At 48.4% G+C, this 66,000-nt stretch overlaps 1 protein-coding gene and 1 long non-coding RNA gene across 8 annotated transcripts; one reads left to right on the top strand and one right to left on the bottom strand.

Moving 5' to 3' along the window:
* Positions 1-45,604: 45,604 nt before the first annotated feature.
* Positions 45,605-60,110, bottom strand: LOC105481279 (solute carrier family 4 member 3). 5 transcript variants are annotated; one of them, XM_011740789.3, is made up of 23 exons: positions 59,957-60,110; positions 59,659-59,802; positions 59,124-59,289; positions 58,273-58,550; positions 58,011-58,126; positions 57,361-57,641; positions 55,590-55,738; positions 55,264-55,444; positions 54,710-54,845; positions 54,261-54,444; positions 53,739-53,838; positions 53,118-53,302; positions 52,224-52,449; positions 51,826-52,044; positions 51,266-51,414; positions 50,870-51,064; positions 49,479-49,709; positions 49,028-49,117; positions 48,403-48,569; positions 47,540-47,793; positions 46,989-47,158; positions 46,630-46,803; positions 45,605-45,934 (listed from the first exon to the last, which is right to left on the bottom strand). In XM_011740789.3, exons 2-23 carry the CDS (start codon positions 59,707-59,709, stop codon positions 45,857-45,859), a joined length of 3,780 nt encoding a protein of 1,259 aa, XP_011739091.2. In that variant the 5' UTR covers positions 59,710-59,802; positions 59,957-60,110; the 3' UTR covers positions 45,605-45,856. The 5 variants fall into 5 exon arrangements, with proteins under 5 accessions (XP_011739091.2, XP_011739093.2, XP_011739092.2 ...); XM_011740791.2 differs by having other exon boundaries at positions 57,361-57,560; positions 59,957-60,109; XM_011740790.2 differs by having other exon boundaries at positions 59,659-59,742; positions 59,957-60,089.
* On the top strand, positions 59,689-64,075 carry LOC105481280 (uncharacterized). Of its 3 annotated transcripts, XR_011610073.1 has the most exons (5): positions 59,697-59,762; positions 61,038-61,202; positions 61,827-62,001; positions 62,602-62,819; positions 63,276-64,075. It is a non-coding gene; the product is annotated as an uncharacterized lncRNA (long non-coding RNA). The 3 variants fall into 3 exon arrangements; XR_011610074.1 differs by lacking the exon at positions 63,276-64,075 and having other exon boundaries at positions 59,689-59,762; positions 61,035-61,202; positions 62,602-63,129; XR_011610072.1 differs by lacking the exon at positions 63,276-64,075 and having other exon boundaries at positions 62,602-63,129.
* The last annotated feature ends 1,925 nt before the right edge of the window (positions 64,076-66,000 follow it).

Here is a 66,000-nt window from a genome sequence, read left to right as displayed (position 1 = left end):
TAGCCAGGATGGTCTCGAACTCCTGACCTCGTGATCCCCCCGTCTCGGCCTCCCAAAGTGCTGGGATTACAGGCTTGAGCCACCGCGCCCGGCCAGGTTAGGTATTCTTAGTCACAGGACGAGATAGGAGGTTGGGCCGGGCGCGGTGGCTCACGCCTGTAATCCCAGCACTTGAGGAGGCCAAGGTGGGCGGATCACGAGGTCAGGTGATCAAGACCATTCTGGCTAACACTGTGAAACCCCGTCTCTACTAAAAATACCAAAAAGTAGCCAGGCATGGTGGCGGGTGCCTGTAGTCCCAGCTACTAGGGAGGCTGAAGCAGGAGAATGGCGTGAACCCAGGAGACAGAGCTTGCAGTGAGCCAAGATCGCACCACTACACTCCAGTCTGGACAACAGTGCAAGACTCCGTCTCAAAAAAAAAAAAAAAAAGGAGGTTGGCAGGACCATTATCACAAGATACAGGTCACAAAAACCCTACTGATAAAACAGGATGCAGTAAAGAAGCCAGACAAAACTTGCCAAAATCAAGATGGTGACAAAAGTGGCCTCTGGTCATCATCACTGCTCATTGTACACTAATTATAATGCATTAGCATGCTAAAAGACACTCCCACAAGCAGCATGACAGTTTATAAATGCCATGGCAAACTCTGGAAGTTACCCTATATGATCTAAAAGGAAAGGAATCCTTAGTGCTAGGAAATCCCTCCCCCACCCACCAACCCCCTGCCTTTCCCAGAAAATTCAGGAATAATCAACCCCTTGTTTAGCATATGATCAAGAAGTAACCATAAAAATAGCCAGCCAGCAGCCCTCAGGTCTGCTTTGTCTATGGAGTAGCCATTCTTTTATTCTTTTACTTTCTTGTAAACTTGCTTTCACTTTACTCTGTGGATTCGCCTCAAATTCTTTCTTGTGTGAGATCCAAGATCCTTCTCTTGGGGTCTGGATTGGGACCCCTTTCTGGTAACATATACATTAAAAAGAAAAAAAACAAACAGGCAAACATAATAGAATTTTTCCAAAGGCTAATGGGTAGCCAGAGGCCATGAGAGAAAAAGAACAGGAATTAGGGAAGAAAGAAGGAAAGGATTCGAATCACAAGACAGGAAGATGGGGACTAACCTCAGAAGTATATTTTCAAAGCAAGCGTAAGAGGTGCCAGCTGGCCAGCGCAGTGGCTCTCGCCTGTAATCCCAGCACTTTGGGAGGCCAAGGCAGGTGGATCACAAGGTCAGGACTTCGAGACCAGCTTGGCCAATATGGTGAAACCCCATCTCTGCTAAAAATACAAAAATTAGCCGGGCGTGGTGGTGCTCGCCTATAGCCCCAGCTACTCAGGAGGCTGAGGCAGAAGAATCACTTGAACCCAGGAGGCAGAGGTTGCAGTGAGCCCGGACGACAGAGTGAGACTCCATCTCAAAAAAAAAAAAACAAAAAAAAACAAAAAAAACAAAAAAAAAAAAGTGCCTGCTGCATTTGGTGGCTTAAAGTTCTTAAAGTTCTGAGGGAGTCTTTGGCGGAATAGTGGAATCAGGAAAGGTGCCTGGTATGTAAAAGGAGCTGAATCAACAGCAGTAGAAGGAATGCATGAAAGAGGCAGATTTCTGCCCGGTCTAATGGCAAAGGACAGCAGTGGAAGCAGGGGCACTCCAGGGACTGAGCAGAAACAAAGCCTCTAACAGCAACTGCACAAAGCCGCATTCTTTGCCTAATTACTTAAGCCTGAGTGTGTTCACCTGCAAGTTTCCTGCTGGTCAGAGGAAGCAGTTTTGTTTCTGTTGTTGATGTCTTGGTTGAGGGAGGGGCTCCGGGTGATTCTAAAAGATAGACAGGGCAGGACAACAGGGAGCAGGGAATGTGGCACACCGGATGCCACGATTCCACACACCACAAGTGGTTCTATTTCAGCCCAGAAATGATGAGACCAGCCTGGGATTTGCTACTTTTCCCATTCCTCCTGCTATGTTCTTTGCTTTAATGAGAGAGAAAAAGGGAGAGAAGGAGAGAGAGATATAAAGGAGAGAGAGAGTGAATATATATCTCTAACAGTAAGAAAATAGCCATGTATCCATGCAACAGGAAGGCAGGTAAAGAAAGGGGGAAGGCCAGGCATGGTGGCTCACACTTGTAATGCCACCACTTTGGGAGACTGAGGCAGGCAGATTGCCTGAGGTCAGGAGTTCGAGACCAGTCAGGCCAACGTGGCGAAAGTCTGCCTCTACTAAAAATACAAAAAAAAAAAAAAAAAATCAGCTGTGCATGGTGGCGCGCGCCTGTAATCCCAGCTACTCCGGAGGCTGAGGCAGGAGAATTGCTTGAACCAGGAAGGTAGAGGTTGCAGTGAGCCGAGATCACGCCACTGCACTCCAGCCTGGGCAATAGAGTGAGACTCTGCCTCGAAAGAAAGAAAGAAAGAGAGAGAGAGGAAGGAAGGAAGGAAGGAAGGAAGGAAGGAAGGGAGGGAGGGAGGGAGGGAGGGAGGGAGGGAAGGAAGAGAAAGAAAGGAAAAGAAAGAAAGGGGGGAAAATGGTCATTGAGAAATTTCCAGCAAAGACTGGCCTCATGGAAACCCTGGCATGTCCCTGGAGGGGCTGCAGATCAGGTGAGGCTGAGTCAAGCACTCAGGGGCAGATCTAGTGTCTGCCATAACCTCTTCTAGTTGTGTTGTAGGACTTTCTCCTTAGTTCAGCTAAAAACGGAGTCCTTTTCACATAGCCAGGAGAGATTAGGCTCACAGCCACTTTGAAGGGTGAGAAAAATTGAATTTATTGGGCAAAAAGGAAATAAGAACTCTCAGTGAAAGTCTGGGAATTGGAGGGATCCCCAAGGAAGCAGAGGCCAAGGGATATGGTCATTTTTCTCTGCCTTCACTGGATTTCCATCTTTTGGAAGTGGATTTTCTTCTTTTGATACAGGATTTATTTCAATCAAGTCACTAGGTCACAGGGGGCCTTACTTCATTCTCTTCCATGTCCTTTGGGGGTAGTGGGATGGAAACTTCAAATTGATATCAACTTCTACTAAAATGGTTAACAGCAGAAAAACCACAATGAAGAGAATTGTCAAGAAAGAGTAGAAGTTGAAGATGACAGCCAGTTAAATGATGGCCAGTTAAATAAAGTCCTTAACAATACATGGTGAGGAGCAGGCAGCAGCTGTGCTTGGATAACAAGAAATTCAATGCACGCATTTAACAGAAATGTTCAACTACAACAAGCACTATTTGAAGACTAACAGGAACAATTTTTTGACGATTTCAAACAAACTTGCTTTTCAGCATAGTTGCACCTAATTTAAAGTATTTAAAAACAGCTCATCAGAGCCCCTATTTGTCATAGACTTTTGAGTTTATTTGGGACTGTATTAGTCCATTTTCATGCTGCTGATAAAGACATACCTGAGACCGGGCAATTTACAAAAGAAGGAAAAGAAAGAGGTTTAATTGGACTTACAGTTCCACATGGCCGGGGAAGCCTCACAATCATGGCAGAAGGCAAGGAAGAGCAAGTCACATCTTACATGGATGGCAACAGGCAAAGAGAGAGCTTGTGCAGCGAGACTCCAATTTTTAAAACCATCAGATCTCATGAGATCCATTCACTATCATGAGAATGGCATGGGAAAGACCCACCCCCATGATTCAATCATCTCCCACCAGGTCCCTCCCACAACATGTGGGAATTATGGGAGCTACAAGATGAGACTTGCGTGGGGACACAGAGTCAAAACAAAACAGGGACCATTTTTTTTATCTTTAAAATTGTTGTAAATTTCTGTATGCACTTTGCTCTTTTATTAAACTTACTCCAAGGTGAGCCTTGACTCTTTGGTGGTAGGACAAGATCATACACTAATACCAGCATGGACCTGCTTTCCCATTGTGTCTGAAATGTGAGTCAAGTAGTATCAGCCTGCTATGACATTAACATTGCCAGGATAAATCTTTTACAGAAATCATTTCGATTTTATTCAGTATTTAGTAGTGAAAGATATTCATGCTTTAATGGTAATACATTTCTGGTTTAATATAAATTAAGGATGTTTTTCAGTTGTGCACAAATGCTGGTGGCTTAGTTTTGACAATTGTTTATGTATGTCATGTTAAGCTTAGGTTTAAAAAAGTAAAGCCAGTAAACTAGGTCTTTGTTATTTGCTTTAAAAAAAAAAAAAAGAAAATAAATGTGAATGTGTTTGGTGCATTAAAAACAAACAAACAAAAAAAAACAGTCCAGACTTCTCGTTCCACACACGTTTCTAAGCTGGAAGGATGTGGGTCTGACACCACTACTGGTCATCTTATCTGCCGCTCAAAGGCAGCTCTTCAAGGACAAAGGCAGAAAGAAGAGCTGGAAAGGCAACAAACTCCCAACAATAAAATGTATGTTCTTGGATACAAACATGTCTGAAGTGAGTCCATTCTTGGGCTTCCCAATCACGCGAGTATTTGTTGTTCTTTCAGGCTTGGGTTTCGTTTCTACAACATGCTCACCTCTTTTCCCCAGTGGTTCTTGCTTCCCACATCAGCCTCTGCCCACGCCATGGCTTACTCTCCTCCCATCTCTACATATTTAACCCTGAAGTCTTTAAAGTCTCCACTCAAATGCCACGACCTCCCACATGAAGTCGTTCCTTACCTCTCCTGTGCCAACTCACCTGTCCCACCTGGACAGCCCCCTGACACTTTATCTGTACTTTTCTCTGTCTGTATCAGGATGACATTAAGCCTCAGGGCACAGAAAACTACAGCAGCTTAGATAAATAGGGATTTGTTTTTCTCACATAAGAGGTCGTCTCATGGAAGGCAGCTGCCAGCTTTGCTTTGGGGGTCTGACAATGTCAGGGACAGCATCTCCACAGTGGCCTTTATCTGGTACAGTCCCCAGATGGACTTGGAAGACCCAGTTCCTATCCCCTTCCTTCCTGCATGTAGTTCTCAGAATGACTTTAGAATGTGCTGGAATGCAACATCCTGAGATAGGACTGCCTGAAAGAGCTTGGTTCTTTTCCTGTTCCTCCTTGGGTATGTAAGATCTTGAGTTAGAGGGAACTGTTCAGGACAGCCCACACTTTGTTCCTCTCTTCCCTGGAAGCAGGATGTCCTTCCAAGCTTGGCTCAGTGAGTCATGGAACCCCTGAGGCTTTTAACTGGAAATGGGCTATCTTTTAGGGGCCCTCAGCTGCCATGAAAGTGGGGCACAAGCAGTGGAAACTCCATCCACACTGGGCAGCTGTCTTGAACACATTCACATTCCTTAGGGGACTGACTCACAATGGATCCCAGTCTCCTTTGTCCCTTGCTGACTGTCAGCGAGTAATAAATCCATTTCCTGTAACTAGCTGTATGTGAATATGTTCTGTCTCACAGGACTCAGGCAATTGGTAAAACTACAGCCTGCAATGCAATGGGCAGAAGTGTTCAGACTTCTAGTCATGGTGGTTGGCATATGTGATGGTCTTTGCTGTCCTCCAAGCACTGGGGGTCCTCTCTTGTGATTGGTTATTGGTGAACCCGTTTCTCAGCCTCATGGCTGCAAGACAGCTGCCACATATCCAGGCATCATATTTGCTTTCCAGGTAAGAATAAAGGAGAAGTAGGAGGACCAGTTGCTTACTCCTCTTTTATCCGGAGAACAAAGGTTTTCCTGGAACCCACTAGCAGACTTCCACTTAGAATTCATGACCCCAAACCACATCATCACTGACTAGTTACAACGGAGGGCAGGAAATGAGGATTTAAGTCCCCTAGAGTAGACAAAGAAAACAAGAAGGAGATTGGGAATTAAGTCAACCTAAGAATAGTCACTGCCCTGCTTGATCAAGGCCCTGGTCACAGTTGTATCTTTTATTACAGTTTTTTGCATGCTAAAATCTAAGCCCCCTCTGGTAAGGGGCTGAGTTCTCAATCACTACACCCTTCAAAGAGCCTAGCACATGAGACTTTGATGAATCTATGCCTGGTGACTGTGGCACTGCTACTTGCTCAGGTTCGTGGGGCCTCCTGGCAGGCTGAGCAGATTGTGGCTGCAGTGGGGTAATTAAATGTGCATCCTTCTTTGATCTCTAAGCTCTCCTGTTTGAAATTCATCTGAATGGAGTGGAAAGATACTGGGGACGTGGACTCCCCTGCCTTGTCTAATCATCCAGAAAGGGTTAAACCATTTCTATTTCGGGTCTCTTGTGATCAAGAAAGCTCTGCTGGCAGGAGTGCCTATTTGGTGCCTTAAAGGCAAGCAATTGTGGGAATTAAGAATTAGCTCTCACCCTGACTATTCTCTAGACATAGTTAGAATAAAAGCAGCAGTGACATTGCCAATGACCCAGATGTTGGAGAACCTTGTATTAAGCCACAGAGGCCCTTGCCTCCAAATCCTATAATATTGCATTAACACAGGCTCAACCTGTAGAATTGGATTTAAATCCAGCCCTCGAATGCTCACCCTACTCCAGCCCCTTCCCCACACCTAATCTCATTTTGTCCTCAGAGTGCTGAAAATAATGGTAATGTAGTTGCCGTGGAAAGTGACTGTGTGAGCATATTTTACATTAGAAAGGCTCTTAATAAAGTAAAAGTGCTTTAAATGCAGGAGTATCTCCCTTTACATCGCTTCTGCCTGGATAATAAATGATTTGTTACAGTTTCAAACTTCCGTGGCCTGCTGGGTCCAGGGGCTGGAGACAACCAAGCAGCCCTGTCCTGGGCACAAGCTACTCATGTGTGCTGGGATGTTGGGTCCAGACCTACATGAAACACAGGACAGGGAACGAGTCAAGACAGAGACTGCTTTATGGCCAGAGGCTCTCCTCCACTTTTACTCATACATGTCAACAAAGTAATAATAATAATAATAGCAGTTACCATTTGTTGAGTACTTAGGTGAAGAGCATTGCACACATTGTCTCATTCAATTTCTCCAACCTACCTAGAGGCTGGGCGCTATCATTGTCCCCATTTTACAGATGAGGAAATTGAGGCCTGAAGAGGTCAAGTCACTTCCAGGATCACACAGATAGTGGGTGGGAGAGCTGGGACTCATGCCCATGAAAAGCCCCATGCTGCCTACTCTACCTCCATGTTGGAGTAGGGCAGTGGTTCTCAGTCAGGGGTGGTGGGATACAACCACCTGGCAAGTTTTAGGGGCCCCACTCAGACCAATTAAATCTTAACCTCTGGATACGGGGCCAGGGCATGCCGAGGCTTTAAGCTCTCGGCTGCATGCTGCTGCTGTGGTCTGAATCCTTGTGTCCCTCAAAATTCCTATGTTGAAACCTAATCCCCAGTGTGATGGTTTTACAAGGTGGGACCTTTGGAAGGTGATTAGGTCATGAGGGCAGAGCCTTCCTGAATGGAATTAGTACCCTCATGAAAGAGGTTCCAGAGAACTCCTCCACCCCTTGTACCACGTGAGGACACCGCGAGAAGGCACCACCTATGATCCAGAAGCTGAGTCCTCACCAGATACAAATCTGCCTTGATCTTGACTTCCCAGGCTTCAGAACCGTGAGAAATCAATTCCTGCGGTTTATAAGCTACCAAGTCCACGGTATTTTGTTATAGCAGCCCTAAGGGACAAAGGCATCCAGGTACAGTGGAAAAGGCACCTTCCCTGGAGTCAGGCCTCTGGAGTGGCGTGCTGGCTCTGAGCCTCACTAGCTGCCCTGCCCACTTCCCAAGGTGTTTGCAAACACCCTGTGTGAACGCTGAAGGGTTCAGTGATATATGACAACACAGACAGGCCAGGGTCCCGGGCAACAAGGTCCAAAACCAGCTCTGAGAAGTACACCCAGAAGCCATGATTCTGTGATTCATCCCTTCACCATTGATTTTCTCTATTCATTCAATAAGCATTCACTAAGCTTTTTTTTGGGGGAGGGGGGTGGAGTTTTGCTCTTGTTGCCCAGGCTGGAGTGCAATGGCACGATCTTGGCTCACAGCAACCTCCGCTTCCCAGGTTCAAGCGATTCTCCTGCCTCAGCCTCCCTAGTACCTGGGATTACAGGCATGTGCCACCACACCTGGCTAATTTTGTATTTTTAGTAGAGACGGGGTTTCTCCATGTTGGTCAGGCTGGTCTTGAACTCCTAACCTCAGGTAATCTGCCCGCCTCGGCCTCCCAAAGGGCTGGGATTACAGGCGTGAGCCACCGCACCCAGCCACACTAAGCACTTATTCTGTCCAAGGCTTTCAGCTGCAAAGGGAGGAAGACAGAATTCCTTCCATCCACAGGAATCATCTTGCCATTCCCTGCCCTCAATCTATTTATGATCTAACTGAGGAGAGCAGCTGGCATAAGATAAAGCACAACATCCACATGTACATCAAGTGCCAGATGAGTGGCACAGCGAGGAGGGCTTTAAGGGTTCTCACAGGGAGTGATCTCCAAAGTCAAGGAGCTTCATAGGAGGGGAGGGTTAGGGCAGGGCTTTGGAATGCCAGCATAGCCTTCCTGCTGGGCAGTAGAGCCTACATGTTCCCGCTGGTCCAGGGAAACCCTTCCCATCCTAGGTCAGTTCTGGCCCGAGCAGGACTTCTGGTAGCCGGTTCTGGAGTCTGCAACTCGTTGCCCACCATGGCAGGAGGGCAGGATGGCGGAGAGAAAGAGCAAATCATGTTCTCTTTGGCAGTGGGGTGACAGCAGGACAGCAGGCATCTCCTGCCCCATTAGAATACCTCAGCAGACTTGAAGATGGGTTTTCTCAGCTGATAAATCAAGGCAACAGTACCTTCGCACAGCGCCAATGGGAAGATCAACCATTACAATGACCATCAGCTCCACCACCATTGATGGAGCCCTCTCCAAGGGCCAAACACAGTGCTCACCACGTCATTCACTTTAGGATCTCAGGGAATCCTCCCAACAATCATGGAAAGGGCACCGTTATTATATCCTGTTATCCAGAGAAGGAAACCTATTCTCAGAGAGGTTAAGCAATTTTCTCAAGGTCACATAACAAATCAATAACACAGCTGACTCAAACTCAGACCTGTCTGATTCTAAAGCCCACCCCCATACCATGACACACTATACAACAGGAGTTTGTAACTTGGAGTCCATGGATAGGATTTAGGTATCTTTGATCTTAGATGGGGAAACAATAGTACCAGAATTACATCTCTGTTCAGGGGCATACGGGGGTGAGGGAGGGAAGCAATGGGAACCTTTGGCCCCTGAAGGGATGTATTTTATCACTGACAATCTTTTTTTTTTTTTTTCTTTGGCAGAGTTTTGCTCTTGTTGCCCAGGCTGGAGTGCAATGGCGTGATTTCGGCTCACCACAAGCTCCGCCTCCTGGGTTCAAGTGATTCTCCTGTCTCAGCCTCCCAAGTAGCTGGGATTACAGGCATGTACCACCGCACCCAGCTAATTTTGTATTTTTAGTGCAGATGGGGTTTCTCCATGATGGTCAGGCTGGTCTCCAACTCCGAACCTCAGGTGATCTTCCAGCCTCTGTCTCCCAAAGTGCTGGAATTACAGGCATGAGCCACCGCGCCTGGCCACTGACAATATTTAAAGCCCATGGTACATACCAATAATAAAATAAAGACTGGCCAGACGCGGTGGCTCACACTTGTAATCCCAGCACTTTCGGAGACGAGCAGGAGGACCACTTGAGCCCAGGAGTTCAAAACCAGCCTGGGCAACATGGTGAAACCCTGTCTCTACAAAAAATACAAAAATTAGCTAGGCATGGTCGCATGTGCCTGTAGTTCCAGCTACTCGGGAGGCTGAGGTGGGAGGGTCGCTTGAGCCTCAGAGTCTGAGGTTGCAGTGAGCCAAGATTGCACCATTGCACTCCAGCCTAGGTGACAAAGTGAGACTCTGTCTCAAAAAAATAAAAAAAAAAAAACGGCAAGATCAACTTCAATTTTTTCATTGTTTTTAAATTTATTACAAACCATGTACTCCTTTCTGCCTGCATTAACCTCTAATTAAAATTTAACATTTCTCTCAATTATGAATGTAGGCACTCACATGGAGGTATTAACATACCTGTGACTTTGTCACCAACAGAACCACAGATATTTCATATCACACTACAGTTGTTACAGTGTCTAAAATAAACAGTTTATACTCATAACTACTTCAGGAGTTATGTACTGAAGTTATGTACTTCAGTAGTACTGAAGTAGTTATGAGTAACATTAGGGTGATTATAAAACTATTGCTAGGTTTTATTATTTAATGGGCTAATACAAAAGATAAACTGTTACTACATTCACAAATTTGATTTTGTTTTGTTTTTTAGTGCTTGGATAGCCATATTACAATATGATCCACTTCCTTTATAATCTTATGTATTATAAAAGAGGTCCCTGGCCGGGCACGGTGGCTCATGCCTGTAATCCCAGCACTTTGGGAGGCTGAGGCAGGTGGATCACAAGGTCAGGAGTTCAAGACCAGCCTGGCCAAGATGGTGAAACCCTGTCTCTACTAAAAATACAAAAAAAAAAAATTAGCCGGGCGTGGGGGCAAGCACCTGTAATCCCAGCTACTCAGGAAGTTCAGGCAGAGAATTGCTTGAACCCAGGAGGCAGAGGTCACAGTGAGCCGAGATCACGCCACTGCACTCCAACCTGGGCAACACAGCCAGACTCCATCTCAAAAAAAAAAAAGAGGTCCCTAACCTCCAACAGACAGTCACACACAGAAAATGAACAGTACTCGCTACCCACTCTCTTAGGTGAAAGTGCTATATAAATGCTGGAAATATTACAATCTTTGTATTATTTTACTTTACATGTTTGTGTCTTATTTCCCCCAAATAAATTGCCAGCTCTTGAGAGAGTGGACTGAGTCATATAGTTCTTCCTTTCCTCCACAGGCCTTTAAAAAGCATAACTCACCACTGCTTATTGATTCCCTGGCTGGTAGAAATCCCTCAAGCTTCCGTAAACTCAGTATCACACGACCAGGAGATAAACAGTATGGCAGGAGGAAGAAAGGTATTGAGATCAAACCTTCCGGATGGTTGGCAAACCCTGTGGATGGGGTGCTGGAACTTGCTCCTTAGAGACTAAATACATCTGTAGAGAAAAAGGTCCATTGGAATTTTCCATCAAGGCTGATAGGGTGGGGCAGAGTGCCCAAATGTCATGGGAAGTGAAGTGGACTCCAAGCTGGGAAAACACTCCTGGACAAGATGGCATCATTTTTATATGCATTGGAAGCCCTTATGAAATAACATCAGCTGTCCCAGGATCCCACGTTCCTACAAAGAACCCCACTCTACTCAGAATATCACACAACTCCTGACTCCCTGGCCCTAGAAAACTGAAGGGGGTTCTGGGACCCTCGGTTGTAGCTGACGTCAAGAGACTCTGACTGTTTCCATCATCTTTGTTGTATCCCCAAGACTTTGCTACAGAAAACCACCACCATTTTATTTTGCTCCGAATTCTTGTGGGGATTCAGGTACAGTGGTGACAGCTCTTCTCTTCTCCACGATGTCTGGGGCTTCCAAGGTGGCTTCTGCACTCACAGGTCTGGTGCCTGGGCTGTGATGGCCAAAGGACTGGCCAGAACACCTATACATGGCCTCTCCATGTGGGTTGGGCTTTTCACAACGTGGCAGTTGAGTTAGAGAGAAGCCTTTCTAAGAAGGGGTTTCTAGAAAGCAAACACTTTCAGAGCACCAAGTGGAAGCCATGTGGCCTTTTCAGTCTTAGCCCTTCCACCACACTCTATTGGCCAAAGTGGAATCAAGAGGAAAGGTCATAGACTCCATCCCAGATAGGAAAAGTGCCAAAGAATCTAGGAGTTATGTTTTACAACCACAGTACTGGCCAAGCGAATTCCTTGCTTCCAAGCTTAGAGATAATATCTAGACTCCCCAAGGGGCTACACATGGACTGGTCTCGAACTTGGGTGGGAGAAGAGTGGGTGCTGAGGGCCCCAGCAAACTCCTCAAAGTTGATTCTCAAGAGTGTGTTCGCCCTGCCCCAAGAGAGATGCCCAGAGGAGGCTCAGTCCACAGGCAGCCCTTCACAAATGAAAAGAACCCTCGTGTCGCTATTACCCACAACCCCACCTTAATTGTTATTCCTCCTGAACATCTTTTCACCTCCAAATTACCCTCCAGCAAAAAACCTGCTCCCACAAAGCACGCTGTGCATGCCAGTGTGTCTCATTGTTCCTTTATTAAGACACATCATTCACAAACACTATGCTTCTTAAAAGATACCCTCAGCTGTCACTTACATAACAGAACTTGGCAAAAACAGATGGAGCACGCCAGCGGTGTCTTTGCCTGGGGCAGTATATGCTAATATCTTGGCACAGGCACCTTGAGCTGCTTTTTTTTCCCAGCAAAGTTCCATCAGCTGGAAAGTTCGAAGGGGCGAGCAAGATCATGGAAAAGTCAGTAGAGGAAGCTGTTCCTTTTTTTCCTCTGGAAAATGAAACCACCTTTTCATCAATCAAATAGTGGGAAAAATCTGTAGAGCTACTCCTGAAAACTCAGCAGAAAGGAGGAAGCTTGATGCGATCTAAAGAAAGATACGACACACAATAAGAAGGGACACGCGACCCAGGATGTAGGAGAAAAGAGCATTTCGGAGAGAAGGAATGACAGGCACAAAGATGGGGAGGCAGGAATGTGCCTGACTTGTTCCCAGAGCATTGAAATAGCTGGTCTACCTGGAGTGGAGGGTTTGGGCTTGGGAGTTGTAGGGGACATTTATTATTTCGCCTTCCTAGAACAACACCCCCGCTTCTTTTGGGAAACAGCTCTACTTCCATTTGGTTCTCTATAGCCCTGGCTGGGCTAATCCTAGAGACTGGTCCGTTTGACATCAGTAATTGACCCAGGGATAGGCAAACGACCGGGCCAATTAGAGCCCGTTCCAGCCCAACTGGAGTGAGTGGGAAGAGCTCTTTTCTCTCTGCTCTCAAGAGGAGAGGCAGGAGAATGCACAGGGCTAAGAGCCCAAGCTCTTCAATCAGAGTTGACTCCAGATCCCAAAACTCTTTACCAGCTTTGTAAACTTTGGAAGGTTCCTCACTGAGGCTCCATTTCTTCATCTGTAAAATGGGGATAACAGGACCCACCTCATAGGTTCATGCCATGGATTAAATGAGATAAGCAATCCAGGTGCTTAGAATTAAGATGCAGCCCCAGAGCTGCCCGCACCATGGTTCCAACTTTAGGGTACTGGCCAGCCTGTGAGTTAAGTCAGTCCTCAAAGGAAGCAGGGATGAGAGGAAGTTAAGCAACAACCTGGCCTTCCTGCAGCTTGGTGATAGGAGTCAATGAATTTGCCATTTCCAAATGTAAGCTGACTTCAGTTTGATTTCTGTTCATGGCACCTAAAAGTGCTTGAGTTGTATTTTTTAATGCAAAAATATACTTAGAAATACATCCACAATGTATTTCTCTAATTATAAAATCCATGCATTGAAATAATCCTAGAGTTTTGTAACCATTCCTTTCTTCTTTTTCCTTTCCCTAAAATCAACTTTGCTAAGCTCTCAAGACTACAAGTCAAGCTGGAGGAAGCACCAGGAAGGAACAGGGACAATGGGACAGGGATTTCAGTTGTGGACATGGAGGAGAGGATTAAATAGTCCACCAGCCTTGTGGGCCCCCAATTCTAAGGATCCCCTGAGCCCCTGACCTTCACTCCCCAGAACCAATGAGAGCCCAGGTCAGAACTCAGGTTCAATATCCCAAATCATAACAAAATCAGAGAAGCAGAATCCTCAGAAGAAACCAAATGGAAAACCCAAGAGGACAGGAGAAGATGTCCATGCTCAGCACTGAAACTCACCATTGCTGTGGGAGAATAAAAGTATAAACATAACAGAGAAGATAATATTATAATTATTTGCAACTAGTTTTGACTCTACACCTGGAAAACCAATGAGAATAGAGTTAAAACAAAAACAAAACTGTTAAAATCAATAGGATAATTCAATAAGATGGCTAGCTATAAAAATGTATATATAAAAGTCAATAGCTTGCTACATACACACAACTGATTGGAAAATATAATGAAAAAAAAATCCCATTAAAAAGCAGCAATCAGCTGGGCGCTGTGGCTCACACCTGTAATCCCAGCACTTTGGGAGGCTGAGGTGGGCGGATCACCTGAGGTCAGGAGTTTAAGACCAGCGTGGCCAACATGGCAAAACCCCGTCTCTATTAAAAATACAAAAATTAGCTAGGCATGGTGGCAGATACCGGTAATCCCAGCTACTCGAAAGCCTGAGGGACGAGAATCGCTTGAACACAGAAGGTGGAGGATGCAGTGAGCCAAGATCGTACCACTGCACTCCAGCCTGGGCAACGAAGCAAGACTGTCTCAAAAAAAAAAAAAAAAAAAAAAAAAAGGTAGCAATTCAAAAAGTAAAAACAAACCAAAAGGCTACATACAGATACACCTAATAAGAAATTTACAGAATCTACATGAAGAAAAAATGTTTAATTTTTTTTTTTTCTCCGAGACAGGGTCTTACTTTGTCACCCAGGCTGGAATGCAGAGGCGTGATCTCAGCTCACTGCAGCCTTTACTTCCCAGGTTCAAGTGATCCTCCCACCTCAGCCTCCTGCATAACTGGGACTATACTATATGTGCATGCCACCATGCCCAGGTAATTTTTGTATTTTTTGTAGAGACAAGGTTTTGCCATGTTGCCCAGACTGGTCTCAAACTCCTGGGCTCAAGCAATTCGCTCACCTCTGCCTCCCAAAGTGCTGGGATTACAGGAGTGCACCACCGCACCCAGCAGAAAAAATTTTAAATTCTAATGAGGGCCTTATATAAATTTTTAAAGGCCAGCAGATGATAAGACAGAGTGAGAGAATAGACATATGGACTGGAGAATAGAGATCAGAGGAACCAGATAAAATAGAAGCGTGGAAGAGAGGAAGAAAGACAAAATCTGTCATTTTTCTTGGGCCAGCAAGAGGGGGGCTGCAGGTGCTTTCCCAGAGGACCCATGTTCTGTGCACTAGTGGGGAGGAACTGACCTGCATGGCCACCATGAATCCCTGAGGCACCCCTCCTCCCCTGGGGTCATGTTGCACTCCAGGCCACCAAAATTTAAGGGCAGACTGGAGACTAAGTAAGTCAGCCAAGGTGGCCACTGGGCAGCAGAGGCATTGTTGTTGGCGAAAGCAGCATCCCATCCCAGCTGATGAAAATCAGAACCCCTATCTCAGATCCCAATTTACAGAGCATTTGCACTTTCATGAGCCTATATCTTGCTCCCAACTTCTGTGAGAGAGGAGAAACCCGGGGCAAATGTCCCTGTGCCTAGCTTCCTGAAGATCAACTTGGATTTTTTATTAGTCCATTCCCACACTGCTATAAAAAACTACCTGAAACTGGGTAATTTATAAAGAAAAGAGGTTTGACTCACAGTTCCGCATGGCTAGGGAGGCCTCAGAAAACTTACAATCATGGAGGAAGGCGAAGAGGAAGCAGGCACCTTTTTCACAAGCCGGCAGGAGAGAGAGACTGAAGGGGGAAGTGCCACACTTTTAAACCATCAGATCTCATGAGAACTTACTCACTATCACCAGAACAGCATGGGGGAAATCTGCCCCCATGATCCAATCACCTCCCTGATCAAGTCCCTCCCCTGACAAGTGGGGCTTACAATTCGATGAGATTTGGGTGGGGACACAGCAAAACCACATCAGATACCCAAGTCTCATGTGGTTCATCGGGTGGCAGACCCTTTCAAATGAATAATTGTATGACTTTCAACTATATTCACACCGCTTGAATATCACATTTAAAAAAAAAATTGTACTTCAGTAGTGTTAGGGGTACAAGTGGTTTTGGATTACATGGATGAATCGTATTCAAGCTGTTTTAAATGAGAGCAGGACAAGAATTAGAATCTTACAATCCATGGCAGTCCTTTCTCCACAACACTCAGTAGATACCTTGATATATACATACCTACTTGTTTGATATGAAACACGTAAGGGGAAGATAGGAGAGGAATCTCTCATTCTGATTCAGTTGTCTGAAAATCCTTGCCTTAGCTCATTCCTTTGAGCCGAAGGTATTGAAGCCCTCCTTTAAAACGCAAATATCATCTAGGAAGAGTGACACATAAATCATTGTCTTTCATTAGTCCCACAGACCAGAGCAGTTTATCAATCACTAATTTTTCTCTGTGCTACTCAGAGAACGCCAATGTGGAACGTGTCTAGACTCACTGAGTGGGGTGGGGTTGCAGCTGGCAGGACACCTGTGTTCTGGCCTCTGTGTTTTCACTTGCGAAACAAGTGGGGATGGATTTGATGATCTTTGAAATCCTGAGGCTCAATGCCCCCCGCTATAGCTTGAATGTGTCCTTGCAAAATTCATAGGTTGAAAGTTAATCAACAATGTGAAGTGTTAAGAGATGGGGCCTGTTTAGGGGGAGATTAAGCTCTCATGGGTGGGATTAGTGGCCTTATAAAAGAGGTATGAGGAAGCAGTTCACCCTTCCATTGATCTCAGATTTCTCAACCTCCAGAACTGTGAAAAATAAATATCTGTTGTTTATAGATTACGCATCCCAAGGAATCTTGTCATAGCAACCCAAGTGAACTGAGAGACCCCCACATCCATCAGAGGGTAAACTCTACTTCGTACATGTGTCTTGGGGATGCTGGCACAATAGAGTCTCGCCTCGTCCCATCTCTGTTTGGCATCTGAATCCAAATCTCTTTGTTCTGTTAGGCAACTGTTTGGGGCTTTTTATTCATTTGACAGGTGGATCTTTTTGAAGTTCTCATTTAAAACAATTTGATATTCAAGCTGTATGTGTGTGGTTGAAAGTCATAAAATTATTCATCTGAAAGACCTTTCCTTTTCTCTCAGATACCAATTGAAGTGTGCAGCAGTTCCCCCGAGCAAAGCTCACTGCCTAGAAAGATCTTTTTCAGCAGCGCTCTGCCATCATCACTAAATTGAGTTATTCCAACAGCCTTTGATGCTCTGGTTTTTTTTTCCTAAGTGTGCGTATGAAAGCTGAACAGCAACATAATTTAATTCTTCAAGATTTACTTTTTAATCACCAGGGTGGTTCTTGTGGGGTACAGAGAGTTGACCCCATTTTCTCAAGTTGAAATCGATTTAGGTCAAATAATTCTTGGAATTTGAATTAGATATTTTTCTGCTTATCAGCAAGCACTTCAAGTTTCATTTTCCAGCAGCTGGGAACATCTGTGCTACCTATGAATTACAGATGATTTGAGAAAACTAAATGTGGGCAAAGAAGATATTCACAACTCACTGAATTCTATCGGCAGAATTCTTCATAATGAGCTGAATTGGTGTCGAGGTACAATTGTGTTAGGTGTCTGAGTTCCTTTTATGCAAGAAAAATGAGACAATTACCAAGGACTAAGAATGTAATCAAAATAATACAACCACTTTACTGTCGAATAAGAAATCTTTCTATAAACAATATGGCATATTATTCCAGAATAAAAATATTTACCATGAGGGGATTCTATTGAAAACTGTACCATGGAAAGTTAAGAGGCTTCTTCCCCTTAACTCAAATGTGCACCCACAGCATTATTATCTGATTATGTAGTCAATGAACAAGGAACAAATATATGTATCTAGAATAAAGCACCCTGTTTACATCAAGGTATTTCTTCATACAGGGATTGAATTTGAATACATAAATATGTCCATATGATTTGTTAATTACCTTTAGTAATAAACGTATGCAAAAAGAGTCTCTGAAAAGTCAACTGATTAAAGAAAAAAAGCACGGGATAGATTAACTTGAAAATCAAAGAAGTAAGACAAAGCATCTTGGGTGAGCAACCAATAACTCCACTCCTCAGCTGCTTGCAGACTCATACTTTCATTTATTTGACCATCTAGGAATTCAATGAATTAAAGTCCACAGCTGTCCAGCCCTCCTCTCATACTCCCAGTTTAGGAGTTTTTAGGAAGACAGGGCAGGGTGATGGATCCCCAGGCCTGAGGCCCATAAGGATGTCAATTTCAGGGAAGTTCTAGGGACTCCCGCTAGACCAGGGTTTTGTGAGAGCTTTGATCTCCCCACTAAGCCAACAAAAACATCTGCAGCAGGACAGAGAAGACTGAGACACCCTTATATCAATTCAGTAAATACTTCCTGAGCACTGATTACGCTTAACCTCATGGGGGCTCCAGATCAAGGATTCGGGCATAACGTGACACAAGTCGAGTTCCAACACACATCGGGCACCCAATATTTACTGAATGAAGGGTGGGCTGAAGAAGAGGGCGGTGTGAATGGAGAACAAGACAATGGACTCATAGTAATTGCACAGAAAACATTTGAGGACTTAATAACTGTCTGGGTGGAGAAATGAAAGAGAAGGGAAATTGAACTGTGGCCCCAAAGGTTTCTCACCCAGGGACCAATGTAACAGGAATACCAAAGGTGCAAATAGGGACATTGGAGGAAAGAAGGATATTCTGATAGAGACTGCAGCCTACCTGTCCTCAGAGAGGACTTGTTCAGAGCTAGCACAAACCCCTCCAGGATGGCTTCCCTTGGAGAGCTGAAATTGGAGGTCCAAGACACAGAATTGTAGAAACAGATTCTCCAGTTGGGGGTCTCATTAAAGGCCTATATTTCAACCACCCATATGATCCATTAATTTCTGGTTTATGCTACCCAGATCTTCCTTACATGGGCCCCAGAGCTGTTTCTCTTTGTTACTCAGATTAAAATTTTCAGAATTTAACATTTCCATCTTTTTCAATTTATTTGCCCATGGTGCTTAAAAACACGTTCTCCAGGTCTTTATGATCTCATCTAATTTCGCCCAGTCTCCTCCCTCCATAGAAATAGTTACTGACTTCGCTTTGCCTTCCTGAGACTTGGCAGACCTGCTTTCTTTCTCATTCAGGAGGCATGAAGGTATCTGATGCCAGGAAAGGGAAGCCAGTCATGGGTTCAGGCTTAACCAAACTGCATCCATTGTGTACAACTGGTCTAAATGATCTAAATTGCTCTGATGTTGTGTGACTCCCCAGATGTCATGCACTGATTAAGAGTCTGCCTGTTTCTTCTGGGAACCCCCATCCCAGAGTCAGAGGTTTGCAGTATCATCGGGCAGGGAGCATGTGGCCATGGGATGGGACAGTCACTCAGCTGGCTCAGAGACTCATCTCTGTGGCCATGCACAGATGGAAAAGCAAAAGGAAGCTGGGCGGAAGCCAGAGGACGCTTCCTGCTGAAGCTTCTTTCTGAATATAAAAATGCCCAGGGGTATCCTCATTCGAAAGATGCTTGGCCGGGCACGGTGGCTCACACCTGTAATCCCAGTACTTTGGGAGGACGAGGCAGGCGGATCACGAGGTCAGGAGATTGAGACCATCCTGGCTAACATGGTGAAACCTCATCTCATCTCTACTAAATAAAATACAAAAAATTAGCTGGGTGTGGTGATGGGCGCCTGTAATCCCAGCTACGCGGGAGGCTGAGGCAGGAGAATGGCGTGAACCCGGGAGGTGGAACTTGCAGTGAGCAGAGATCACACCACTGTACTCCAGCCTGGGTGACAGAGCAAGACTCCATCTGAAAAAAAAAAAAAAAAAAAAAAAAAAAACCAGAAAGATGCTTGCGCTAGAAGTTCCTTCAGGTGAGATTGGAGTCTACTGCTTCCCAAACTTCTGTCACCTGGATCCCACCTTCAGAATTTTTGCCTTCGTTTTATCACACTTATATTTATAATTTTCTTAATACTTTTTGCTGAAGTCAACTCACACTGTATTTAAATAAAGTTACTTTCTAAAAAAAAAAAACTTTATGTCACTGTTATAAAAGGGAAAACCAATTTCACTTGCCGTATAAGGGCAAAATGTGAGATAACCATAAAAATAAATGTAATGAAAAACTCTCACAAATTAATCCCTGCTCTCTGTTAGAAGGAGATTAGCAACTGCTAAGAGAAATTGTTGAAAACATATTAGCACCAAACTGAGACCTTCTCTTTATTAAATCAGAATTAAAAGTAAATTAATCATTATAACAAGAAACACTTACACAGAACTCTCTGCCAGGCACAACTCTCGTGACAACCCCAAAAGGCAGGTATCAATCTTATTACTTTGAGAAATGTGGAAACTGAGGCATGGAGAGATTAAGTAACTTGCCCATAGTCACTTACATACTAAATGGTAAGGCCAAGATTCACACCCAGCCAGTTTGGCACCAAACAGAATCCTTTGGCCAGGCGTGGTGGCTCATTCCTGTAATACCAGCTACTTGGGAGGCTGAGGCTGAGGTGGGCGGATCACTTGAGCCCGGGAGTTCGAGACCAGCCTGGCCAACATGGTCAAACCCGTCTCTACTAAAAATACAAACATTAGCCGGGCTTGGTGGCAGGTGCCTAGAATCCCAGCTACTGGGGAGGCTAAGGCAGGAGAATTACTTGAATCCAGGAGGCGGAGGTTGCAGTGAGCTGAAATCGAGCCACTGCACTCCAGCCTGGGAGACAGAGCAAGATCCTGCATAAAAAATAAAAATAAATAAATAAATAAATAAATAAATAAATAAAGGAATCCCTTTCTCATGATGTTGCTTAACGTTGTGCATCCATCACCTACAATCCCCACCCCCCACCCCAACTCTTCAGCCACCACTGATCGTGAGCAGCCTGAATCAGAAGGGAGGTGTGTCAGGCCAAGCTCACGTATCCTAGTATTCACTGCACCGTGACCTGGATCAGAACAAATCCTGCTCTCAAGGCCTATCTGCCTTATTAACTTATTACCTTCAACAAGTATTTCCTTTACAACTCACTTATCATCTCTGTTTCTAGGTGAACTCTGCCTGTTGCTCTGCTTCCTGTTGTTCAAATAATATGGTCCTTTTTTTTTTTTTTTTTTTTTTTTAGACAAGGTCTCACTCTGTCATCCAGGCTGGAGTGCAGTGGCGTGATCACAGCTCAGTGCAGCCTCAGCCTCCTGGGCTCAAGCCATCCTCTCACCTCAGCCTCAGCCTCCCAACTAGCTGGGACTATAGACACACACCACATGCCCGGCTAATTTAAAAAAAAATTGTGGAGATAAAGTCTTACTCTATTGTCCAAGCTGGTCTTGAACTCCTGGGTTCAAGCAATCCTCCTGCCTCAGACTCCTCAAGTACTGGGATTACAGGTGTGTGACACCACACCCAGCCAACATGGTACTTCTTAAAAGAACTGGACACACTTCAAGAAACTTGAACATTTAACACTTAATTTTCAGCCTCACCATCTTCAGGCTTCAAACTAATCACATTGTTCCTGGGGCGGGAGGAGCGAGGGAGACATCTCACCCAGGCCGCTGCAATTCCTTCAGGAAAAAGCGAGACGCAGCATCTCCACGCTTGAGAGCTTATTAAAGAGGCAGCAGTTCCAACCATTTTAGAATTATTGACTGAAGAGAAGACTTTGGTAATTGCTCAAGCCCGGGTTGGTGACTTAATATACTCGTGTTTGGATTAGTTAATAGTTCAGTTTCAAGAGGTTATGATTGTAAATCCCAGGACTGCTGGCTTAGCTTCAGCGTGCAGCTCAGGACAGTCTGTGAAGTTGCCATTTACCGTCAATTTCCTCTGAGGCAGAGGTAAAAGAAAATGGAAAGAGGGAATATTTGAATATCAAGTGAGTGCTTTTAATGCCATGCCAATGTTAGCCCCTGGAGAATCCTGGTGAAGTTGACAGTAAAAGTTGACGACACACAGTGAAGCTGACAGTAGACAGGCTGGGACCATACTTCATCCCCTTTCGAGTGGCACATTCATTCCTCAAAACCTAGGGGGTCAGCCAGGCGCAGTGACTCATGCCTGTAATCCCAGCACTTTGGGAGGCCAAGGCAGGCTGATCACAAGCTCAGGAGTTCAAGACCAGCCTGGCCAATATGGTAAAACCCCGTCTCTACTAAAAATACAAAAACTAGCTAGGCGTGGTGGCACACACCTGTAGTCCCAGCTACTTGGGAGGCTGAGGCAGTGAATCACTTGAACCTGAAAAGCGGAGGTTGCAGTGAGCCGAGATCACACCACTGCACTCCAGCCTGGGTGACAGAGCGAGACTCCATCTCAAACAAACAAAAAAAAAACACCTACGGGGTCATGGTGGTAGAAAATACATGGACTTGAGTTCCCTCTCCTCACCCATGACTCCCCCACTTCAGTGTCATCCCCTCACCCTCAGGTCTCTCCTCCACCACCTGGTTTGTTTCTCTGCCCCTCCTGGCTGAAGCCATCCTATCGAAACCTCTCAATTAATGTTTCTAAAGCCACCCTGATTGTGCCCGCTCTTAAGGACAGGCCAGAACCCATTGCTGGCAGGTTGGCCCTGCCAGCCCAAATGGTGATCTAGGAAAAGACCTGTTTATAGAAGCTCATATTTAGCTTTGAACCTGATAAATTACTTACATTTAAAAAAAAAAAAAAAATCCAGGGCTTTCCTGAGGCAGAAGCCAGGTCACTCCCTGATTGGACCTTATTTACAAAATGTGTGCAGAACAGGCTAAAATAAGTACAAAGCCAGCAAAGCAAAAGGAGCTGGGAGCACTCACCACAGCCGATGACAGCCTGTCCCCTGGAGCCCAGCCAGGAAAACACCAGCTCCTCCTTCGGCAGACAGTTCACACGTCTCAGTTTACAGCAGTGGGGTCCTAACTGGACTCAAACACTGCAGAGACCTCTACCCACCACCTTGCCCTTTAATAAACCACTACTTTCCTAAATGAGGCAGATGGAGTTTTCTTGCCCCTTCCGAGCTACAGTGATAGAAAAGCCACCCCCAGGCTTTGGTGGAGTGGCAAAAAGAAATTTCAGGAGCATATTAACACGTTAGGCTTTTTTTTGACATGGAGTCTTGCTCTGTCACCCAGGCTGGTGTGATCTTGGCTCACTGCAACCTCCGCCCCCCCATGTTCAAGCGATTCTCGTGCCTCAGCCTCCCAAGTAACTGGGATTACAGACATGCACCACCGCACCCAGCTAACTTTTTTATTTTTAGTAGAGGCAGGGTTTCACCATGTTGGCCAGGGTGGTCTCGAACTCCTGACCTCAAGTGATCCTCCCACCTTGGCCTCCCAAAGTGCTGGGATTACAGGTATGAGCCACTGCATCCTGTCTAATGCACTTGACTTTTGCTCTGAGGGGGGCTCAGGGTTAGCAAGAGAAAGATGGTTATCTTATAGACTTTCCCCCTTGGGTGGCTAGAAAAGCCAGTCCCAGGCCCAGAAGAAGGTTAAGTTTTCTGAGAAGCTAATGAGGGCCCCTCCTGAGTTCTGGGTAGGGTGAGGCATGACTCACCTGGTCAATGGTTTTGTAAAATTTGCAGAAGTAAGACATTTTTGTATGCTTTTTCTCGAAGAAGACCTCTAAGTATAAACTTCAGGCTCCACAAAATTCAAATCTACCCCTGCCAGACCTGCGACTGTGCCCATACCTCCCTCCTCCTTTTGCACAACGTGAAATTTCCCTGCTGATATGGTTAGCCTGTGTCCCCACCAAAATCTCAACTTGAATTGTATCTCCCATAATTCCCATTTGTTGTGGGAGGGACCCAAGGGGAGGTAATTGAATCATGGGGGCCAGTCTTTCCCATGCTATTCTCATGATAGTGGATAAGTCTCATGAGATCTGATGGGTTTATCAGTGTTTTCCGCTTTTGCTTCCTCCTCATTCTCTCTTGCCACCACCATATAAGAAGTGTCTTTCACCTCCTGCCATGATTCTGAGGCCACCCCAGCCATGTGGAACTGTGAGTTCAATTAAACCTCTTTTTTTTCCCACTCTCAGATATGTCTTTGTCAGCAGCATGAAAACAGGCTAATACACCTGCCGACACTAACTGGTTGACACACTAACCACAGAAACCATAAGGTAAAGGAAGCAGTGATGGGACCCACAAAGGGGACAGAGTCAGAGAGGAGAAAGAAAGTGCCAGGAAGGAAGAGCCACGAAGGCCTCCAAGGGGACTGGTGAGGAGCAAGGTGGAGAACTGCTTTCCAAGGTCTTTTAGACTCAGGATAGTCAAGGCAGCCTTGTGTAGGGCAACCAGACTGGCGGGGTTCAATATGGACTCTACCACTTATTGGCTGGGTGTTCTTAGGCAAGTTACTTGACCTCTCTGTGCCACGGTCCCCTCCTTGGCCAAGTAATAAAGAGTAGGTGTCTCATTGGATTGTGAGGATCAAATGAGCATTGCATATAAAATGCTTAGACCAGTGTGTGACACATAGAAAGCACGAGCGGGTGACAGTACCTTCCGGCTTTATCAAACATGAAATGCACAGCTAAGGTATTCTTTACAACAGGGATCCCCAACCCCCAGGCCAAGGACTAGTACTGGTCCGTGGCCTGTTAGGAACCCGGCTGCACAGCAGGAGGTGAGCAGCTGGTCCAGCGAGCATTACCGCCTGAGCTCCACCTCCTGTCGGATCAGTAGTGACATTAGATTCTCCTAGGAGAGTAAACCCTATTGTGAACTGTACATGCGAGGGATCTAGGTTGCATGCTCCTTATGAGAATCTAACTAATGCCTGATGATCTGAGGTGGGACAGTTTCATCCAGAAACTATTCCCCCATCCATGGAAAAATTGTCTTCCACGAAACTGGTCGCTGGTGCCAAAAAGGTTGGGGACTGCTGCTTTACACAATGCCAAGCCCACTGTATATTTTGTCACTCCAATAGCTTGCAAGTGGTAACACTATCTTCCTTAAAAGCACTCAGAGACCAGTTCCCCTTGCCTACTGTATATTTCCTACACCAGCAGTAGGGACCTGTCCCAGGCAAGACCTACTCCACTTTCCAGTATACTCCCCACTTCCTTTCACACAAACTGCCCATTCTGGCTGGGCACCTCTTTCTCTCCCCAGGTCAAGCCATGCTCCTCCCAGCCTCAAGTCTTTGCTTTAGCCCATCAGGAATGCCTTTCATCCTCCTTTCTAAATCTAGATATCTGAATTCCTGTGACATTCAGGTATTTCCTTCTTCATTCTTGCACTTAATCATTGCCCTCTGACTCAACAAAGAAAGCATGGCTTTGTGTTCATGCTAATGATCATCTGAGCTTCCGCCAAAGAATGAGAACATGAAGGAGAACAGGCATGGGGGAGAGTGGCAGGGAGGAGGTTTATACTTGTCCCTTCATCTATTCATTCATTCAAGCGATGGTTGTGGAGTGCTCACCAGTGCTTATATCCTATAGAGGGATACAGCACACATCAGAATTACCTGGAGGGCTTGGGAAAACATAGATTCTCAGGGCTAGAATTGGCTTATGAATTTGCATTTCTAACAAGATCCCAGATGATGCAATGCTGCTGGTTCAAGACTACAGTTCAGGTAGCACTGCCACAGAAGGCAGCCCCCACTTGGCGACTGATCTGTGATGATTCTGATTCACCAGTCATCTCTGAGCAGCATTCCCTCACCCATGCATGCGTTCCTGCCTGCATCAGGGTCTCCACATACAGAGTATTTCCTCTGGGATACTCTTCAATACTTGTACTTTCCTTACAAAGCTTGCCTGACTTCATCAGAGCCTCCCTACGCAGCCCCCACCCCGCCACATGAACACACACACACTTCCCTACTTCTGCTCCTTGTTTCTTTCATAGGACTTTCCAGAAACAAGTATTTGTTTGCTTGTTTCTCCCACTAGAATAGAAACTCCACAAAGGTGGGAACAATTTCTCTTTAATTTTTCTGTGAATCCCCATGAGGTGGGAAAAATTAAAGAAAGAAAGAAAAATAGAAATTTAAAAGGAGAAAAAACAAGCTGCCTGTGTTAGGCTGACTCATTTCAAAGACAGTAACAGGCAACGTTTTGATAATGTTATCTAAGGGCCAGAGCTCAAAGGAATGTGCTCTGAAGACTCTCCTAGTACTCCTCAACATAAGGATGTGAAGAGGTAAGTTTTCCTATCTCCCCTTTAGTGTAAGTAAACTCCCTCCTCGAATCCCATCCCCTGTGCTATGTAACGATACCTTGCTCCTTGCTCTGTAAATTTTATGAGTTCCTGTTTTTCCTATAGTTAATGATTGTAGGTTCCTGCTTTTTCATCTAAGCAGTATAGCAAAGGTTACCAGGCATGCCTGAACAGGTCTAGCTTGCAGCCAGCTAGACGCCACGGTGGGAGTCGCAAGATGAGTCTTTGTGAAACTCCTTTGAACTAACGAGATGACCATCTGGGCTTCATAGTGAGGAGTATACTAAACCTGAGTTATGAGCCTGCCTTAGTTTGATTAACGGCCTTTATCTTGCCTCTGTACATTCGTGTTCACGCCACCTACAAGTAGGTATGTAAGCAAAATCTTGTCTTTGTTTGGGGCCCAGTCTTTGGACGTTGGGTCTGCTGGGTCTGAGTGCACTCAATAAAAGATCCTCCTGTGTACCCTGAGGTCTCTCTTGCCCTCCTGATTTTCTGCAATACCCGGTGTCTAGCAAAGCGCTTGGAAGATAGCAGGTGCCCAATAAATGTGTTGATCCATTAACTAACTCTTCTGACATTATTTGGTGAGTGCCCACTCTGTGCCAGGAACTGTTCTAGGTGTTGGGGATACAACAGTGGACAAAATTGACCCAAAATACCCTCAGTTAGTGGAGAATACATTTTCATGGGGGGAGCCTGATAGTAAACAGGGAGTGTGATAAATGATTATATTTTATAAGACACTATAAGGTGTTAAGTGCTGTAGAAAAAAGTGAGCAGAGCAAGGGAGCAGGAATGCTTGCAATGGGGAGCTGGGCTGTGGGTTGAGATTTTAAATTGAGTGGTCAGTGTGGCCTCATGGAAACGGTGACATTTGAGCCAAGATTCAGGAGCTGAGGGAGTTTGCCAAGAGGATATCTTTGGAAAGAGCTCTCCAGACAGTTTAAAGTCCTTAAGGCAGCACTGCGCAATGGAGCTTTCCGAAATGATGTTGTCTACCTGTGCTGTGCAATACAATAGCTACAGGCCACCTATGGCAACTGAGCACTTGAAACATGACTAGTGCAACTGAGGGACTCAACTTTCTTTCTTTCTTTCTTTCTTTCTTTCTTTCTTTCTTTCTTTCTTTCTTTCTTTCTTTCTTTCCTTCCTTCCTTCCTTCCTTCTTTTTTTTGAGAAAGGCTAGAATGCAGTGGCATGATCATGGCTCACTGCAACCTCGAATTACTGGGCTCAAGCAATCCTCTCACCTCAGCCTGCCCTCCTATCTTTTTGAGGGAAAGAGGTTTAATTGACTCACAGTAGCTAGGACCACAGGCACACACCACCACATATCAGCAAGACCCTGTCTCTTAAATTTTTTGTAGAGACAGGGTCTTGCTGATATGATTTGGCTCTGTGTCCCCACCCAAATCTCATCTCGAATTGTAATCCCCATGTGTCAAGAGAGGGACCTGGTGGGAGGTGATCGGATCATGGGGGCCGTTTCCCCCATGCTGTTCTCATGATAGTGAGTGAGTTCTCACAAGATCTGATGGTTTAAAGTGTTTGGCAGATCCCCCCCACTCTCTTTTTCCTGCCACCTTGTAAAGAAGGTGCTTGCTTCTCCTTTGCCTTCCACTGTGATTGTAAATTTCCTGAGGCCTCCCCAGCCATGCAGAACTGTGAGTCAATTAAATCTCTTTCCTTCATAAATTAACCAGCCTCAGGTAGTTCTCTATAGTAGTGTGAAAATTGACTAATACAGTTGCCCAGGTTGGTCTCAAACTCCTGGGCTCAACCAATCCTCTCACCTTGGCCTCCCAAAATGCTGGGATTACAGGCGTGAGCTACCACACCCAGCCTTCAACTTTTTCTTTTTCTTTTTCTTTTTTTTTTTTTTCAGATGGAGTTTTGCTCTGTTGCCCAGGCTGGAGTGCAATGGCATGATTTCAGCTCACTGCAACCTCTGCCTCCTGGGTTCAAGCAATTCTCCTGCCTCAACCTCCTGAGTAGCTGGGATTACAGGCATGCGCCATCACGCCTGGCTAATTTTTGTATTTTTAGTACAAAATACAAAAGACAGGGTTTCACCATGTTGGCCAGGATGGTCTCGATCTCTTGACCTCGTGATCCACCTGCCTTGGCCTCCCAAAGTGCTGGAATTACAGAGGTGAGCCACCACGCCCAGCCTCAACTTTTATTTTAGTTGAATATAAGTAGCTGCACTTGGCTAGTGGAAATGAATCAAGCAGTGCAGCCCTAAAGCATGAACAGGTGAAGTGTGGCACAATGGAGGGGGCTGAGGGTTAGTGGGAGATGAACTCAGATAGGCACAACAGGATGGAGAAGGACTTTGTTGGTCATTGCAAGGACTCTGGCTTTTATCCCAAGTGAGATGGGAGCCATTGGAAGGTTCTGAGAAGAGCAGGGATATGATATGATTTCTGCTTTTAAAGGATTCCTTTAGCTATGGTTTGAAAGTAAACACAGAGGGGCTGAGGGGAGATGGAAAGAGACCAGTTGGGAGGCTGGGAGAGGCAGCTAGGTGAAAGACAGCGGTGGATCAGACCAGGATGCAGCAGTAAAGGCAATGCTAAGTGTCTGGTTAGAGATAGATTTTGAAGGTTGAGCCCATAGGATTTCCTGACAGATGCTGATTAAAGCATATATTAAGCTCCCAATACATGCCAGGCACTAGCTATGAACTACTTCTGATCCAGATTTGCCAGAGAAATGTCACCCAGACTTTGACTGGTACCAGCTCTTCCTAAGACTGATTGCACCACAGGGCATTTCTCACTCTCAGTGTCCCACAATTTGGTCTTCAAACATTGCCTCTTCAGATCAGAGCCAATATAGCCTGCTGGCACTGTGAAATGTGTTGTTATTCTTATTATTATTCACCCAGCATCACTGCATGGTATCTACATTAAGAAAATAGATGACTTGACTCCTCCATAAATCCTTCATTCTCCTGCTTTATTTCCCTGTCCATCACCTCCTCATTTATTCTTAATATTCAGGTTTTTGCATTCAAGGCCAGGCCAGCTCTCTCGAGGACTTCCATCTTCTTCCCTGCACATCTGCCCCGTCCTCCTGGGACTCACACAGCCTGAGGATGGGAAATTGAGTCATCTGTCTTCTGTAACCATATGGATAAGATGTAGTCATTACCGTTCTCAGCATTGTTGTGCTTTGGAAGCTAATTAAGACAATTAGCTATTAAATACCAAAAACAATTAAGCTAATTGAAATAAACCATATGCAGTTTACACCCTTGCATAGACAAAAAAATTAACATGTGGCTGAATGGTAGCGCTACAGACACTCCAATGCCAAAATAAATCAGGAACTATGGGAACCAAAGATGGAGATGTCTTAGCACCCAATCCGTTTACCGCCACTAAATGTTTCTCAAAACCATTCGGCTTGATTTTTGGAGATTTCTTGTATTCTGAAAAAGAAAAAAGTGCATTCCTGTCCAAATGTTTCTTTCAGGCTGTAAAACAGCAGAATCATGCTGTTTCCCTGCCTCTGACTCAACTCTGTGGCTGGATGCAGCACAGAGGAGAAAGGCCGCCTTCTCAGGGGACCTCGAAGCCTGTCTTTCAAAGTTAACCAAATCTCTAGGTGGAAAGGCGGTGTCCCATGGTTTTAGGTTGAGACTGGAAGTTTTAGATCACATTTCTAGTTTCCAGAGCGGAGCCAGAGGAGAAAAGAGAGACTCTACAGATGAGGGGTGCTCTGTAAGGAGTGTGTTTATCTGGAATTTTTTCAGCTGCAAGCGCCAAAGAACTCAACTAGAATTTGCCTAAACCGAAAATGGAATTTAGCTAAGGAGGACAACCTGCAGGGACCAGGAACTCAAAGGCTCCCAGGGACTCAGCCCAAAAAAGACTCTGTCTGTCTGTCTGTCTGTCTGTCTGTCTCTTATCTCTGCCCAGTTCTGTGTTGGCCACACTCTGGCTATAGAGAGGTCCTCCCTCTCTGTGAGGCAAGGACCACGGATGCTGCCAGTGCCAGTTTCGCAACTCTACTGGGTGAAGAGAACTCCTTATAACCAATGACCATGTATCCCCTTGTCTATACAGACCTGACCTTTGGACCTTTCACCATAGCTGTAATATAGGATAGGATGATTCATCAGATCCACAGGCCCATCTCTTCCTGCTTCCATCTCATTTATGGCCAATTAGACACACAAGGGATAGAAAAGCTTGCAGAAGAGCAAAGCTAATAACTAGCTACATGGTCCCTAGATCGAGAAGCTAACAAAAGGATCTGACTTTGATGGAGAGAGATTAGAAATGGCAGTGCCTAGGGAAAAGTGTAAAAGGGATCTGAGCATTCATAAAACTGCATTTTTGTAGTTTTACCATCCTGCCATTTCTATGCTGGATATTAAAGAAATGAGATTAAAGAAATGAGATTTAAAAAATGAGGATTCCATTCCTCCAGCATCTACTTCAATCACAGTCCACAACAACCTTCTGTAAAATGAGGGAAGCAATGAGGTAGAGAGGAAATCCCCCTAGGAAGAACTAGCTTTTTCCTCCTCTATAACTGATCTGAGACATTATCCATTTTTTTATTGACATTTGCTATTTGGGAGGTGGAGTCATCTAGTATCTAAACCCACTTCCTATGTATGAGAAATTCCCTACCTTAAAAGCAGTCCTGGTAAAAGTTTAACAACCATCTATGAAAAAAAGGAGGGGAGGACCTAATTTATAGTGTCTGCTGATTTTTCTGGTGTAAATATTCCCACAATGGCCAATTGCAAGCTATTAGTGTGATGTCACTGAATTGGGAAGAAATGTGCCATAGCACATCACTATAGAATATTTCCACCATATACAGATATAACAGACATAAATAACTTCCAGAATATAGGCAATAGTAAAAGTAACAAAATAATTGGGAAGTCACGAATTTTGAGTATTTAGTACCTTTATTTTTAATATAATGTATTTGCCTGTGTTTTAATATAATGTATTTTTTAATTATACATTTTATTGAATTAGTGTCACAACCAGAATATTGACATGGACAGGGCAAAATTAAAGAACATTTCAATCACAATAATGATCCCCCAAGTTGCCTTTTTATAGCTGTCCCCTCCCTAACCTCTGGAAACCACTAACCTGTTCTCTATTTCTACAACGTTGTCACTATAAGAATATTGTATAAATGGAATCATACAGTGTGTAACCTTTTGAGATTGGCTTTTTCAACTCAATGTTATTCTCTGGAGATACACAGTTTACTGTGTTGTGTGTGTCAAAAGTTTATTCTGTATCACTGCACCATTAACCATTCACCCATTAAAGGACATCTGCATTGTCTCAGTTTTTGGCTATTGCAAATAAAACTGCTATAAAATTTGTTTAGTTTATTGTGTGAATATAAGTCTTCATTTCTTTGTGATAAATGCCCAAGAGAGCAATTGCTGAGTCATATGGTAGTTGTATGTTTAGGTTTTTAAGAAACTGCCAAACTGTTTTCCAGAGTGGTTGTCCCATTTTACCTTTCCACCAGTAATGTATGAGTAATCCAGTTTCTCCACATCCTGGCCAGCATTTGATGATATCACTATTTTTCATGTTTCTCTGTCTCTCTTTCTCTCTCTCTGTCTCTCTCTCTCTCTGACATCCTGATAGGTGTACGGTGACACCTTATTATGGTTTTAATTTGCATTTCCCTAATAGCTAATAAGGTTGAACACCTTCTCATGTGCTTATTTGCTATTGCATATTCTCTTTAGTAAAATTTCTCTTCGTGTCTTTTGCCCATTTTTTAAGTGGATTATTTGGTTTTTTGATGTTGAGTTTGAGAAGTTTTTTTTTTTTTTGAGACAGACTCTCACTCTGTTACCCAGGCTGGAGTGTAGTCGCATGATCTTAGCTGACTGCAACATCTGCCTACCGGATTCAAGCGATTCTCCTGCCTCAGCCTCTCAAGGAGGAGAGAGGCAGGAGGCATGTGCCTGTAATCCTAGCTAGGATTACAGGCACATGCCACCACACCGGGCTAATTTTTTGAATTTTAGGTAAAGATGGGGTTTCACTGTGTTAGTCAGGATGGTCTCAATCTCCTGACCATGTAATCCGCCTGCCTCAGCCTCTCAAAATGCTAGGATTACAGGAGTGAGCCACCATGCCTGGCCCTGAGGAATTCTTTATATAGTCAAGACACTAGTCCTTTATTAGATATGTGGTTTGCAAATATTTTCTCCCACTCTGTACTTTGTTTTTTCATCCTCTTAACAAGGTCTTTTGCGGCACAAAATTTTAAAATTTTAGTAAAGTCTATTTAATCAATTTTTTTTTCCTTTTATGCTTTTGTTGTCAAGTCAAAGAACTCTTTGCCTAACCCTAATCCCAAACATGTTATCCTATTTTCTTCTAAAAATGTTTATAGTTTCAAGTTTTACATTTAATTCTATGATGTATTTTGAGTTAATTATTGTATAAGGTATGAGACTTGCATCAGAGTTTTGTTTGTGTTTACCAATGGATGTTCTTCTGGTACATTATCATTTGTTGAAAAGGATATTTTTTCTCCAATGAATTACTTTTGCACCTTTTGTCAAAAATTGGTTGAGTATATTTATGTTGGTCTATTTCTAGGTTTTCAAATTCTGTTCTATCAGTCTTCGCATTATCCCTCCACCAATACCACACAGTCTTGATTATTGTAGCTATACAATAAGTCTTAAAATCAGGTAGACTGATTCATCCCACTTTATTCTCCTTTTACAAAATTATTTTAGCTATTCTGGTTTCTATGCCTTTCCATATAAATTCTAAAATAATTTTGTCTATATCTACAAAAAAGCTTTGCTTAGATTTCAATAAAAATTGCATTAAACCTATATATCAGTTTAGGACAAATTGACAACTTTACAATGCTGAATCTTCCAATCCATGAACATAGTATACCTCTCCATTTATTTAGATCTTCATTGATTTCTTTCATCAACCTTGAGTAGTTGATATAGTTTGGATATTTGTCCTCTTCAAATCTCATGTCACCTCAATGTTAGAGGTGGGGCTTAGTGGGAGGTGTTTGGGTCCTGGGGGTGGATACCTCAAGAATGGGTTGGTGCCATCCTCATGGTAATGAGTGAGTTCTCACTTTGTTACCACAAGATCTGGTTTTTAAACAGTGTGGCACTTCCCCACCCCCTTGCTTTCTCTCTCACCATATGACACACCTGCTCCTCCCTCACCTTCCACTATGATTGTGAGGTACCTGAGGGCTTCACCAGAAGCAGATGCTGGCACCATGCTTCTTGCACAGCCTGCAGCATCATGAGCCAAACAAATCTCTTTTCTTTATAAATTATCCAGTTTCAGGTATTTCTTCATAGCAACACAAAATAGAGTAATGCAGAAGTTTTCAGCATATAGATTCTGTAAATTTTTATTAGATTTATAAAAAAGTATTTCATTTCTTGAGTGGGCTGCATATGGTATTGTACTATTAATTTTGGTATACATGTGTTTACTGCTAATATATAGAAATGCAATTGATTTCTGTATATTTATCTTGTATCCTATGATTCATCTTGAACTAAATCACTTGTTCCAAAAGTTTTTTTGTTTTGTTTTCATTTTTATAGATTTCTTAGGATTTTCTATGTAGATAGTTATGTTATCTGCAAACAGGGACAATTTTTTTTCTGATCTGTATATCTTTTGTTTCTTTTTCTTGCCTGTTGCACTAGCTAAAACTTCCAGCACTGAATTGAATAAGAGTGGTAAGAGAGGATATCCTTACCTTGTTCCCAACCTTAGGGGAAGTGCAATCAATCTCTCACCATTAAGTACAATATTAGCTGTAGATTTTGTGTAGACACCCCTTATCAAGTTGAGGAAACCCCCCTACACTTCTATTTTCCTAAGAGTTATTAACATAAAAGGGTGTTGAATTTTGTCAGATGCATTTTCTGCGTCAATTGATAGGATGATGTGATTTTTTTTAACTTGTTAACATGGTGGATTACAGTAATTGATTTTTAAATACTGAAACAGCTTTTCATGGCTAATAAATTCCACAAGATCATGATATATAATTTTTCTATATTGATGAATTATACTTGCTAATATTTTGTTAAAGATTTCTTGCATCTGTATTCAGGAGAGATGCTAGTCTTTAGATTTCTTTTTGAGGGATTATTTTTGTCTGGTCTTGATATCAGAGGAATACTAGCTTCATAAATTTCATTAGGAAGTAATCCCTCCTCTTCTATTTCTGGAAGAGGTTGTATAAAATTGGTAGCAATTCTTATTTAAATATTTAGTAAAATTCTTTAGTCAAACCATCTTGGCCTGGAAATTTGGGGGCAGGGGTGGTAAGGAGGAGTTTTAAAGTAAGAAATCAGCTTTCTTAATCTTTACAGGGCTATTCAAATTGTCTCTTTTTTTTAAGAGATGGGGTCTCACTCTGTCACCCAGACTAGAGTGCAGTGGCTTGATCACAGCTCACTGCAGCCTAAACTCCTAGACTGCAGTGATCCTCCCACCTCAGCCTCCTGAGCAGCAGGGATTACAGGCACAAGCCATGGTGCCCAGCTTCAAATTAACTCTTTCATAGAGTGAGTTGTGGTCATTTGTGTTTTTTTAAGAAATGGTCTATTTCATCTGGGTTGCCAAATTTATGTGTGCAAACTTGTTCATAGTATTCACTATTAGTCTTTTGATGTATGCAAGGTCTTCAGTGATATCTCACTCATTTCTTTTTTTTTTTTTTTTTTTTTTTTTTTTGAGACGGAGTCTCGCTCTGTCACTGAAACCTCTGTGTCCCGGATTCAAGCAATTCTCGTGCCTCAGCCTCCCCAGTAGCTGAGATTACAGGCATGCACTACCACACCCAGCTAATTTTTGTATTTTTAGTAGAGATGGGATTTCACCACTTGGCCAGGCTGGTCTCGAACTCCTGACCTCACGTGATCCACCTGCCTCGGCCTCCCAAAGTGCTGGGATTACAGGCATGAGCCACCACACCCAGCCTGTTTCATTCTTGATATTGGCAATGTGTGTCTGCCTTTTCGTCAGTCTTGCTAGAGATTTGTCAATTTTATTGACTTTTTCAAAGAACATATTCTTGGTTTCATTGATTTTCTCTATTGTTTTTCTGTTTTCAATTTTGCTCGTATCTACTCTTATCTTTATTATTTCCTTCCTTCCATTCACTTTGGGTTTAGTTTGCTTATCTTTTCTAGGTTCTTGAGGTAGGAGCTTAGATTATTAGTTTGAAACTTCTCCTCTTTTCTAATGTACACATTTAATGCATATATTATTTCCCTCTCAGCATTGCTTTGGCTGTGTCCCACAAATTTTGATGTGTTATATTTTAGTTTTCGTTTAGTTCAATAATTTTTTAAATTTTCCTTGAGTCTTCCTTTTTGACTCATTAATTACTTAAAATACGTTGTTTAGTTTCCAAGTGTTTAGAGATTTTCCTATTATTTTTCTGTTATTCTAGCTTAATTCCATTGTGGTCAGAAAACTCTATATTATTTTAATTCTCTTAAGTTTGTTGCAATTTGTTTTATAGCCCAAAATAGGGTTTATCTTGGAATATGTTCCATGACCACGCAAAAAGAATGTGTATTCTGATGGTTTAGCCTTAGTATTCTATAAATGTCAGTTAAATCTTTCTCTCAGTTGATGTTGAGTTCTTCCATATCCTTGCTGACTTTAGCTATCGATTGTTCTAGAAATTGTTGAGAGAGGGGTGTTGAAGTCTCCAGTTACAATTGGGATTTGTCTGTTTCTCCTTTCAGTTCAATTGGTTCTTGCTTCTCCTATTTTGCAGCTCTGTTGTTTGGTGCATGTACATTTAGGATTGATATGTCTTCTTGGTGAATTGACTATTTTACCATTATAAGTGTCCCTCTCTGTCTCTTACTGCTGAGTGATTACAAAGGTTCTGACTCCCCACTAAGCATCCTCTGGCACCATCCAGTGGGAAGGAGGAAGGGTGCCTTATTACTGCAAGGTGGGGCTGAAAGTCCAGGTTCTACTTCTCCTATGACATCAGTCCATCATGAGTATTGAGCTGCCTTGACAGTTTCTTAAGGTTGGAAGTATAAGCCGCCAATTTAGCCTTTGTTGGCCTGAGTTGGGATGGGGCGAACACAGATTTTTCTGCTGCGTTTGGCCGTTAGTGTCTGAAAGTTTTCTATCTTGCTCTGTTTCTTCTTTCCTACTCCTTTGACTAAAGAGAGCAGACTTTGGTTGGGGCTTTTTTGCCTACACCTATTGACATTTCTGCATTGCCAGTTTCTTCAGCTCCAAGTCTGGGATATATGACACAAAAAGAAAATACAAGGAACTCAGTAATGTATTATTCTTTGGGTCCCAACGTCCCTAGCTGGGCTGCCTTCTTCTTGCCTCCATTCAGAGTCTTATATTTCTTTTATACTTTGCAAGAGGAATAGAGACAGTATATCTACTATAATTTACTTTTTAATAATGACTATGTTTAACCACCAGTTCACAAGTCCCTGAAATTTTTACAAACAGCTCTTGTAAACTAGCTCCAACACATCGCTACTGAGTGTCAGAGCCAGAGCTGCCTCCCACCACAGAAGCTGAAATGCCACAAACCTCTTTCCCAGCCTTCTACAACTTGGACACAGACACATGATATAAGTCAGTCAGGCACATTCGTCTGAAACCTTGTGATGGATGCAGGTAGGAGTGATGGATGCAGAGAAGATGGACAGTGCAGAATCCTCCTGGTGGCCATTCCAGGGGTGATATCCCCCACCAGGGGCTCAACTGTGGCATCTCATGTTCCACAGCAACAGCCACATTGCCACCGGCTGTTTTCTGTGGCATGTCTGTGACCATGGTTCTGACCAACACTGCTTTTCAGTTGGAGTCTCCTACCTTCCCAGTGATTCTGTGAATGGCTTTTCAACAGCTCTGTTTCTGCCTAAATCAGCTGGAGCTGGCTTTGTTTGGTGCAAATAAGAATTTTAACTGATACACATTCCCACTGGCTCTCAGCAGCAAACCCCCTGGGAAACAAAAAACCTCAGCCTCTACCACAGAATGTCCTTATTCTTGCTCAGGGGAAATTATCTGAGGAATAATTAACAGCAAACGGAACAGCAGAATGTAACTTAGAAGGGCTTACTGAGAGGGACTGCTAAGACCCCAAAGCCATCACGACTTAACCTGCTTCCTCAGTTGCCAAATACCCTCCTCAGCAATTCTGATCCCCCACACAGTGAACATGTGTTTAATTATAGTCTCCTGTGAGATGAGCAATTTGGCATGGTGCAGAATATACCATCTAGCCTGACCTTGGGAACAAGACAATCCAATGACACTAAAATCTTACTTTCCTTTCTCCCTTTCCCACTTCCGCTCTCTCCCCCTGCACTGCTGGAGACTCACTGGTTAGGAAAGTCTTTTATGTCCTTGAGGGTGGATTTTGTGCACTGAAAAGACCACTCTGAGATTTACTTAGGTTTTGAAAATTAGTATTCAATTTATTAAATTTATAGATTTAGAAATTTATAGCTCTTCCTTACGCTTTTAAAATCACCTTAGGAATCTTATTATCCTATTTATAAGTCTAGCAAATATTAACCATCACTTTGAGAGGGTCTTGATTAATGCTTAGCCCCATTTACACACTTAGTTAATTAAACATCTTTAACATTTTAAATGGCATTTAATAAATTTAATAAATTCAATTCCTTTTTAAGTACTTCATCTGACTGACAAACCTTCCCAAGTACAAAAGTAATTCTTACAGACTTAATAAATTCAGCATACAAGACAGAGTGAATCTTAAATTCTCTTACATGTCCAAACTATATGTAAACTTGGAAATGTTTCAACTTATCACAAATTTCAATCAATTATTCAAGTACATACATTAAAATGAAATATTGAAGGTGGTCTAATATTCCAATAGGCCAAATTCTCCAAAATTATGCCTACACAAATATTATATGTGTACAAATTCTTTAACTTGAAAATATGAAAACTATAGTTTTGATTCCCTTAAACATTTGTGTGCTTAATTTTAAATTTTCCCAGGGCTAAAAAAATTAAATGAAATGAAAATAAATTTTCCCAGGGCTACTAAAATGTCTACCCACAAGAGAGGTATTCCCTTCTCAGCCACCTGAGGTTGCTAATCAACCAGAGATTCTGGGTAGGATGCTAACTGCATCCTAGCTGCTGACTCTATGGACCTATCAAGCCCTATTTCCAGTTTCTAACTTGCTTTTTTTTTTTTTTTTTTTTTTTTTTTTTTGAGACGGAGTCTCGCTCTGTCGCCCAGCCCAGGCTGGAGTGCAGTGGCGCGATCTCGGCTCACTGCAAGCTCCGCCTCCCGGGTTCACGCCATTCTCCTGCCTCAGCCTCCCGAGTAGCTGGGACTACAGGCGCCCACAACCGCGCCCGGCTAATTTTTTTTTGTATTTTTAGTAGAGACGGGGTTTCACCATGGTCTCGATCTCCTGACCTTGTGATCCGCCCGCCTCAGCCTCCCAAAGTGCTGGGATTACAGGCGTGAGCCACCGCGCCCGGCCTCCAGTTTCTAACTTTCTAACTTAAAGATGGAGGTGGCTGAGTAGACTAGTTCCTTGATTACAAGTGATCAGTTACTAACGGTCAAGGCAGAGTAGAGTCCATAACTCCCTATCCAGGTTCTATACCTGACTGTGTATTTATGTGACCCTTAAGGCTTATAACTATATATTTGTCCATCTATCTCTACAGAATCCTGCATCGTTTTCACGTGCTTCTTATCTCATAGGACCACACACCTCTTACAGATGTTTAAACGTCACCTAATTGAATTCTGGTGATCTCTCACAGCTTTGTCCAACATCCCGAGATCATTCTCCAAGTCACTGCTCACCCCTACCCTTCACCCTACCCATCCTACCCTCTGTGGTCTCTGAGTTCCTGATTCCCCTAGGAATGCAAAAATGGACTCCCCCAGGATCTATGTACCTTTTGACCTGGCGAAACTAAAGGAGAAAGTTCCTAAGCCTAGTAATTCTGCTGAGAGATTATTTGGGGGTTCCTATAGCACTACAGCCACTGCTTCCCCCCTCCTGAACCCCCTGCTTCCTGAGCAAGCACTGCAGTGATCAGGGTCTGTTGAAAGAACAAAGTCTATGAAGGAGGTGCTGGAGCCAAATTCCTAATCTCTCAGAAAGATGAGGCAACTTAGCCAAAGTCCAGTTAGTGACTGAGTGAGGCCAGAACCAAGGATTCCCAACTGCCAGTCCCCATGTTCTGGCCACCCAACTGCAATGCCATCAACAGCAGCAAAGCCAGCAAAGCAAGAGAGGTGCTCACAGATCACAGCCCCAACCAAGCAGCCTAAACATTAGAATGTGCTATGTGCGGCCCTTTCTTTTTTTTTTTTAACTTTAAGTTTCAGAATACATGTGCAGAACGTGCAGGTCTGTTACATAGGTATACGTGTGTCATGGTGGTTTGCTGCACCTATCAACCCGTCACCTAACGCATTAGCTATTTGTCCTGATGCTCTTCCTCCCCTCACCCACCACCAACCTGACAGGCCCCGGTGTGTGTTGTTCCCCTCCCTAAATCCATGCATTTATGTGCAGCCCTTTCTGTTGGTTGATAAACAGAATAGAAATAGGCATGGGTCCTGCCCTCAAGCTTACTTTCTAAAATAAATATGCATACTGTGTATTTGCATTTCCATATCAAGGAGAAGCAATAATAAGAAATAACTTTCAACCACAGTGGAAATCGTGGTGAAAATCAACCATAGGAAAGAATATATTGGTTTAGGACAATGGTTCTCAAACCCTGACTCCATATTAGAATCTCTGGGGTTTTGAGGGAAAGGCAGGGGGAGGGGAATGTTAAATAAAATACCAGTGTGAGCCTGACACGGTGGCTCACACCTGTAATCCCTGTACTTTGGGGGGCCAAGGCTGGAGAATCAGTTGAGCTCAGTTCAAGACCAGCCTGGAAAACATAGTGAGACCCTATTTCTACAAAAAATAAAAATTAATTAATTTAATTTAATACCAGTGTGAACCTGTAGAGATGAGGTTCAGACACTGATATGTTTTGAAACACTCCAGGTGATTCCAGTGCTTAGCCAAAGTTAAGATCCTCTGGCTTGAAGCAATGATTTCTGATATTTTAGTCCTTTCCCTGGCATTGTCACAATTTCTTGCTGTGTATGCTCCATTAGTCCATTCTTGCACTGCTATAAAGAAATACCTGAAACTGGGGCCAGGTGCAGTGGCTCATGCCTATAATCCTAGCACTTTGGGAGGCCAAGGTGGATGGATCACCTGAGGTCAGGAGTTCAAAACCAGCCTGGCCATCACAGCAAAACCCCATCTTTACTAAAAATACAAAAATTAGCCAGGCATGGTGGCACGTACCTGTAATCCCAGCTACTCGGGAGGCTGAGACACGAGAATTGCTTGAACCCAGGAGGCAGAGGTTGCAGTGAGCTGAGATCACACCACTGCACTCCAGCCTGGGTGACAAAGTAAGACTCCGTCTCAAAAAAAAAAAAAAAAAAAAAAAGAAATACCTGGAACTGGGTAATCTCTAAAGAAAAGAGGTTTAATTGGCTCACGATTCTGCAGGTTGTTACAGGAAACACAGAGGCTCTGCTTCCGGGGAGGCCTCAGGAAACTTACAGCCATAGTAGAAGGTGAAGGAGAAGCAGACATGTCTTACATGGCCAGAGCAGGGGCAAGAGAGAGAAGGGAGGTACAACAAACTTTTAAATGACCAGATCTCATGAAACCTCACTCACTATCGCAAGAGCACCAAGGGGCAATCCGCTGCCATCATCCAATAACCTCTCACCAGGCCCCACCTCCAACACTGGGGATTGCAATTCAACATGAGATTTGGGCAGGAACACAGATCCAAACCATATCATATGCCTACTAACTGTGCAGTTATAAACTTAGTACTTTTCCTTTAAATCAATTCACTATTTTTAACATATGTATTTAGACTTATCCTACACAATACTGTCTGCAAAATTATGGGGCTCAAGTACTCATTATGTTTTTTTCTAAAACACATGAAAATATATAACTGTGACAGCTAAACTATCAAAACTCCATCTACAATCGTCTCACGCACCACTACTGGTATTCTTCCCCACTTGGGGAAACACTGCCTGGGGACTCCTTTGATCTCAGAGAAACGTTCCCCAGTTCTGGGCTCTTTTCAGTAGTTTTGAGGACTTGCTGCTTTGTATTTGTTGACACAACTTGGTTATTTTAAAACGTTGTTTGCTGATTGGGTACAGTGTATATTGCTCGGGTGACAGGTGTACCAAAAGCTCAGGAATCACCACTCAAGAAGTTATCCATGTAACCAAACACCATCTGTTCCCCAAAACCTACTGAAATAAAAATAATTTTAAAAATTAAGTTTAAAATGTTGTTTGCTGTGTAGGCCACATTCGTGGGAAAATTCCACCTATCTCAAGAGCTTGATATCCTGACCAGCTGCTCTAGGCCTTACAGTCTAGGCAGGATGTCCCTGGAAGAGACACCACTTCCTGAGAATGTCTCCTTCCTAAGCTCCCCCGACCCACCTGCTCTCTCCCAAGCCTGGAAAAGCTGCATGAGCTCCCTGGTGGCCCTAGAGCGCAAGGACCGCTATGGTCTCTCTTCCGATAACCAGTTATCACAGACGAGCACGCACTGCTCACTGGATCTAAATGTGGTGGAGTCTGCGACCTCTTGGTCCTTCTTTCTCTGCCACCAGCTCACCCCCTTGCCCTCCATGCACCCCTGTGACCAGGCACTGTAGGAGGCATTAGGAGTACAAAGGAGACTCAGGCCAGGTCTCTGCCCATCTCACAGCCTAGAAGGAGACAGACAAGAACACGCAATGGGCATGCAGTGAGAGAGGCGGCGTGGCAGGGGATGCTTAGGGACTCGCAAATGAAAGTCTGGTTTTGCACCCTCCTCCATGCTCCCCTCACCCCCACCTTCCTACCAGCTCTGAGCCCTTGCTCCCAGCCCCTTCCTCATCACCAGCTGTGCCCCACCTCCTCTTTGTCCCTCCTCTCCCATGGTACTGAGCCCTGTCCCTGGAATTGCAGGCATTAAAGAGCTCCCTGCTCCTCCTCCCCATCTCCCAAATTCAACTGTGACTCATCCACCATCCAGAGAACATCCCAGTGGCTGTCCGCTTAGTCAGCACTTAATAAAGCATTGTTCAGTAAAAAGAAACGGTTCCAACAAAATTAAAAATAATCTCAGCAGCAGGCTCAAATATTAAATCTTCCTTCCAGAACATAAATCCTACAAACACTGGAGTCTGCTCTTTGCACAAGTGGTGAATCACAATTATATAATTTATTTATCTGAAAACCACATTCCTCACTTTGCATTTCCTTTTTTGCCACACTGGATTCAATCCACCACTCCCTGCTTGCCCAAAATCTGTTTTATTGTTGTTTTCGGCAATGGCTTAATCGCAAGCTGCACGGGCAGTGCTCGGCGCAGGTGCCCTTGAGTTCTGTGTCACCTTTCCTTTGCTGCTCAGAATTCCCTTTGAGAGTTCCAAGTGTCAACAGGCATGATCATTATTTGAGTCACCTGATAAGATACAAGAAGAAATGTCACGCAGGCTACCAAATGGGACACATTATTGCCACGTTCTGTGCCCTAAAGGAGGGGCCCAGGGCAATCCCAGCAGATGGTCTATGAGCTCTGACAGCCAGACGCTGTCACAAGGGCATCAGATATCTTGAGTGAGCCGAATCCTCAGCATGAACAAGAAAGTGACAGCCGCCCTCTTTGCCCAAAGTAAAAGAATGAGCTAGCACTCCTCAGGGCCTGAAGTGGGCCTGAACTTGTCCGGGGATAATGAAAGCTTTAGGCAGCTGCCCAAGATGTGGCCATAACCCCACTCAGAAAGCAGTAAGGGGAGGGGGAAATGGCGACAGGCTGGATGTCCTTACTGAAGGGCTGGTGCACGTGCACGTTCCCAAAGCCACTTCCAGTCCAGAGCAGATGGCAGAGAGGCCGGATGTTCAAAAATACAATGGCTTTTGTCCCCTTTTTAGTAACTGTCCTGTCCTACCCCCAGAGCTGGGCCATCAGGGCCGGCTGGGGCTCCCCTCCACTAACTCTCCTCTGCACCTTGAAGAGGGCCGGAGTTGAGGGCCCCAGCACTCCAAGAGAGGAAGGTCAGAGGCCCGGTGAAGAGAAAGTCAGAGGAGGAAACACCAGGGCTACAAAGGGCTTCAGGACAAACTCTGAATGTCCCCAAATGACATGCTCTCTGACCAGCCAAGCCCCAGGCCAGGCCCATTGCCTTTCTATGGGTTTGCCGTGTGTCTGGTGTCCCCTGTGTCACACGCCCAAGCTGGGTCTCTCTTTCCTCTCCTATCCCCCTGGGTCTGCATCCCTGGCAGCCATTTTGGTTGCCACAGCGTCCTGGGTCTTCTCAATCCTCCATGGTCACCCTGAGTGTGTTGGGTGAGCTCAGAATGTTAGCTAACCCTGGCCTCCTGCCCTTCCTAAACGACGGCTGCCCTCCCTTGGTATGGATGTGGTCGTCTTTAAATGAGTAACGCTGCCAGGGTGACAAGCGGTTATCACTGGCTGTCATTGAAGCTTTTTCGCCTATTGCTCCGAGGCCTCAAGCCCCAGCTTTGCTGGAGCCCACCCTGACCCACCAGCCGGGACCAGGACTCATTCCCCGTGTCAGAAGGCCCCGCCCCTCTTCATTTCGCAGTGGAGGAACACCCACAGTTTGCAGCTATTTGCCAAGCAGAGATGACTGACACCATCTGTGTCCAGTGAGGAATCCAGCTTTCTAGACCCACACTGACATTTCCTTGCAGGGGCTGGAAAAAGTGCAGTTCCTTCCTGTGGGGTCTAGGAATCCCCGAGACCAAACAGGGGAACCTGACCGCATCCAGGCTGGCAAGGAGAAGCAGGACTCTGGGAAGGAACCAGGGTCCTCACGTGCAAAGCCTCTCCACCAAACTTGTCTGAGTGGCCCCTGCCATCTGTGTTTAGAATCTTCTCTGCACTGGTCCCTTCTAGGTTTTGCATTTGACCTTGACTTCGTTCCTTGGCAAAGTTCTTTTGAAATTCCACCCAGCCTTGGCCAATCTAAAGGAAAAGGAATCTTGTCCTCATATACACCAGGGGAGAGGCTAAATGTAGTTAGAGGCCACATGGCACCAGAGACCCAGGGAGCCTAGGTGGACAGGAATAAAATGCTTACACCCGGACAATAATCCAGGGCATCTGGAGGGCTCTTCTTTTCCTTAGGAACACAACAAACAGCCTCACGGTGGCCTGTCCCTTCTCTCCTGACCAGTTTCGGGGCACCAGCTGTTGGCCTGAACCTGGGAGTGTATGATAACCGCACCTGACGGCAGGAACTTAAGCACAGCCTGAGAATGGCCCTGTGTGGCAGGCGCACCTGAATGTATGTTCCAAGCTAGGGAATCCAGGAGTCGCCAACCTGGAGAGTCCTTCCTTGTCTACGAGAAACATCTGAGCCCCCGGGCTGTGGAACACAGCCATAAAGGTAAAGGTCCAGGCCCAAGTCTGGGTTGAATGAAGATCCCCAGGTGGAGGTTGTTAGGGGGAAGGTGCTAAGTGGAAATGCTACAGAAACTGCTTTTTGCAAGCGGTTGTGGTTCCTCCTGCCCCCGCTCACCACCGCTGGACTCTCTCCCCTGTATGTAAGACCCAGTAAAACTCCATGTCTCGTTTGCTAGTCTGGGTCTCCTTTCCCACCTCTTGAGCCTGGTGCCTTCGCCACTGGAGTTGATAGGAGTTCAGCACATCGGGGAGCAAAATTGGAAAAAGAGAAGAAAGCAGCAGCACCAGCTCCGGAGGAAATTGCTGGGGGCTGAGGGATCCCCGGCCTCAGAAGCTCTGAGCTGCCCAGAGCTGCGGACCACGGAACGTGCCTGTCCGGGCTGGTCTCCCCGGGAGGAACTAGATGCACTTGAATGGGCTCTCTGAGCTCCGCGGATCCACCAGGTGGCAGTGCTGCTATTCCTCAGCCGGGACAGAGCCTGCAGCACGCGAGAGTAGCCACCAGAGGGCAACGGGGGACGATGTGCTCCTTCAGGCTGGGGGTTGCCTAGCAACTATGACGCAATGGGCTCCTGCTCCCCTCAAGTCTCCCAGGTTATTTCTGGCAAAACTGAGACTGTTGCACAAGGAGTGGCCTCAGGAATCCCAGAACTGCCTCTCTAAAACAGTAGAATCTAAAATGGTCCAGGGTCCCCAAATCCAGCACCACCCTGGCGTCTAGGGGATTGGGCTGCTATCTCTGCTCCTCCGAAGGCCAGAGATCAAGAAAAGAAGAGAGACATTTTCCATTCCTTCTGTGGCCCCGCAGCCTCTGATTTCCCCAGTGGCTACACTGGAGCAACTTTCTCCCTCTCCCCTCCCCGGTTCTCCTTCTTGCTAAGCAGGAGCTGGATTCATGGGCATGTGACCTTGAGCAGACCTTGAGTGCCCCCACCCCCACTGCCCGCTCCTCGGTCGCACTTGAGGGGGCCTGGGGGGTGATGATAAGGCCCAGCTCTGGCCTTCTGCAGTCTTGATTCTCTCTTTTTCTCCCAAGGACTCTGTCCTTGACTCAAACCTCTCCCTGGTTTTGATGACCCTGAAAATAGAATTCTTCCAATTCCAAATGGATAAGTATGACCTGGGAAACCAAAGATGGAACCAAGAAAGTGAGGCAGACACGAGACAAGGAGTGTGGTTATAATGAGCTCAAAGCCTGTGCCGGTCTGGTCTGTGAAAGGTGAGGCAAGGTCAACGCCCCAGGCAGAAGTCATGGGGGCCACTCTAGCCATGGCATCAGGAGTGGTTCCAGGCACATCTCTGGGTCCTGAGGAGCCCCCCGGCCCGGGGCTGGGCTCTACCTGAGGCCCAGATGTCAATCCCTAAGGTCTTGGGGTCTCTGAGGGACACTGTCTTCAAGGGTCACACTGGCATGTGCAGCTCATTGTACTCATCCTGGCCATCCTCATCGAAGTTTGGTTCAGCATCTTCCGAGTCCAGCTGCAGAGGGAACAGAAGGTTGGGGAAGGCAGGGAAGCATGCTCATCCCCTCCCATTTTCCAGCTCCTCCAACCTGCAGTCCTCCCTGCTCCCCGACCTTTCCTGAGCCTCTCTGCAAGTACCATGACCCTGGATGGCAGCATTGCCCTTGGCCAAAGCCTTCAGGTCACCTCCCAGATCAGATACCAGGCCCCTCCTGGTGATAATAATAATGATTATTATTATGAAGCTCTTTCCTGAGGCCACTTCTAGTTGCTGTGGTACCTTTGTACACCATGTTTGAGTATGGATGAATTGCAAAAAGATGTCTTTTCCTCTAGTTGACAAAAACAGGGCTCAGGGTGAACGCCAGTGCCACATCAACCCTGTAGCCTCTCAGCTGGGTGTTTCTGGTCAGGCACCACCTGCACAGCTGTGTGCAGCAGCCCCGTGCCTACTCCCGTACAAAACCACCATCCGGAGGCCTTTACCTGGACTAGCACTTGACCCTCCCAACAGTCCTATAAGGTAGGATCTACGATTACCCCTATAATACAGGTGAAAATAAGATTTCGGAAGGTGAGATAACTTGCAACACAAGTTTCAACTAGTGCAACACAAGTTACAACTAACACAACTAGTGGGTGGCCAAACAGAGATTGGAACCCAGTGCCCATTTGCCCTCATACTGTTTCCCCAAACCACCACCCCCTTACCGCCTGCAGCTCCCTGTCCTGGAAGAGCCGGGGCAGAAGGCAATGCCTCAGAGGCACCGTGAGCAGCAGCAGGAAGGGAAAGGCGAGTGAGGCCGCCGTGGACTTGACCACCCAGAGCAGTGCGATGCAGCCCAGCTGGATGCAGGTGAACAGGTGCATCCGCCACGTCTTCACCTGAGGGAGCAGCCGGTGGGCCTCGGTGCACAGCATCCCGGCCTGCTCCCACCCATATCATGAGGAATTTGGCTCCCAGGTCCCACTTTCTCCTTCATATTCATCCCGTCCATCGATGCTCCCAGATCCCTCTGGATCCCCTTCCTATCACCCCACTGCCCCACCCCCATGCTTCCTGGCCCTACCTTGGTCACATAGGGCTGCTCAGGATGGTGCTTTGCTGGCATGAGGATGAGCAACAGACGCTGGGACAGCTGGATACCAGACAGGGACGTGACCCCCATGTACAGGAAGATCCCAAAGAGCACAGCCAATGGGATCCGACGCAGCACAGCCCCCATGACGATGGACAAGCCTGGAGGAGGTGACACAGACCCGCCTGACTCTCAGACAGCCCCCGGGAGGATGGACAGGCCTGAAGGAGGTGACACAGACCCGCCTGACCCCTCAGACAGCCCCCAGAAAGAGGGACAGGCCTGGTGGGGAGGCAACATGGACCCACTGGACCAATCAGCTTGGCTTTATCACCATGAACAAGAGAAGAGGGGGCAGGACAGAGAGCCAGGAAAGGACTCCGGGAGGAAGCAGCTAGGGGAGTGTTGGGAAGCAGGTTTGGGAGTCAGATCAAGGGCAACACACAGCACACTGGGCGATGCAGAGTCAAGCCTGGGATAGAGAGGATGTAAGGCCATGGGGCCCAAGGAAGGGGGTGTGCAGGGTGGAGGCAGGCTCTCACCCACGAGGCTGGCGATGAGCACACCAGTGACCCGCTGCTCCCGCACCTCCTGAATCTGGGGCTTGTCACCAGGCGCGATGGCAGTACGCATCACTGTCAACGCATTGACATGGGTGACAGAGCGGACCGTGGCAGCTGTGAGCCAGGGCAACCCAAACAGCCCACAAAGCCCCCCAAGGGAGCCAATGAGGAGCAGGTCCAGGTGGAAACCAGAGCCCTTGAGCAGCCTCCGCGCCTTCTGGCTGACAATAAGCCTGCAGGGAGAAGGTGGGAAGGGGGATGTGGCTGGCCCGGCAGGGGCAGGGGACAGAGACAGGCATACACAGAGACAAGATGGTAGGGGGAGGACGTGCAGACTACAGTTCTCCCCAGGACTGCCAGCTGCTTCTTTCAAGTTCCCAAATTGAAGTTCTCACATTGAAGCAAATGTGAGCCAAATTCTCACACTGTGAATATTTAAAACACCACAAAAGCCAGATGCCAGATCTTACCACGTTATTGTGGTTTAACCAAAATTAGATACATGTGAGCATCCCTGGGTGCAAGCTTAGACTGCTAGTGTTCTGAGCACTGTCAAGTGCCACCCTGCAAAGAGTGGTGGCAACAGATAGATGTCACATCAAACCATCACGGGGAAACCATGCCCCTGCCCCGGATGCCACTGCTCTCTGCTCCTCCCCCACCTCCTCCTCACCCCTGCCAGCTTCTCCACATACACTCTCTTCCTCAAGGCTTGCCACCAGCTCCCACCCTCCTGGCACCCTGATACTGATAATGATGTCCCCGCCATAACCCTGAAACCAAGCCAAGGAGCCAAGGACCCTGGCCTCGTCCCTCCCACCTCCTCCTCCCATCTCTCTCACGCCGTGATCTGTGTCTCCATGAAGATCAGGATGAGGACGAGGAGGGCGGGGACAGCAGCTGCCACCATCATCCAGGGCGGGAAAGGACGGGCACTGCCCAGGGGTGGGATGAACCATGAGCGCTTATCAGGAGAGGTCACTGAGAGCCCTGTGGGCACAGTCAGCTTCTACATGGCAGGAAAACAGGGTTCAGGGCCACAGCCTCCCCATGCTGGGAAGCCCACCAGGCTGCGTCCCCAATACCAGGACTTCAGGGAGTTGGGGTGTGAACAGGTTAGGGGGAAATTAGTTTTGCATCCTCCAAAACTCACTGTCCTTCCAAGGATCCAATAGAGGGCAGGCAAGTGAAGCGCCTCCTCCCTACGCCCCAGAGCTTCAGGGGACCTGTGTGGGATACCTGTCACTCTGCTCCCAGCCCTACACCTGCTTCTCCTGGATTCTTCACTCAGGCTCCCTGGGGAAGGCCCTCAGCCAGAAGCCCCAGCCCCATCCCACAGGGCGGCCACTCCACTGGGAAAGCTGAGTTCAGGCCTGATCCCAACCCCAGGGCCCATGGAGGTGTGTCGTTGGCTCCCTTTCCTGGCCTTGGGGTGAGAGCAGCTGCCACAGGCTGGGGCTCCCTCACCTGCGTGTAGGTGTCTGTGATGGAGTAATCCACCAGGACCATCACCAGGATGGAGATAGGGATGCCAAAGTCCCCGATGATGCGGCGAGCCTTGAGAGGGGCCGGTTGGGGAAGGGAGCAAAAGGTGGAGGCAAGGTCAGCAGACTAACACGGGGCTTGCCATCTCTGGCCCTGCCTGGGTCCACGCTGGAGCCAGAAGACCTCCCACCTGCCTCTCAACCCCATAGGTGCCAGCGCAGCCTGGGAGGCTATTGTCTTGATTAGACTTCTCTGAGCAAAGGGCAAGACGACACCCAGGGAAGAGGCTTCCGAAGGGGTAGGGGCTGCCTGGGCTGGGTTTTGGTCCACAGGCTGATCGGGGAAGGGGTGCAGCCTCTCTGGGGAGCTGAGCCTGGCAGTAAAAGCAGGAATTGTGGGACTCCTGGGGACTCCACACCCAGCAGCCATGCACCTTGCCCCCCAGGAAGCGGCTGTTCCTGAACTTGCGCAGGAAAAAGGCGATGAAGAAGGTCCCGAGCATGAGGATGAGTGACAGCAGTGCCGTATTGGGCTGGTTCCTCGGGCTGGGTGGGCCCTCGGTGGGGGGCAGGGCACTGCCATTCGGCTCCAGACCAGCATCCAGGGACCCCTCCAGGGCCCCCTCAGCGGGGTAGAATGGCAGCAGTGGGTGCTCTGTGAACACCTGTGTGTGGATAACAAGGACACCTTGTCACTCACCTGGCAGGTGACCTGATTTCATCGTCATCAGCATACCTGTGAGAGAGAGGGTGTCCCCTCCATACCTGGTCAGACAACAGTAATGCACGGACATCCAGCTGCACCACACACACACACATAACACACACATACCACACATACAACACACACAACACATAACACAACACATATATAACACACACAAAAAACACAACATACCACATCCACACCACACACACAATATACACACATAAACACACACACAACATGCACACACAGGCACACACACACCACACACAACACACACACCACACACACAACATACCACACACCACACAAACACAACACACACACAACACACCATACTCACACCACACACACACACACACATGCACACACACACCACACACATACAACACACACGACACATAACACAACACACACATAACACACACAAAAAACACAACATACCACATCCACACCACACACACAATATACACACATAAACACACACACAACATACCACACACCACACAAACACAACACACACACAACACACCATACTCACACCACACACACACATGCACACACACACCACACACATACAACACACACGACACATAACACAACACACACATAACACACACAAAAAACACAACATACCACATCCACACCACACACACAATATACACACATAAACACACATACAACATGCACACACATGCACACACACATGCACACACACACCACACACACATACCACATACCACACAAACACAACACACAACACACCATACTCACACCACACACACACACACACTCCTCTACAAAAGATGACCTAAGGACAACCAGCCCCTTAGCACTGACAGCTCCCTCCCCATCACACATCTGTGCAAGTGAGTCCTTATTACTTATTACTAAGCCTCCAACCAGGTGCCTGGAGTCGTGACCTGGTACCCACCCTCTGGGTCTGACTCCCTCCCCTTCAGTTCAGACCTAGCCTAGGATGTCCCTACAACCTCTCACTTCCAACACAGTCCCTCTCCTTGTCCCTCAGTTTTCTGTACCTCCCCCTCCCATGCTGTCCTCCCCAGGGCAACGTCCACCCCCATCTCTGCCACCCCTAAGACCTCTCTGGACCTCCACCTTGTAGAGCTTGTAGAAGGTCTCGTAGATGAAAATGAGTGAGATGAGGAAGGCAAAGATCTCCTGGGTGAAAGGCGAGATGTAGCGGACCAGGAAGCTGCCTTCGGCGGCCACTAGGGCAAGGACGAAGACCACCAGCCAGAGGCCAACCCACACCCGGCCAGTGAGGTACTCCAGGTCCTGGGCTCGGCAGAACTAGGTGGGGGTGGAAGCGGTCATTACCCACAGGTGGCCTGCCCTGGGTGTCAGTGCCCCCTGGAATAGGCAGTGGATGAACTCCGAGGAAGAGGGAGAATGCAGGGACCCATCCCCTAGGTAAGGAAGAGTGTGGGGCAGGATGTAGGTAAGGAAGAGTGTGGGGCAGGATGGATGGAGCAGGACAAGGCTCCACCTCACCTTGAAGAAGGCTTCCTCAAACACAAGCAGCGGCCCAGAGAAGCCAACCACGAGCAGGGGCTGAGCCCCCAGCAGAGAGAAGAGGACGCCGAGCACAGCGGTGGACACGATCAGCTCAGACACGCCCATCAGCCCCTCGGTCTTCTCTCCTGCGGCAGCACGGGCAGGATGGCCCTAGCCTGGCTCTGTCTATCTGCCCCCTTCCTCATCTAACTTGTCCTAAACTGGGGCCCCCAACAAAAGCAGAGCAGCCCCTTAGAACGACAGGCAGGGTCCATTCCATACCCCATTGCTCCCAGACCCTCCCCACTAGCCCCCAGTGGTGATCACTGGATCCCCCATCCCTTACACCTCTCCCACACCCTCTCACTTTATAGCCCCCCAAAGGTGATCTCTGGGATTCCCTGACCCAGTATCTCTATAAGGTGCTCACACCTTTGCTAGCACATCTAACCATTGGCCCCTAATGCAATCACACCCAGACCCAGAATCCTGCAAGTGAGACTAGGACCAATAGTGACTAGAGGAGCCCCTCAATTCCCCAAGCCCCAGTCCCTTACCCAGCAGCCCCCCGAAGGTGATAGCAGGGCTGAGGGCTGCGAAGTAGATGAAGAGCACAGCGGCCACACACTGGGAGTGCAGCGCATCTCGCAGGTCACTGGGGTAGTGCGGGTACCGGCGCCTCACATCCCGCACGAGCCCCCCAAATACCGAGCCCGTCCGCAGCAAGGGGTCATCTTCAGGGGTCGCCTCAGAGCCCCCCAACTCCAAAGACAGTTCTGGGGGGACAAGGGGCTGCTGGGGCACAGACCACTCCCTCTGGCTTGGAGGCCCCAGGCTGTCGGGATCAGGGATGCAAAGGACTCCAGGAGTCAGGACGGGGCTGGGGTCACAGCCTTAGGGCCCTGGGATGGGGGAGTGTGTATTGGGGGCACTCAGCCCCCCTCAAGGGTCTGACCTTTCCCAGGGGCCGTGTAGCCACCCCGTGTGGTCATCTCAACTTTGGTCTGTTCACGCTCCCGCCGCTTCCTAAGCAGCTCTCGCTGGAAGGCAGCCACGGAGCGTAGCAGGTCGCGGCCCTCCACCTCGGACGGGGGGATCACAATGCTGCCATCCAAGAACTCGCTGATGGCGCTCAGGAGGTCTTGCCGGTCGTCTGCCTGGTAGGCAGCCTCATGAAACAGCTGGGGGCAATGAGAAGGCCAGGACCCTCAGGGACGGCCAAGGGCGCCTCCAGGAGGGAGACTTGAGGCAGGTGTTGGGTCACTGAGCTACAGGCAGGGTGGACATTCCGCCATAGATACTGGGCCAGTCCAACAGTGTTGGCTGTTGGAACACTGACACCCATCCCAGCAGGCCAGCAAGCCACTGCCCCAAAGCCCCAGGTGCCCTCCATTCCCCCAGGAGATGCCAGACTTCCACATGCAGCACCTAAAGGGACAATGCCTGGCAGAGGAGAGGCTTCCAGAGCCATTCCAACTGGATCAGCCACACCTTACAGGCTGATAAATATTGTGAACATTGCCCCTGGCTGAAGGACCCTCCTATCTAATCCCAGGAGAAGCCACAGCAAAGACCAGCACATCCAGCCCTCCTGATCAAGTCTCACATCACATCCAAAGCTCTGGGGTCTGGGCTTTTCCCTGTATGTCACCAGCCCCTCCCACAGCCACAGCTCAGGGCTCTCTCTTCTCCCCTGGGCCAACAGCTCCCCCCACCACTCTCCAGGGCATGGCCTCCACCCAGGGGCCTCTAGCACCCTTGCCTCTATGGACACCACTGTAGACAATGAGAGGGACAGGGGTAAGCAGGGCCTAGGAGAAGAGGCCTTGAGAGCCAGCATGCACCCAACCTTGTCAGACATAAGGGTGGCAATGGAGCGCCCAAGCTCGTGATAGTCAGTGCTGGTGTGGCTGGGCCCCAGCATCACGAAGAGAAAGCGGACCGGGACAGGGACCTCAAGCACAGACTCCAGGAGCACAGCCTCATTCAGCCGCACAAAGGCTGCTGCAGGCTGCTCCAAGAAAGGCACACAACCTAGGGGAAGAGGAAAGCACAGGGCGCTGGGCAAAGGGGAGCAGTCAAGGCAGGCCCTGGGGCAGCTATCTAGGGCTATCATGGACAGTTGAGCAGGTTGTAAACTGCACAAAGAAACCCCAGTCTAAAGGGGCACTATTCACTTGTGTGTCTATACATTGATTACAATTCACCAACAGATGGAAACTCAGGGTATTAAAGAAGGGTTGCTTTTTTTTCTAATTCCAAGTCCAAGATAGCAGAAAATTGGACAGGAAGCAGGCAGGGGACTATGAAAGGGCTGGGCTAAGACAGGTTGTGAGGAAGAGCAGGGGCCAGGTGGGAGCCTGGAGGGAGATGGAAGAGGCGGCCTCCAGGCCAGAGCTCAGACAAGCAGGCCCCCAGGAGAGGCACACACACGCTGCAGACCCTGCCCGCAGCACCCGGCCCTCCTCACCCACAAGCACAACGGTGGCCTCAGCATCTTCAGGGATCTTCTCCAGCAGCTTCAGGCTTTTCCCCCGGTGACCGTCTCCCCCAGGCATGTGGAGGGGCTTCTGAGGACGCAGAACTGGAATAGGGCTGGGACCCAGACCGGAGGCCGTGGCAGGCCCTCCCAGCCCTGGCTCCAGCCCTGGCTCTGAGACCTGCTTCTCTCTCCCAGAGTGGGCAGGTACTGCACTGTGGCCCCACACTGGGAGCCACCAGCTGGGATGTGAACCCTACCTCGACGCCCCCTACTACCACCTCAGCCTTATCTTGTTTAAACAGCTCCTGTGGGTCTGCCACATCATCACACTCAAAGCTCCTGCGTCTCAGGGCAGGGACCCCTCATACGGGTCTCCACTAGGTCCCCCAATGCCCAGCATGATGCCAGTAACCCAACCTTCCCAACCCGCTCAGTGAAGTCATTGATGACCTCAACTGAAACTGGACACCCTCTCAGTCCCCTGGCCCAAGCTAGAGCAAGGGCACTGACCTCCTTGGCGTCAGGGTCATGTGGCCAGAGTGGGGCTGGCTCCCCCAGGTCATCAGCCATGGTAGGCACCGCCCCATCAGGACCATGGCTGGGGGTTGGGTGATGATTCCCCAGAACCGAGTTCATGCTGGAGCTCGATGGGTTTCGGGGAAAGAAGCCACTGTCCTTGTCATCGTTGGGATGGCTGGAAGGGGCAGGGTGAGGCAGGTGAGGAGGAGAGGCTCATGGTAGACTGAGGTCATGAGGTGAGTAGTGGAGGGTCAGGGCCTCCATCCCTCTGCCTCAGTGTAAGAAGAAACTTTCTAATGATTGAAAGTGTCAAAAGATAGAAATGAGCTCTCTGTCACTTGTGGTATTCAAGCAGAGGCTGGGAGCCACTCAGAAGAGGCTGTGCTCCTGGAACGGCAGCTGAGCTGGACAGGCCCCTCCCAGGCACCCAACCCCGGCACCTGTGTTTCAGTAGCAGGGTACGTAGGACACTGGCCCTGTCCTCCGGCCGGATCTGGTCAGACACAATCATGGTCTCCACCACGAGGTGTGCAATGCCTGGCAGGGTGGTTTGCTCCAAGTCCAGGAGGGCAGCTCCTAGGGGGACAGTCAGGCACAGAGAGGGCACACAGTCCCATCAGACAGGAGAAATCTCCTCCCACTCTGCCTTGCCCCCCAAAAGCATGGGAATGTGCTGGAAGGGCAAAGCGCCCAATGTACCAGGCGGATACACAGCTCCATATTGCCACAGGCCAGCCTGTGAAAATGGAGCATGGGAACGAGGGCACGGCCCCTCCCCACAAGGAAGGGGAAACCATTTGTTGACTGACTACTTGCACCAGATACAGCCCTGCCCCTCGGGGCTCATGGGCTGCCCAAGCAAATGGATCATAGTCCCAGGTGGCAGCAGGATCTTGCCTGTGCCCAGGACTCCAGGGAGTGTCCCTGGGAGCTGAGCAGCCTGGCACAGACTGAAGAGGGCATGCAGCCTCAGGTCAGGCCTGGGAGTCCCTACCATGGGCGATGGTCCTCCTGAGCTCCAGAAGGCTACGGAAGGAGAGCGAGGCAACGTGGGGCTTCCCCCAGCGCTCTGTCTCCTCCTCCACATCCTCCTCAAACTTGATCCAGCGGGCCGTCTCCCGCCAGTGGGGCTCCTGGCTGCGGTCCAGCATTAGCTCGTTCAGCTCCACGAACACCTGGGGGACGTGCCACAGGTGAGGGCCTGGGGACCAATAGGTGTGGGGAACACGGTAACAGGGCAAGGCAGGGGGGCAAGGAGAGGAGGGCTCCAGGGCCGAGGGACGTGAGGAAGCCACAGGCCCACCCACTCAGCATTCTGACCTCATGAGGCCTCCGGTCCAGCTTTTTCTTCTTCTTCTTCCTGCGAAGGATGGGGGCCAGGCCACTGGGACTGCCCCTCCCGCCCTGTGTCCGGGACGGCTTCTTCACTAAGTGTCGCCGCACACCAGGGTTGTCCTCCAGTCGGTGACCTGCAGAGAAGATGGGCTTAGGGGTCCCACAGGTCCAGCTGGGGGCCTCGGGGTCACGGCCCAGCTCCTTCTGCCCAACCCATCTACTTAGTGAGCTCTATAGTCACCTACAGGCCATGCCAAAGGGAACCACATAATCCCATGTGGCCATTTCATTGATAAGAAGACTGAAGCTCAGAAAGAGGGAAGGACCTCCCCATGGTCACCTGGGACCACCGGCCAAGGTGCAATCCAAAGGTAGACCCAGCTCAGTCCACAGCCCCAGCCAGACCCTCCAGCCCCTGCCATGGCCACTGCCCCTCCCTCTCTGTCTGGGTCCCATGACTGGCACTGAGTCAGAGTCCCAGGGCACTGAGCCCCCAACACTTCCCATGCACCCTCTCTCTCTCTCAACACCCATGTCCCCTCCCCGAAGGTACACAGCCCAGCAGACTCAGGCAGGGCTTCGCTCCCTTCCTCCTGCCTGCCCCACCCAGGCCAGCAGCAGTCAGGGAAAGGCCAGCAGCCCCGTTACTCACAAGTTGGTGGCCGTGCCATGGGGCCCAGCTGGCCCCTGATGGACTCCCACAGGCCACCATCCTCAAAGTCCAGCACAAACATCTCTAAGTCTTCTGAGGCCAGTGAGTCTCGAGGACTGGGGGCTGGATCCCTCCCAAAGCCCTGGCTATTGGAGTACCCAGACCCAGGGCTCAGTGCCCCATTGGGCTCAGGGTCCTCCTCCAGTGGGCTTGTCATTCTCCTGGTGGCCGAAACTTCGGCCCCCGCTCCCTGCCAGACCCCTTGGCTCTCCTACAAGGTGGCAGCCTGGACGGCGTGGCTTCTGTCCAACCAGAGCTGAAGGTGGCACAGCCTCCCGACCCCAACTCCCCACGTCCACAAGCCTACTCCTGGCGGCATCCAGCCCCCACCCTGGGTCTGTAAACACGCCCTTCCCCCGCCCCATCCCGCTGCTACTGCTGCCATCGGATTGTTCCCGTCCCTGTCCTCAGGCCCTGGCAACTTTCCATGACGTATTGAGCTTAAAGCCCTACCCTTCCCCCCACCCCGCCCACACACTGTGGCTCCGAGGAGGAGGAGGGATCAGTGATGCCCCTGGCCTGGGCACAGAGCCCCATGGGTGATGACAGGTGGCACAGAAACCAGGGCACTGATAAGATGGAAGGAATGTGCCGAGATCACAGCCAGGCCCAGCCAAGGGTAGTGGGATGGGAGTGAGGGGTCCTGCCACAGGGAGAGGCAGGGGTCCAGAGCAATGGCTCAGACTCAGGGCCTGGGTTTGGAGGCGATCAAAGAGCTAGGAGACAGAGTTCACCCTGAGAAGAGGGGCCTTGGGGAGGGATACAATGATGTGAAAAAGAGAGCTGCCTTTTTCTAGGGGTGACTCAGAGGACAGAATCAGGACTGAGGTGTGAAGTGTCAGGAAAGGAAATCTCAGCTCTGGCCATCAGAGAGGGTGGCTGGGTGAGGTAGTGAGCTCCCCATCACTGGCCACATCCCAGCAGACAGGGATTCAGAGAGGACTCAGCCCTGAGTGGAGGACAGCTCAGAGCCTCTCCAAGGTCACTCGGAGGCCGGGAGTCCGTCGCAGTGGACCATGGGGGCTGCCACAAGGTCTCACTCACTCTTCATGTCGTCCAGGTCTGCAGAACCCAGCATCTGGGCCTCCGCCTCATCTGTGGGCACCTGCTGCTCTGGACCACCCGGGTTGCCCAGGGCACTGCCTGGGCACAGTCGCTCCCGAAGGTCATAACTGGCCGATGGGCTCCAGGGCCGGCTTTTCTCCCCAGCGATTCGGGAGGCCCGGGCCCGGGGGCTGGGGGAGCTGGGGAGGCAACACAGCAGCCTTGGACTTGACAGGGCCAGGTCAGTGGTTCCGTCACCGTCCCTCAGCTCAGAGCAGGGCCTGGAGTAGACCCTGAGCATGAGACCCAGGCCCCTCCTGGGCAGAAAGGACACTAACCCAGACCCCCTTCCCATCCCATGGCTCCCCCTTTCATCTACCTTTCTCCTCATCCTCTCTACTCTGTCACTCTCTCCCAGGGAACTCCTAACCTCTTCACTCTGCTCTTCTTTTTTTCTCTCCCCTTGTTCTCTCATCCTTGTAAATCACGAGGACAGAGAAGGATCCCCAACCCCCTCCCATACCCTGCTTCTCTTCTCTCAGGGTCAGAGCTGGGGACACTCCCCAGGGTCAGGAAGGAGGTGACTGCCAGGAGCTCGGGACCCTGCGGCTCTGGGCTGGGCCCTGCTGAGTAGAGGCTGCAGCCAGTACCTGCTGGAGTGCTGGGGGCTCTTGTCAGTGCGTGGGCCCACCGAGGGCAGGGGCTTGGTGACAGCAGCCCTCCCAGGGAGGCCTGGACTGTCATCCTCGTCACTTCCAATGGAGAACTGCAGACACAGAATGTGCCCTGGGGCCCTGCCCCAACCCACCATGCAGCCCCCAACCCTACCCAGCCTCACACAAGCCCCAACATGGGCTCCTCCCCTCCTCTCTGCACCCCTGACCTGCCACCCCTCCAAAGGGAAGCCCCTACCTTTGCCTTCTGTGGGGTCCCTGAGGGTGGGGGCTCCACAGGTTCTGCCTCAGATTCTCCTTCCTCTTCCTCCTCTTCCTCCTCTTCCTCATCCACTCCAGCTCCCCCCTCCTCCTGGATGGGAGGGGTCCCCTCGGAGGGGGGAGCAGAGGTTTTCTCCTTCTTCCTCTTTCTCCTGGTGTGCCGGTCAGAGGTGGGGGGCAGCCGCCGCAGCTTGTGGGGTGGAGGCAGGCGCGCTGAGAGCGGGTGGTGGGTGTGGTGGGATGTGTGCCGGTGAACTGGGGGTGCAGGAGATCCAGTTGAGGCCCCCACAGCAGAAACGGGGGCCCTCCCCACCCGAGGGCACACACTTTCCAGCTCAAGGCCGCAAACAGGGGAACCCTAGTCCTTCCTCCAGGGCCATGACCCCCCAACACCTGTGTCCACGTGCCTGTCATTGATGAGGTCTGGTGGAGTGGGAGGAGAGGGCGGATGGACAGGGAAGGTCATGAAGGGGGCTGGGAGGGGAGACGTGATACAGCAAGGAGGGGAAAGGTGGAGTTGGAGGAGTCGAGGTGGGACAAGGAGGGAGTGAGTGGGGCTGAAGGGGAAGAGGAAGGTCACCGTGGAAGGGCCCAGGCCCGACTCCCTAGATCTCCCCTGGTCTGGGGCCCACCTCCCCTGGCAGGCGGATAGGCGATGGGTGGGGGAGGCAGGATGACTGAACACGGCATGTGGCCCAGCACAGAGTCCAGCACAGTGTCCGGCACAGGATGGCACTGGGTGACCAAGCCGGAGGTGAGCGCGGTGATGGTGGCGATGAAGGTGATGGTGGCGAGGGCGGCCGCACTAGGGGTCCCCAGGCTACCCACACTCAAAGTCCCGCTCGCTGTAGCTGCGGCTGGGCTTCTCAGGGTCCCAGGCCGGGGGCTTGCTGATGAGGTCCCCAAACCTGCTCACAGCCAAGGTCTTCCCCAAGTCATCGTCCTCCTCCTCCACGTCTGGACTTAGAGGGGGCTCCTCCAAGGGCACCCGAACCTGCAGGCCCAGACAGCCTCTGCTAAGGACCCCTGACCCATGAAGGCCCCACACCCACCCCAACTCCAAGCCCTAGTTGGGGGACCTCAGCAGGCTCTCGCACCATCGGGCCCCCTCCCCTTGCTCCCAGACCTGTGTCAGCATCCCAGAAACCACCCTCTCTGGGCTCCCAGAGCTTGTAAAGAGAGAGGGTTACCGATCTGGAAAATACCAAAAGCCCCCCTCTTTCTCCATAACCCCCAGCCCAGCTCATCCCTGGATCTGGGGGTGGGGTGGGTCCGTGGGTCTGCCAGAGGACGCCTCAGCCCACCCTAAGGCCCCTCCCCTCTCCTCCCCCATCTCTCCCCCGCCCCCGCGCACGCCGGTCACCTGGGGTAGGGGGGAGGCGCCCCCGGGCGGCGGGATCACTCCGTTGGCCATGGCCGGGTAGGCGGCTGGGGATGCTCTCACTCACTAAGGGACCCGAGACCCGGGTGAGAAGGAGGGGCCGCTGAGGGGGCCTAGCGGGGAGCCCTGGGGGAGGAGGGCGGGGTCAGGTTCCTTGCGTTGGCGCCCCCCACCCGGGAGCCGGATCCACGCTCCCGGCCCAAGCGCCCCTCCAAGGCCCATCCACGCCCGGGACAGCCCGGGTCCCCCGCCCTGCCCGGCGCGCTCCGCCCCGCGGTACCTCGGGGCTCCGGAGCCTGCGAGGCCCAGGCGGGCCGCCGCGCCCCATGTCCCCCGCGCTCGCTCTGGAGCGCAGCCGCGACTCGCGTCCGGCCCCTCGCAACGCAGAGCCGGGCTGGCCGGGCGGACGCAGGCGCCGGAGCCCGCAGCCCGCGGCTCCACCTCCTCGCGCTCCGCTCAGCACCTCCACCGCCGCCGCCGCCGGGCCGCACAATGGGAGCGGGCGGGCCGTGACTCACCCCGCCCCGGCCGGCGCGGCCCCCACGCGCGGGCCCCGCAGCACCCCACCTGCCCGCGCGCCCCTTTTCCAGGCGCCCCACGCATGGCTGGGGGCGGGGGCGCGGCCCGAAATTCCCACAATCCCCCAGATTCGCTCCCCCACCCTGCTTTTAACCTCCCCTCCCCTCCAGAGCCCAGGAAGCCACCCCCCTCCGCAGACACAGGCCCCTCCAGTCTTGGGAAAGGAGCTCACAGACCCCTGGAAGCACGCACCACCTCCCCTTTCAGTTCCACTACAGCCTTGCCCCTCAAAGTCCTGGCTTCTGTCGCCCGGCACCACCCAACGTTTGACCTTGACACAGTACCTCCCCCTCCTCCAGCCTCAGCTTCCCCAACTGTAGCAAGAGGGGCCTGCAACAGTGGTGTTCCAAAGTTCTCTCCACCTCTAAGATTTTATGGCTTCGTTTCCACATTTCCTCTCCCTTCTCCCCCCATCCCTGAGGTCACATCTCATTTTCCAAGGGCAAAAGGTCTTTCGAAGGAGCTTCTGGACCCCAATCGGCCCCTATCCCGAGATCAATGAAACTGAACTTCTACACAGTACCATGCCCATACAGCCCTGTGACCTTGGTACTTTACCCTGTCTGACCCCTGGCCTCATCTAGACCTCAGCTCAACCCAAGGAAAGATTTTCTGTGTGCATAGCCTTCCAAGGGGAAGGGAGCTAGGATCTGTTGGACGCCCACATTGTCTTGTGTGTGCTCACAGCCCTGTGCTAGCTAGGTAGGCCCTCTCCAGACTGACTGCCTTGTCTCAGGCATAATAATAAGAGGAGCTGTTAATGATTCTCATTTGGTCAGCAGAGGACAGTGGAGACTCAGGGAGGCTCCTTACCTGCCATGATCACAGCTGGAAAGCAGGCTGCCGACAGGTTTGGGCATCATTATCCATGTATTGAAGGTGACTCTCCAAACCACAGACAAAAGTTTTAACTGAAAGAGATGTGCTGTCCTCCTAGGTCTCACAGGGTGAGTCCCAGGGTGGGAATTCCTAGGGTGGGAATCAGCTGTGCCTAGGCAGAGCATGTGAAGTGTGCCCCAAAACCCAGAATGGGAGGCCCAGCTGTTGAGGGTTGAATTGTATCCCCCAAAATTTATACGTTGAAGTCCTAACCCCTGGTACATGAGAGTGTGCCCTTATTTGGCAATAACATTCTTGCAGATGTTAAGATAAGGGTGAACTCCTCATCCATTATGACTGGTGTTCCTATGAAAAGGGGAAATTGGCCAGGGGCAGTGGCTCACACCTGTAATCCCAGTACTTTGGGAGACCGAGGCAGGTGGATCACCTGAGGTCAGGAGTTCGAGACCAGCCTGGCCAACATGGTGAAACCCCATCTCTACTAAAAATTAGCTGGTGTGGTGGCGCATGCCTATAATCCCAGCTACTCAGGAGGCTGAGGCAGGAGAATTGCTTGAACCCAGGAGGCAGAGGTTGCAGTAAGCAGGGATTGTGCCAGTGCACTCCAGCCTGGGTGTCAGAGCAAGATTACATCTAAAAAATATATATATTACATATTATATATATTATATATTATATATATACACACACACGTGTTTATATACAAGTAAAAAGGAGAAATTTGTACACAGAGACGTGCATTCAGGGAGAACACCTTGTGAAGACTGGAGTTATGCTGCCACAAGCCAAGGAACTACCAAAGCTGGGAGAGAGGCCTGGAACAGATCCTTCCCTACTGCCTTCAGAGGGAGCCTAGACCTGCAGACACCTCTGTGTCTGGCTTCTAGCCTCCAGATCCGTGAGACAGTAGATTTCCATTGTTTAAGCCACTTGGTTTATGATTCTGTGTTACAGTAGGCCTAGCAAACTAGAGCTATCCCAATTCTTTATTCCTCTGAGCCAGGCAACGTGGTTCCAAGTCCCTACCTTGAATTTTGTTTTGGTAGGGCCTTCACGTCCTTAGAGATACTCCAGAGCCTTGGAATCTTTCCTAGGGCTCTGGTCTTCAATCCACCTCGACACTGTGTTCCCAATCCTGCTCCTCTAGCCGGTAAAGTCAGACAGCAGTTACTTTAATACTGAGACAGCCTGAGAAGGGTCTTGCCACTGGGAGCCCTGGTGTACATCCATGTACATCCTGCACGCCAAGATGCCATAAGGGTATCACAGGACTCATCCCTCTGAGGCTCCACCCACCCCAGGGAGTATGCTGAGCACAGGTCCTCATCTTTTGGGAGCCCCAGACCCCCATCCTTTCAGTTGGAGACTCCCGCACCCCACCCAGCATCTGCAGCTTCATTCTCTACCCTTATAGACCTTCCTCTCTCCTCCACCCCTCTGAGATGATGGAGCAAAATCTCCCCTTGAAGAGCTTTTAGAAACCCATGTTTATCTCTTTCTTTCCAGGCTGGGGGCAGTAAGATGATGCTGACACCCACCAGTTGTTTCGTACCAACTCATCCTATTAGACATAAACGCATGCTTTTGTTAGGCCCGCTCTCCTCTCTGACATCCTGCCTGCAGCGCACCTGTAATCATCAGTCCCCTACGGTGTGTTCCCGATGGGGTCTTCATTTCTGTGACAAAAGAGCACTCCTTTCTTGCACAAATGATGGCCATTCTGGGTATGTGTCAGCTTCTAGCTTAGAGCCTGTAGACACTGAAATGGTGACAGGAAAGGTGACAGCAAAGGCTGAAGCCAGCAACAGGCCAGCTCTGAGCAGTAGCCAACTGTCACACCCTTCCCCACGGTCCAGTCTCACAGGAACGTCCCCACCCTGCATGCTGGCACCCCAGTACACTTGTCTGCACATGCAGCAGCACTACAGCCTGTCCCTTAAGTCCGAGGGAGCAGGAGCCATCCTGCGACACCACCCAGATGTAGAGGCAAAACACATCGTTCTCTGGGCTCCCCATGAATGGGCCAGAAGCACTCGGGTGGATTCCTCTCATGCTGTTACCTGAAATCACTCTGAGGGGCCAGCATGCTGGGAACTAGACCAGTATGGCAGATAATTTGTCATCTGTGGCCACCCAAATCTTTGAAAACCCACTTTTACATTTTGATCATTTCTCCTAAGTCCTCTCTTGCCAAGGTAGAAGCCAGAAAACCCTTGCAGCCAGGGCACAGATACTGACCTCGGTTCCACCGGTCAGACTCACCTGTGCAAGACCTGAATTTAGAAGTGAGCAACGTGCACAGGAGACTCAGACTTCTGCAGGCATGGAAGGCGGAGAAGTTCTCATGCTGTGGCTGGTCATTAGTCGTTGCTCTCTATTCCTCCCCAGAATACTACCTAATCCTCATTATTTTTTAATAAATTCCTTTCCAGCTTAAAGTGGCTATTGTTTGCAACTAGGCATCCTGACTGCTAGAATCAGGGGAATGGGCTCTAAGTCTGGGTCATGGGATGAGCAGGCACCAGACATTAGTGCTGCCAACATCAAGGAGCTGGCAGAGAGGATGTGAGGGAATGGCCCTCCTGTTAACAGGCCTGGGTAGCCCCTGCCTCTCTTATGATTACTGTGTCATTCCCTATCGTCTCCATCCTGTACTCTTAAGGATAACAACAATGATAACTTCATTATTTTAAATGCAGGTAGTGTTTCCCGGCTCACAAGCCACTTTAATATTCATATTTTCATTGGTTCCTCACAACAACCCTCTGTGGTAGAGCATCTTAATCCCATTTGACAAGTGAGAAAAATGAGGCTTGGGAAGTTTAATTGGCTTGCCCAAGGTCTAAGGCTCATAGGCAACATGGCCAAGAAGCAGATGCACGGGCTTCAGGTTTTACATCTAATGTTTATCCCCATATACCACAGTACCTCCCCGCACCATGTCTTTTTTTTTTTTTTTTTTTTTTTTTTTTTTTTTTTTTTTTTTTGAGACAGAGTCTTGCTCTGTCACCCAGGCTGGAGTGCAATGGCGCAATTTCAGCTCACTGCAACCTCTGCCTCCCGGGCTCAAGTGATTCTCCTGCCTCAGCCTCCCTAGTATCTGGGACTACAGACAGGCACCGCACCTGGCTCATTTTTGCAATTTTAGTAGAGATGGGGTTTCGCCATGTTGGCCAGGCTGGTCTCAAGTTCCTGACCTCAAGTGATCCACTTATCTCAACCTCCCAGAGTGCTGCCATTACAGGCGTGAGCCACCACACCCAGCCTCCCCCACCATGTCTTGATGCCTCACACAACTGTTAGACTTTCCATGCCATGGGCACAAACTGAAATAGACCACTAACTTCCCAGATCGACTTTTCAAGGAGACTGCATCTTTGCGACTAGCATCTGTATGGGGGAGTAGTTAAACGTGAGACCGCTAGAGCCAAGCAGCCTGAGTTCATAGCACAGTTCTGCCACTTGACAATTATGTGATTTTGATAAGTTATTTGCCCTCTCTGGGACTCAGATTGCCTATCTGTAAAATCGCAAAAATATCAGGGTTGTTGAGAGAATGAAATGAGTTCCTTTGTATAAAAGAGTGACTGGCCTATAGTAAGTGCTCAACACTGTTAGCTAGTTTCAATACTACTACAAATCTAAGAGACGAAAGTACCAAAAAGTGCTCAAATAACTTGCAGTGTGAAAAATGGTGAAATGTACACACATAAAATAAGCAAAAGCTTGCCCTTACCAGAGCAATAATTCTAAGAGCCATACTAAAGATGACAATCGCAAACTCTAAGAAGGCGGGGAGATCCAGAATGACTTTTACCCCACCAGGGTAGATTGTGACACTCTTTGGTCATGGACCAGTCTTTGCCTTGGTAACCCTAACTTGGCAGGCTAGAGAGTTTCTGGAATAGAGCAGGGTATGGGTTGAGCTAGCCCCAGTTTCACTTAGACTCTTGTGAAAAGGATCTCCCCGCTCCCCAGAGCAGAGCACCCAGTGCCATTTGCTGCTGACTGGCCTGGTGGTGAGTAAGACATTATTTTTACACAAGAGAGAACATGGCATTGAGAAAGAGCCCAGACTCTGGAGTTAGAGATGCTATATATAAAATGCCAGTTCAATGCTTGGCACAAAATAGGTGCTCAATAAATGAAATTCTTTTTTTTTTTTTTTTGAGGCGGAGTCTTCACTCTGTCGCCCAGGCTGGAGTGCAGTGGCACCATCTCGGCTCACTGCAAGCTCCGCCTCCCGGGTTCGCGCCATTCTCCTGCCTCAGCCTCCCGAGTAGCTGGGACTACAGGCGCCTGCCACCGCGCCCGGCTAATTTTTTGTATTTTAGTAGAGACGGAGTTTCACCGTGTTAGCCAGGATGGTCTCGATCTCCTGACCTCGTGATCCACCCGCCTCGGCCTCCCAAAGTGCAGGGATTACAGGCGTGAGCCACCGCGCCCGGCCCTAATAAATGAAATTCTTATTATTTACCATTGTTGTTACTCTGCGGTGGTTTATCCCGTTATAATTTATGGGTTGCTTGGTAAATTTGGACTCAGCTTTTAAATAGATCCAATCTCAGGACAGCACCAATGTCCCTGAAGTTCCTCCCACCCCTGCAGACTCCACCTTCCAGCTCCCGTCTTTACTGATGCATTTGATTTATTTGGCTAACAGAGAATTTTGAAATATGGATCTATGTCCTTACATGCTCCTCTCCTGGCCCTACCCAAGCAGGTAGCCTGCTTTGAGTTTTGTTATTTGGGGCGAATGGGTAGGACAGAAAGCAGAAATCGCCTACGAGCCCTTCTGCCTTTTGTTCTCCCAGAGCCAACGCTTTAGGGAACCAAAGGAGGTTTGTGAAGGAAGAAAGAGGAAGAGGGTTAGCAAGAGAGACAGTGTCTTGGCTGGAAGATGGG

Source organism: Macaca nemestrina, chromosome 11 (genome assembly GCF_043159975.1).
Source record: "Macaca nemestrina isolate mMacNem1 chromosome 11, mMacNem.hap1, whole genome shotgun sequence".
Classification (NCBI taxonomy): Eukaryota; Metazoa; Chordata; class Mammalia; order Primates; family Cercopithecidae; genus Macaca; species Macaca nemestrina.
The sequence above is the reverse complement of the archived record's forward strand: the minus strand, read 5'-3'. Positions and strand labels throughout refer to the sequence as shown.

What these genes read in the sequence shown, in the direction of transcription:
- LOC105481279 (XM_011740789.3), bottom strand. Translation starts at nt 59,709, where the DNA reads ATGGCCAACGGAGTGATCCCGCCGCCCGGGGGCGCCTCCCCCCTACCC. An exon ending in GCGCCTCCCCCCTACCCCAG is followed by an intron (nt 59,290 to 59,658) that starts GTGACCGGCGTG and finishes CTGGGCCTGCAG; the next exon opens with GTTCGGGTGCCCTTGGAGGA. An exon ending in GCCGCTTCCTGGGGGGCAAG is followed by an intron (nt 49,118 to 49,478) that starts GTGCATGGCTGC and finishes GCCCCTCTCAAG; the next exon opens with GCTCGCCGCATCATCGGGGA.